Source organism: Arachis hypogaea, chromosome 14, assembly GCF_003086295.3.
Source record: "Arachis hypogaea cultivar Tifrunner chromosome 14, arahy.Tifrunner.gnm2.J5K5, whole genome shotgun sequence".
NCBI lineage: Eukaryota > Viridiplantae > Streptophyta > Magnoliopsida > Fabales > Fabaceae > Arachis > Arachis hypogaea.
The window spans coordinates 98,550,717-98,622,805 of record NC_092049.1 but is presented as its reverse complement, the minus strand read 5'-3'; the positions used below and the strand labels follow the sequence as shown (position 1 = coordinate 98,622,805).

The 72,089-nt window shown below is 34.0% G+C and overlaps 1 protein-coding gene and 1 long non-coding RNA gene across 11 annotated transcripts; both read right to left on the bottom strand.

Moving 5' to 3' along the window:
- Positions 1 to 45,519: 45,519 nt before the first annotated feature.
- LOC112743554 (uncharacterized) lies at positions 45,520 to 50,783 on the bottom strand. 8 transcript variants are annotated; one of them, XR_003172041.3, is made up of 9 exons: positions 49,771 to 50,783; positions 48,315 to 48,388; positions 48,066 to 48,089; positions 47,532 to 47,606; positions 47,173 to 47,220; positions 47,021 to 47,073; positions 46,571 to 46,695; positions 46,348 to 46,459; positions 45,520 to 45,943 (listed from the first exon to the last, which is right to left on the bottom strand). It is a non-coding gene; the product is annotated as an uncharacterized lncRNA (long non-coding RNA). The 8 variants fall into 8 exon arrangements; XR_011871010.1 differs by having other exon boundaries at positions 47,501 to 47,606; positions 49,771 to 50,781; XR_011871013.1 differs by having other exon boundaries at positions 45,520 to 45,969; positions 49,771 to 50,781.
- A 476-nt stretch (positions 50,784 to 51,259) lies between these two features.
- Positions 51,260 to 65,497, bottom strand: LOC112743553 (protein LATERAL BRANCHING OXIDOREDUCTASE 1). 3 transcript variants are annotated; one of them, XM_025792812.2, is made up of 5 exons: positions 65,068 to 65,497; positions 64,749 to 64,954; positions 63,704 to 63,951; positions 58,740 to 59,064; positions 51,260 to 51,691 (listed from the first exon to the last, which is right to left on the bottom strand). In XM_025792812.2, exons 2-5 carry the CDS (start codon positions 64,935 to 64,937, stop codon positions 51,446 to 51,448), a joined length of 1,008 nt encoding a protein of 335 aa, XP_025648597.1. In that variant the 5' UTR covers positions 64,938 to 64,954; positions 65,068 to 65,497; the 3' UTR covers positions 51,260 to 51,445. The 3 variants fall into 3 exon arrangements, with proteins under 3 accessions (XP_025648597.1, XP_025648596.1, XP_072070442.1); XM_025792811.3 differs by having other exon boundaries at positions 64,749 to 65,147; XM_072214341.1 differs by lacking the exon at positions 51,260 to 51,691 and adding an exon at positions 51,982 to 55,271 and having other exon boundaries at positions 64,749 to 65,147.
- Positions 65,498 to 72,089: the final 6,592 nt, after the last annotated feature.

Genomic DNA, 72,089 nt, shown 5'->3' with positions numbered 1-72,089 from the left:
TAAAAGAGAAACATAAATTAAAGGAACGTTGAACCTGTGATGAAGAAGAAATAATCCTAAATCCTAAAACTAAATCCTAAGAGAGAGGAGAGAACCTCTCTCTCTAAAAACTACATCTAAATCCTAATAATTGTGAATTATGAGAGCATCTCCTGAATGGATGCGTTTTCCCACTTTATAGCCTCTAATCTGTGTTTTCTGGGCCGCAAACTGGGTCAGAAACAGCCCAGAATTCGCTGGTTGCGAAATCTACCACGCTGGTTTTTCGTCACTACGATGCGGCCGCATGGATCACGCGATCTCGTTGCCAAGCATCAGGGCAACTATGGCATATTATATATCAAATCGAAGCCCTGGACGTTAGCTTTCCAACGCAACTGGAACCGCGTCATTTGAACCTCTATAGCTCAAGTTATAGCCGTTTGAGTCCGTAGAGGTCAGGCTAGACAGCTTAGCAATTTCTCCAACTTCTTGTATTCCTTCCATTTTTGCATGCTTCCTTTCCATCCTCTAAGCCATTCCTGCCCTGTAATCTCTGAAAACACTTAACACACATATCAAGACATCTAATGGTAATAAGAGAATATTAATATTAGCAAATTTAAAGCTCCAAGAAGCATGTTTTCAATCAAAGCACATAATTAGGAAGGCAAATGTAAAACCATGCAAATAGTATGAATAAGTGGGTAAAGAGTTGATAAAAACCACTCAATTAAGCACAAGATAAACCATGAAATAGTGGTTTATCAATGGCCAAAATTACTTGATTCACGCGTACGCGTGGAGTACGCGTGCGCGTGGGTGGTGCTCTATTTTTCAAAATTTTTCTATGTTTTTGCACCAAACCAAGCATTCCAAACCTCCAAACAACTACCAAAACATCATAAAACCTTATTTAACCTACTAGACTACCAAACAAACTTAACAAATCAATCAAAACATGAGATTAAACCTATTTTACCAATGTGTACAAAAGAGAAAATGAAAAGATGTTACCATGTTGGGGTGTCTCCCACCTAGCACTTTTGTTTATTGTCCTTAAGTTGGACTTATGGGGAGCTCTTCATCAAGGTGGCTTGTGCTTGAATCCATCCTTGAACATCTACCAATGCTTGGACTTCCATTGTGCTTCATCATTCAAATTTAGTAACTCCAAGCTTTGATGGAGTTCTTCACAAACCATAGGCTCCCAAAGTTGATCTTCCTTGTGCGATCCGGGATCCCACACTTTGTTTTCACACCCGTCCTTGAGTTGATCATGGTGGTTTCCTCCGGGTGGCAAGAGAGGTGAACTCTCATGGAAGCACCAAACTATCCTCCTAGACCCATCCAATTGAGCACTAGTCCAACCTTTACTCCTTGAAGCTTCAACCATAATGAGCCTTGATTTGCAACGCCAACCACAAAACATCTTTCTTTTACGCTTCATCCCACAAAGAATCCTAAGTTGACCATCCGTTTCAAGCAAGCCATATTCAAGTGGGATAATAAAGATAATAGAAATGAGTTTCATCCACTCAAATGAAGGTGTAGATGGCAACCTAGGCAAAGGTGATTCCAAGGGTCTTGCTAAAGCATATTCAATTCCCATCCTCCTTTTTCTAAGGATCTCCACCTCCTCACAAGATCACTTAATATCAATCCTTTGTTCAACACTTTTATCTAACTCTTTTTCCTTACTCAAATCATAAATGGGAGGGTGAGAGACATTTACCTCCACATTGCTTTCCATTTCATCGAGAGAAGGTTCTTCATGCTAGAAGGATTCTTCACCACTAAGATTTGATGCTTGATCTTCATCACCAAGGGGACTCAATTCTTGCTCTATTCCATCCAATTCTTCATAAGAGATATGCCTTGGAGGTTGTGCACATTCCTCCTTAGCATCAATTTCAGTAATTTTGGAGTGGTTTTCTTCAATCTTAGACTCCCAAGGTGGTTCCGCATCTCCTAAGTCTTCAACCACTTCTTCCTCTTCTTTAATAATCTCTACTTCCTCCTCTTGTTGCATTTCTTACTTTAACTCCTCTTCTTTTCCTTGGAGTTTCAAGTTCACTCCCTCACTAAGCTTCTTCGTTGCTTCTCCACATTCCACAATGGAAGTGCCTTGATCGCAAAGGCTTAGGCGGGATGAGACTATGTTGCCAATGGCTTCTACCATGATAGCCAGTTTTGCTCTTAACTCCTCAAAATTCTTTTCATCCTCCTCGTGTTGCCTTAAGATATGAGATTCAAGATCCCTTAATGCTAGCATAGAGGCTTCATTGGGGGGTGATGGTAGAAGAGAGGGTTCATTGTTTGAGGGGAAGGTATTATAGTTGGAAGGTGGTTGTGGCAAAAAGTAGAATTCATCTTGTGGTTGAAAATTTACATGCGTTGGAGGTGGTTCTACTTGGTAATAGTATGGAGGGGGTGGCTCTTGAAAATATTGATGTTGGAGTGGTGGTGGCTCTATGTGTGGTTCATATGGCTCATATGATTGTTGGTATGGTGGGTATGGATTAGGGTCATATGAAGATGGTTGGTGAAAGGTGGCATGTGAGTACGGTTGATGGTTATGTTGGGGATATGGCTCATAGGCATATGGTGGTGGTTCTTGAAAGTCACAAGAGGATTCACCATAGCCATTGGATTGATATGCATCATAGAATGGCTCCTATTCATAGTGCATTGGTGGAGGTTGTTGCCATGAGGATTGATCATATGCATATGGCTCCTCCCACCTTTGATTGTCCCATTCTTGATACATATCCTCATTGAAGTTTCCATTTCCTACAACATAGTTGTAATCACACTCATAGCCAAAGTGAGAATTCATAGTGAAAAGTGAAAATAAGAAATAAAAGCTAACAAGAAATAATGAAACAAAGTCCTAAAACTAGCAAAAACTAACAAGCAATCCGAAAATCAAGCTATTCACAATATTCACATATATACAATAACCAATAACATAACACCATTGCAACTCCCCGGCAACGGCGCCATTAATTTGATGGCAAGAATTGTTGTCGGTAAGGAATTTCTCAAAATATTTACGTTGCAAGTATAGCTCCAAACCGACAAACAACCCTCGCATCAAATTAAATTTTGGTTGTCACAAAGAACAAATCCCAAATAAGAAATAACCGGAGTATTTTGGACTCCGGGTCGTCTCACGAGGAATTGCAATGAAGTGGTCAATTTTTGGCTATGAAGGGGTAAAGGGGGTTTTATTGATAAGAGGGCAAGAAATTAAATGACAAGAAAAGTAAAGAGAGTAATTAAAGAAAGCAATTAATAAAGAGAGACATTCATGGCAAGGATTGAGAATATAGGCTTTCTATCCTAGTCATATAATGATTAATTCATCTCATTTAGTCAACTCCAACAAATAGGGAGAATGTCAAACAAGACTAATTAATCATGTCATAAATATAAACAAGAATTTATCTTATTACGTCATCCCCGAAGATAGAGGAAGGTATCATGTTATCCTCATACTCAGAGAAAGTCTAACAAGACTAGCTAATCTCAATCCAAAAGTCCTAATCAACTTACTAATTACATTAGCAAAAGATTAGCATCAATGGAAGCAATATTAGCTAACAACTCTAGATCACCAACATGAGTTGGGTTTTTATAACTCAAGATTGCCTAATTACTCTTTCCAAGCCAAGAATGCTCAAAATCTACTCTAACATCCAACCAAGTATTTTGTCAAACACTTGGAAGGCATAAAAAGAAAGCATAATAAATGAGCAAGAAATAGAAAAATCTACCAACTACCAATTGCAAGAAAAGTAAATTCACAACTCAATTCAACAATTAAAAGAACATCAAACATTAAATTTCATTAAAAGAGATCTAAATCCAACATAGGCATCCATGAACATAAAAGAGAGCAAAAAGGGAAATTAACATTATAAATCAAGCGAATGAAAGAGTAGAAGCAAGAATTCATAAAAGAAACAAGATGAAAACATGTAATTGAACCTAAATCTAAGAGAGATTAACCTAACCTAATTCTAGAGAGAAGAGGGAGCTTCTCTATCTAGAAACTAACCTACATGATCCTATACTACCAAACAATTGCTCTCCCCTTGCTTGGACTTCAATTATGCATGAAATACACTCAGAAACAAGTTGGATTTGGGCCTGGGCAGCTCAGAAATTGCCCCAGCGTTTTGCCTTCAAGTGGGCCACGTGAGAGTATCGGCGCGTGCGCGCCATGTGCGTGTGTGCGTCACTGGCAATTCTCAACCCGCGCGGACGCGGCATGTACGCGTGCACGTCCATAGGCGAAATCACTTTTGCGCGTGCGCGCCTGGTGCGCGTGCGCGTCCTTTGGTGCATTTCCAATCTTTGTTTCTCCATGCATTCTCCCTTTTTGTATGCTTTTCTCCTCATTTCTTCCATCCAATACTTGCCTTATGGACCTGAAATCACTCATCAAGCACATCAAGGCATCGAATGGAATTAAAGTGAATTAAAATCACCAATTTAGGGCCTAAAAGGCATGTTTTTACACTTAAGCAAAATTCAAGGGAGAATTACAAAATCATGCTATTTTATTGAATAAATACGAGAAAAAGTGACAAAATTCCCCAAAATAAGCACAAGATAAATCACGAAATCGGGGTTTATCAATGATATTATAAGGTTATCTGGTCAGTTCTAGTTAAAAATAGAAAATCTGTTTAACTGGGTTCACAGTTTACTGGTGCAGCTTAGCACTAGCACTCTTTGATGACTTTAGCAATGCTAATGCGTCTTCATACATGTTCTATTCTCATATTAAATGTGTTACTAGTGTCCTTTATGCTAGTAGCTCAGAAAAGAAATTTTAGAGATGTTTTTACAAGTGTTCCGATACATCTAGTTTTAGTAGTTATACACCTGAGATATTTTAATATTATTTTAACCCACCTCCAAGCCAACCAATCACAACTCACCCTACACCCCCAAGACACTCCAAGGCTGTCTCATTCTTCATTTTGGACGAAAATAACAAGAGAAAAAAGAGAGAAACTTTTATGAAAACTTAATCTTCAAAGCTTGATTTCTTCTAAACTAAAACTCAAATCAAAACTCCGATTTCACCAAAATGACCCTCTCTTCTTTCTCTACATAACCATATAACATATCAAGGCTGGAAATAAGGTGATATGGCTGTCTCCCTCCATCTTCAATTCGGTTTTCAAGGAAACATGCTTAAACATGTGTTTTCTTGATGTTCTTCCTTAGGAATCATGTTTAACTTGACTTGAGGGCCAAGAAACGTTAATTTCCAGAAAGTATAAGCTGAGATATCTCTTCCTAACGTGCTGAAGGAGATTTGGTCAGTTAAGAGTTTGTGGATTTAAAGTTGTTCTTGATGTGATTTAGGAGGAAAAAGTGCTTAAGGACCACCTAAAAGTCTAACTGAATTAGAAGCAGCAAAACCAGGTAGGGTGTGACGAATTTAATCTTGATTGATTGTGTTTGAGATGTGTGATTATGATATGGTTTGGTTATGCTTGAAATTGATTGCTTATATGAGTTATTCTTGGTGAAAGTTTGCTGAAATTTTGATGAAATTTGATGATATTTAAGCTATGAATGTTGTTCTTGAGGGCTGCTGGAAAAACAAACCCTAGAACTTAAATTGGGGTTCAATTTGTGTTAAAATCATGTGGAAAAGATGGGGTTTTAGTAGCTGCTAATTTATTATGAATTATGGTAAAAATCGGTTGCTGAAAAGATTGAAAAACGGGTAAAAACAGAGAAAGAATATGAAAAATTTATGAAGAACATGAAGAATACTTTGAGTGTGATGAAGAACATTGAAGAACACCTTTTAGATCTTAAAAAGGGCAAGGTTGTAATTATTTTGGTGTTTGAGGGGTTATTTGGTAATTTTCAGAAGTTAGGGTGGTTAAAGTAGAAATATTAAAAGTTACGGGTGGTAAAAAGTGAATTTTAAAGGTTAAAAGTTAAAGTAGGGTAATTTTCGAAAATTTAATGATAAAATAATAAATAATAATAAAATATTAAATAATAATATTTAATTAAAAATAATATTTTAATAAAAATAATAAAATAATGCGGAAAAGGCAATTTTCTGTAAAAGCCTTAGAAAGACAAATTTAAGCGCAGAATCTCATAATTACCTTCATAAAACACTTAGAGAGTGGTAAGAACATATTAGTGAGGCAAAGATAAAGGAAAGATAAAAAGTTGAAGAAAAGATAAGAACCAAAGAAAATTCTGTAAAGTTTTAATGACAGAAAAATAGACAGAGATTAGGGAACGAACTAGGGCAACATAGTTAGTCCTTGAGTTGCGGTTAGGGTTAAGTATAATATGAAAAGTTAAACTGTTTCAGTACAGACTTAATGAACCTATACTCAGGACAGGCTAACTATTCATACCGAAATTTACATAAGCTTTAAATATATACGTTAAACAGAGAAATCAGAGCAGAGTAGAGAAACACAGAGAACAGAGTAATCAGAGTAGAGGAAAGAGATAAAGAGAAGAAGAGTAACATAGATATAAAGGAAAGAGTAATCAGAGAAAAGTAAAGAGATACAGAGAACAGAATAACCAGAGCAGAGTAAAGAGATACAGAAAAAAAAGAATAATCAGAGCAGAGTAAAAAGACAAAGAGAAAAGAGTAATATGATAAAGAGAATAGAGAATAAGCAGAGGGCCTATTGGAAGGTCATTTGTTGCATTAAGGCAACTCCAAAGATATTTGTATGTTCATCTGCTGCATTGAGGCAGTCAGATAGATGGTGGTACAACCACTGAGAGTGCTTTCCTGGGATACCTTGCCATAATACTTTGCTGTAAGACAGAGGTTGCTTACAGAGGTATCGAGATTAGTGTGCTCCTGTAAGAATGAGGTTGCTTACAGTAAGTGTGCTGTTGCTCCTGTAAGACAGAGGTTGCTTACAGTGAATGTGTTGTACTCATGTAAGACAGAGGTTGCTTACAGTGAGTGTGTTGCGCTCCTGTAAGACAGAGGTTGCTTACAGCGAGTGTGTTGGGCGTATATCGGCTAATAAGTGCCGCCCTGCAAGACAAAGGTTGCTTGCAGTGAGTATTGCCAACAGGAAAGCCTTATCCAGACAAAGGTTGCTGGGTAACGTCGGGAGCGGGTATGTAACCGACAAATGAGCTCATTACCTGCATTAAGGCTAGACATGCATCATACTTGGTTGTGTATTTCCTCTGTTATGATTGTTGTTTGAATGTATGCTTTCTTTGTTTGTATTCTATTCACTGTGTCTGTGTTTGGTTTTCTTGTATTCTTTTGTTTGTGTTTTGCTTTCTGTTTTCTCTATTTTCTCTATTTATCTATTTTTTTTCTATTTACTACTTCTCTGTATTATGCTATTCGTCTGCAAAATAACATATAATTAATGAATGTAACTAATAACCCTGGCCCTACTAAGAACTCCCCAGTTCTTACCCCTTCTCTCTCCCTTCCTCCTTCAGATGGAAGCGTGAGTACCCTTCTGTAATTCACTAACGACCGTTCGCAAAGAGGATTCCGTTCTAGGTAGTCTTCTAAGTCTAGGGTGAATCTCGTTCTCTATTTATATGTATATACTGTGAGACCAGCCAACGTCTGCACCCCGTTTGTACGTGAACCTTAACCTAAGTCATGTGTACGAGACTCTTGCTATGTGGCTACTTGATGAGGTACCAGAAAGACGTCATATGGCAATGACTGATCGTGCAGAGGAGTAGTAGATGGTGCTCCACCCTTTGATGATGTTTCACCTGACTTGAGTTTTGAAGACCTAGAACGTACTTTCCCTCGCTTTAGTAGTTTAGAGGGACTAAGTGAGTATAGAGTCTAGGCTAGCCTGGGTGCCAGCTTAGGGACTTCTTGAACAGGTCAGGACCTGGGATGTTGTATGTATATATATGTATATAGTTATTATCTAGCTATATCTAGGGGTGTTTTAACTAAAGATCTTTACTCTAATAAAGGCTGGATAACCGAATGTTATTAACTGTTGAGATGTATATAAGTGTGGTTGTTTATAACTGATTTATCTGTTATTATTTGTGAATTGATTATGAATCATTCAGTTTACTAACCCAAATGATTTTAAAAAAAAAGTACCTCACAAAATAACTACGTTTTTAACAACGAATCAGGCTCATATAATAAATAATAGATAATAATTAGGAAGACAAGTTGGTAGCGCTCAGCTTCTAGTATGATCATGACGTACCAAAAATTGGGTCGTTACAATTTGGTATCAAAGTAGTTCGTTCCCAGTAGAGCCTAGGGAGTGGATTGACTATGCTTCATTGCATACTCTGTTGTGCGTCTCATGCTTATAGGATATCTCAATGATATGTGTTGCATGATTGTTTCTGTGTTTTCATTTTGGGAATGTTCACACTTAACTTGAGGTATTGAGACTGATCACCTTAATAATGATTGTTTGGTGTGAACAGGACTACAATGAGACCACGGAGACGGAGTGCGCGAGAAGGAACCCCTAGTGATAACCGAGAGACAGAATAGGAAACCTTTATGGCTACAATGAACATTGTAGCTAAGGCAGTGCGTGAGGCTGCGATGGCTGCTGCTAGGGCTGTTGAGCGTCTCGGAGTGAGAAATGAAAATGAAAATGAAAACGGAGAGGATAATGGAAATAACGAGGCTAATCCAGCACATCTTGATAAACCCATGACCCTTGCTACTTTTCTGAAAGTGAATCCGCCTAAGTTCAAAGGTACACTTGTTGTGACTGATGCTGACAACTGGTTCCGAGGTATCGAGTGATCACTATGAGCACAACATGTTCCAGAAGGCCAACATGTGGAGTTTGCTACTTATATGCTCGAAGGAGAGGCTGAGTACTGGTGGCAGGGGATACAGCAACTGTTGCAACAAAATAAAGGTGACATTCCTTGGGATTCCTTTAGAGACGAATTCTATAAGAAGTATTTTCCGAGAGCAGCACATGATGCCAAGGAGATGGAGCTTATGCAGCTGAAGCAAGGGGATATGACTATTGCTGAGTATGCCCATAAGTTCGATGAGTTGTGCTGTTTCTCCAAGATTTGTCAAGGGAACCCAGCAGATTTTGAGGAATGAAAGTGTTTGAAGTTTGAAGGAGGACTCCGAGAAGAACTGATGAATTCTGTTGTTCCACTAGAGATAAGAAATTTTCTAAACTAGTGAATAAAAATAAACTAGTGGAAGAATGTTCAAAGAAGGTGGCAATAGCTCGAGCGAATCGTAGGGAGGCCTCAAGAAGAGACTTTATTCATAATCTAACCCCTGAAGGTCGTAACTTTAAGGCCAATGGTCAGTTCCAGCGCCAAAATGGAAATCAACGGAATGGTAACCTTCTCGCTCGTAACAATGGCAACCACAACAACTATAATTTGGGAGAGGAAGAAGGAAGTCAACCTCAGCAAACTCAAGATATTTCAGTATGCTCAAGGTGTGGGAAGGATCATGGTAATAGAGCTTGTAGATATGGGACACACACTTGTTTTTCTTGCGGAGAGTATGGACATATATCGAGGAATTGCCCAAAAAGGTTTGTTCGAGATCCAACTAGGCCACAACGACATGGAAGGGTTTTTACCGTAACTGCTGGCAACACTAATGCATCTAGTTCTTCTACTCGAGGTGAGTACCACACTATGATTTTGTTTGTGCTAGATAATACTATAACTTCTTATGCGCATGTTAAATTTTGAGGACAAAATTTTATTTTAGGAGGGTAGAATGTAACAATCCCGATTTTCGAGTACGTGAGATCTTTTCTGAAAATACGGATTTCTCTGAAAGATCAGTAAGGGGAGAGCCTTTGTTATATTATCAAGCATTTCAATCCTCATTGTCATTATGCCATGTTTAATCTAGGACCTCTTTTGAGGCAAGCTCGATAAAACAGTCACGAAGAACCTAGTTTTTGAACCGTATCGGTTAGGAGTTTTGATTCGATTTTTTTGTAAATAGTCTCTGTTTGAAAAATCGGACTCGATTTATGAGAGAAGAGAGATAATAGGATGATATTATCATTATATTAGTATTAGAAGCTTCTTGAATGATATTATAAGGTTACCTGATCAGTTTTAGTTAAAGTTAGAAAATCGGTTTAACCGGGTTCACAGTTTACTGGTGCAGCTTAGCACCAGCACTCTTTGATGACTTTAGCAATGCTAATGCCTCATCATACATGTTCTATTCTCATATTAAATTTTTTACTAGTGTCCTTTATAAAAGTAGCTCAGAAAAGAAATTTTAGAGATGTTTTTACAAGTGTTCCGATACATCTAGTTTTAGTAGTTATACACCTGAGATATTTTAAAATTATTTTAACCCACCTCCAAGCCAACCAATCACAACTCACCCTACACCCCGAAGACAAGTTGGTAGCGCTCAGTTTCTAGTATGATCATGACGTACCAGAAATTGGGTCGTTACACTCTCTCTAGAAAACTACATCTAAAACCTAAATTGTGTGAATGAGAAGTGTGTGAATCAATGAATGAATGGATTTCCTCACTCTGTAGCCTCTAATCTGTATTTTCTGGACCGAAAACTGGGTTAAAAATAACCCAGAAATTGCCCTCATCAATTTCTTTTACGTCCAGCACGTGTCTCTGTCACGCGTACGCGTCGTCCACGCGTACGCGTGGATTGGACTTTCGCCAGGTCACGCATACGCGTGATCCACACGTGTGCGTTACCTAACAGCATGGCAACTATGGCAAATTAAATATTGTTGCGAAGCCCCAGATATTAGCTTTCCAACGCAACTGAAATTGCCTCATTTGGACCTCTGTAGCTCAAGTTATGACCATTTGAGTGCAAAGAGGTCAGGGCTGATAGCTTTGCAGTTCCTTCAACTTCTTGTATTTCTTCCACTTTTGCATGCTTCCTTTCCATCCTCTAAGCCATTCCTGCTCTGTAATCTCTGAAAACACTTAACACACATGTCAAACATCGAATGGTAATAAGAGAGGATTAAAATTAACTAAATTAAGACCAAAGAAGCATGTTTTCAATCATAGCACAAAATAAGGAAGGAAAATGTAAAACATGCGAATTCTATGAATAAGTTTGAGAATAGTGGATAAAGCCAAACTAATGAGCACGCTTTAAAAGCGTGGCGATAGGTCCTTTTTTGCCATGCTTTTAAAGCATGGCCATAGGATAATACATATGGCCACGCTTTTAAGCGTGGCAATAGAAAAAAACGTGGCAAAAAATAAAGCGTGCCAATAGATTGATAAAAGCGTGGCGATAGAGCAACCGGCACCTGGCAGATGTGACCCTTTCAAAAGCGTGCCGATAGCTCAAAAAGCATGACGAAAAGCTATCGGTACGCTTTTTTGTACTTTTCGGCACGCTTTTAAAGCGTGGTAAAAGGCTTATTTTCTTGTAGTGTAAGCACAAGATGTACAACGAAACAGTGGTGCATCAGTCTCCATTTGGAGAGGACCGCATTGTCGAATTATCCATCGGCTCTAGTTCTGGGGCTAATAAAAATGAATATGATGATGTTGCAGACTTTGATGATGTTATTGATTTTCAATAGGGTAATCATTTTTAGCTTGTATTTTTTTAGCTTATATTGTTCTTTACATATTGAATTATGGCTACTGTTTTAAGTTCTATATTTATATCTTTTAAGTTCTATATTTATATCTGGGTCCTACAATGATTACTTGATAAAATGAAATACAAACTTGCGTCCTTTTTTTCTTAAAATGTTGACTATTATCACCTTTTTCAGGTTTGTTCCATCTGCAACTGCTAGGGTGGTTCTTGTATAGAGGAAGGATTGTTAATTGTTTGGTCAAGTTTCATCCTTGGTGTGCTCATCAGAAGGTATTTTTTGTTGGTGTTTGCATCATAGAATTTTCTGGCTTTGATATGGTGGCTTCAATTGAAAAATGCTTCTATCCTGATAATTGAAGTATTTGTAATATTTAGTCATATTGGCCTAGTACAAAACGAGTACCATCTGCCTGAAAGATCTGTCCTTTCTAACAGTGGCAGAGCTTCATATTATTTTAGCTTATATTGTTTTAATATTGTCTTTAATATATATGTAGGTCATGGCTCCTTGGGTCAAGGGTAAAGGTGTCAAGGGTCATAGAGGTTCTCGCACCACCGCTGCAACCGCTATTTCAACCATCTTTACCTCTTCTGCGACTTTGGTTGTACCAAATTTTCAGTCAGGACCACTTAGCCAGTAACCGTATTTGATGGTACCTAATCTAGGCTACACGGGTCTTCCTCCACCAAGTTGGCCTACTCCAGGATGTATGGGTCCCCATCCTCCACCCTCTCCTCCAATTTTGATTATTCCTCTGCCTCACAATTCAATCTATTAGTTAATTCAGAGACACCTAGAAGCTCTAGTGCATCTCCTCTATCAGAGACTGCATCGGTTCCTAATAGTGTCACAAAAGAAAGATTGGTTCCTGATGGAAAAACAAGGTAAAATTTGGATCTCTCCATAACTAAAATTTGGATCTCTACATAATTAAATACAAGTTGATTAAACAAGGTAATTATTAATTTTGTTTGTATATGTTTTTACTAGTTATATGCTTCCTGATTATGATTAAAGTGCTAATAGACTAAAGATATGTGTTTACTACTATATTTTAATTTCAGATTAAAGTGCTAATGACTTAAAGCTATTTTTTTAGTTTTCTAACTTGTCAATTCTTTATGAAATTATCAGTTGGTTATCTTTCCCTCCTGGTTCTCAGAAGATTACAGAGATCATCAAGAAAGGATATGATAAACCATACAAAAAGTTTGGAGATGTCCCTCTTCCAACAAAGAAGCTTTGGTTTAAGGAGTGGAAGGTAAAAAAGTGTTGGATTGAATAAAATTATTATTGATTGAAATATAGTAGGTGATTAGTTGATAGGTGATAGTTGATAGTTGATTGTTATTTGGATTTATAGAACAAGTGAGAAACTATTTTAAATTTGGCTTAACACAGGCCCTAGTTTTCAATAGTAGCACCAATTTCTATTTGTAGCAATTTATAATGTTGTTCCTATTTTTGTTCTGTGTATAATATGAAGCTTGATATGATAATTAAACTTGTCCTTGGTTTAACTAAATTAGGTCTCCACCTTGTGTAGTTAGACTTTGTTAGAATTGGAAAAGAAGCTATGGAACAAATCAAACCAAATGTGATTTTGTTTCACATAATCATGATTGTATTGTAATGTTAATTCACAAGATCTTTCATGGGATTCTAAGATTTTGTTGGGTCATGAACCTTGACTGGTCTTGGCTGCACTGTGCTCTTTGTTTTCTTTGTTCTTTCTTTATTACTTTGCTATAAGACAGAGCTCGATAAATGATTTACTGTTGAAACTAAAACAGAAACTTAGAGACAAAACTTGTCTTTAATCATATCCAAAATTTGCATATTTATTTTATTGGATTGAATTTAAAATTATTTATGATGGTGGGTATGCTGGTACTGGACCTAGCTTAAGTGAATGCAAGTTGGCACTGATTATGTTTTGTGTAATGAAGGCTAGTTAGTCATGCTGCTAAAGTGTTTGTTAGTATAAATAGTAAGTGGTAGTTGAAGTGTAAACTTAGATTCTCTCTTATCCCATTTCTATTGTAATTATACATCATCTGCTGCTTTCCTTTTGCCCTGATTTATTTATCAAATTTCTCTCATGTCTCATTATTTTTACTCTCTTTATGCTGTTATCAAAATCTATCCTAACTTTAAGGCATTTTCCTTTTTACTAGTGTAAACTTAGATTCTCTCTTATCCCATTTTATTGGATATAAACCTATTCATTGCAATGCTTTGGTGTCGTGTCTAGATTGCTTGTGCAGTAGGAGACCTGTTATGTTATACTTTGTGGCCTCTATATGTTGATTGAAAACTTGATTGAATATTGTTCATGTGATTTGAATCGTATAAGTAGCAACTTGATGAGTATGTGCAGAGCCACTTTCTTATTGATGATGATGATGAGTTTTTTTGGAGGGCTTTCAAGTATAGAACAAGTAAGCGATTTAGCTAAATGATGTCAGATATCCGTGAGGGTGTGGATACAACCTACGAATGGCTAATTCATGCTTACAAAAAGGTGTTGGAAAGGTACTGGGAACCAGATGAGAAATGGAAAAATATAAGGAAAAAAGCAAGGGAGAATTGAGCGTCATTATTAGGTGGTTTTGTCCATTGCGGTGGTTCTATTCCATTGAGCTCAACTATAGAGAGAATGGTAACATAATTTAAGTGGCTTTAGATCTTATTTAATAGACATATATTTATGTAAAATTTTTTTATTTTGTGTTTTATGTGGAACAGAAGAAGCAGTTGGACCGTACACCAACCCACGAGGAGGTCTTCAAAGAAACCCACACACTTAAAAGTGACAAGTCTAAATGGGTGGACAAGCGCTCTCAAGACACTCATGTGAGATATAGCATAAATGTTAAATTAATGTACATACTGCCACTTGAATATTTATATACACACATGCATGTATGTATATATGCAACTAGGAGTGCTAAATTAGTTTAGGGTATGATTAAGTGAAACATGAGTTGTTAAATTAATAGTTCAGTTAGTGGATTGATTTGAGAGTGGAGAGTAAGAGGAAAAGGATCCAACGGTTTCAACGGACACCATGATGATGAGGACTATGATGATGATGAGGATGAAGATGACACTGAAGACTATAGCTGATAGTTTTAGTATGGTTGAACAATATGCAGGGAATTATAGTTGATGATCAATACACTTTGTTTATATTTTGAATTATATTAACTTGCTTGTTTATAGTACTTTTCTTTTAGTTTGATAATACGATGAGTTTGTTTATTTTTTGAAATATTATAAATATTTGAATACAAATTAGATACAAATTCGTATTAAATTTATATTTATTTTGTATGAAAACAAGTTTATTTTGTAATTGGAAAAATCTAAAAAAATTCTATTTTACCTTACTGATGGATTTACAGACGGATTTTCTGTTTGTATTCAGAGTGTGAGATGATTTTCTAAGGTTCAAATTACAGACGAAAAATCTGTCAAAAAATCTGTTGTCAATTACCGACGGAAAATCCGTCGAAAAATCTGTCTGTAATTACCGATGGAAAATCCGTTGGAAAATCCGTCTTTAATTACGGACGGAAAATCCGTCAAAAAATCCGTCTATAATTACCAACGGAAAATCCGTCGGAAAGTTTGACGTTTCAGGAAAATGGATGGGAGAATTTATCGAGGAAAAATCCGTCAGTAACTGGTAAAAATACATCGGCAATTTTTCGACGGAAAAAAATTCGTCAGTAAATAATTTCCGACGAGGCTTTCATAGAGGGACAAAATCCGTCAGTAATTTCGTCGATAACCAAAAATCTGTCTGTAATAAAGACTAAATCTGTCTGTATTAATCTATTTTCTAGTTGTGTCACTTTTGTTGTCATTACTTGATCAAATCGAAATGCCCTTGATTTCTCCTTATTATGAACTATGAAGCTTATGATTGACGTCAAAAAATTTTCCATAACTGCATAATTTACTATATCTATTGGAGATTTTATAAGAATGAAAAATATCTAACACTTTTGATGGTATATGGGCAAAACATCTAAAGAGTACCAAAAATTTATTTACTTTCAATAGATCTCCAAAGTTGAATTATTTTTTAAAAATGAGGTCTTTTTGTTTAATCTGCTTCTCTTTTTCTTTTTTTTTTTTCCTCATAGTTGATCGGGTAATTAATTTTGGCAGGGAGTGTAAGTGGAGGAGGGAGTGTTCCAGCACCAAAAGCATCTTTTGAGGCTTGGCAAGGATTGTTATGATGTTCTTAGAGGAGAATAAGAATGTTGCTACTTTGACAACTAAAGCTATGGTTAGAAAGTAGTCAGTTTGAAAAGTGGCTGAAAAATCCTTGAGGAAAGAGGATTTATAATGTTAGGTATTTTCTTACTTCTTTTATTATTGTTTTTAAGTTTTTAGTAAATTTCAAAACTAACTTATTCCAACAGTATTTATCTGTTTATGTATATGATGGAAAAGCATTGATTTAGTGTGTGTATGTGTATATATATGAACTTTTAACAATAAGTACACAAAGTGTTAAAGAGATAGGTTCTTTCATATGCACTAATGCAGTATGCTTTTGTTTGTGTGAAGATGAATTATTATATAAGTTCATAATAACATTGTTGCTTCAAAAAAATATCCTTTCTAAACTAGATATTTCATTTGGCTTATTTTTACTAAAAACAGAGGAGAAACAGGTTTTGGGAAATGCATCTTTTAGGATCCTAATTGCTTTTGCTTGACCATGTAGGCTTGAAAATAATACTTGAATACCATCGAATGTAACAGTTAATTCAACATGGTATTTTAACTATACCATATATCATTTTCTTCTATCTTTGTTTTTAGAATCTGAATGAATTGAATATTTTATCTTATTTTTATGGCTTTCCTATATGTATTTAGATTATTGTTGTATATTTTTTAAGACTTTTCTCATTTTGATCAGTATCGAAATGTTACAACTTTGCTTAGTTGTGATTGCAGTGTTCAAAGGAGGCAACAAAAGGTATGAAAGTTTCATGTTATCACACAAAATTGCTGGGTAAAAGTATTATTTTTAAGAAAATGCTTTCATAGTAATGTGTTGTAATTCTCGGTGGGAATGTTTGAGTGGGATATAATATATAGCTTTAGTGCATATTATCTAGGATGCAGTTACTTTTGTTTTGACATTAGCTTATAACTGCTGTCTGCTTCATAAAATATATCAAACTATTAATTATTGTCTTTTGATAAATTGGTGGCCTCTGTTTTTGAAGGAAGTAATTTTTGTTTTTATTCTACTGACATAATGTATAAACTGCTTTTGAAAATAAATCTGCTCTGACTAAGAACAAGGTTGAACTTTCAATATTGAAAAAAAAAATAAGAAAGCGCACTTGAAGATGTGCAATACCTAAAAGGTATCACTTTTCTGACTTATTATTTCCTATGCACTGGGTATAGCTAGGGGAAGCATTTAGTTGCTTTGCATCTTCGGTCAGTTGGAGGATTCATAGGGATAAAAAGGAGGTGTGGCTGTCACTGTTTTATACCGTAATTTGGTGTATATAGTAGGAGTGAAAAATCGAATCTATAGTCAAAAGGAAAGGAGTCTAGAAGAGTGGTACATAGTGGTGATTCAAATGAGCAACAAGTGAATGGAGGATAGAGATTGTTTTTGTCTACTGTAGTTTTGGTGTTTGTTGTTGCCTTGGTCTGATCTTCATGTTTTTGTTTTTCGTTTTGGCAAAAGAAAAAAATTATTTGGCTACTACAATATGAGAAAGTTTTAATAAGTATAGATGATTTATATGTGAACTGCTTTGGTAATAATAATGTCTTGAGATAGAGGCTAATCCTTTGTGTTTTTATGTGTTTGATTTCGGAAAAAACAAACCGAAAGTAATTTTTTCTCATTGGGATTGTATATAGTTCCTTTGAAAGAAGATGTAAGCTTAGCAATTTTATCTATTAATAATAATTTAGTGCAACATAAGATAAGATTATACAAAATTTGAGTTATTCTTAATGTTCATAATTTTCAAAGGAGTGGATTAAAGGTATGAAAATTGAATACTAAACCATTTTTGTTATTATGAAAATTGTGTGGATTAAAGGTATATTCCTTGCATTGTATTATTTTATTTTTTCTTATTATTATTAGTAATTAGAAACCAATTAGTTTCTAGCTCTGTTTAGTTTTAATTTGTTGTTGGGTCATAGGCTATGTAATTTGATTTTTGAGTCATCTTAATTTACATTAATGAAAATTCATGACATTTATTGGATTTTTTTTTCTTTTTTTAATATCAATTTTTTAGTACCTCATCAGGGCTTAATATTCTTTCTATTAGGTACTAACGTGTGTGTATATATATATTTCAAAATCACAATCTATGCTTCAAAACTTTGAAGTTGGCCATGATTTACATACATACAAATACGAATAATATTTTTCTTATAGTGATTTGGATGATTTGATAGCATGCACCAAATTAAAAGGACTCTGTTTTAGTTTTTTATTCATTGATAAGCTCACTACTAGAAAACTAGTTATTACAGATGGATATTTCCAACGGATTTTATCCCACGGAAATACAGACGGAATTTCAGAGAGATTTTTTGTCGAAAAACAAAAAAATGAATTAGCATAAATTACAGATGGAAAAGAGAATCCGTCAATAATTCTGTCGGAAAAATTAATTTTTTTTCCGTGGAAAATAGTTACAGACGGAAAATCCGTCTGTAATTAAATGAACAAAAGCACTGCGTTTTATTAAATTATTATAGACAAATTTTCTGTCTGTAATTTAAATTATTCTGTCGAAAGAGGTTAAAATAAGGGTATGAAAATCACGTTCTCCTCGACGGCGTCTTCATTTTACAAAACACCCCATCCTTCATCGACGCCGCTTCTCACCGATTCGCTCCTAATCCTTCATCATCGGAGCCTTTTGCCCCTTCACCGCCATTCCCGAAGCTCCATCACACCCCTTCCCCAATCTCTCTCTTTCAGTTTCGATGCCGATGAATTTCGCTACCTTCTCCACGCTATTTTCTGTCACTGCTCGCTAAAGCTCGTCAACGTCGTCGCCGCCGCTTCTACTTCTTCTTCTCGTCGCCGTTGGTTCAGGTAGGTTCCATCGTTCCTTCATATTACATTGATTTTCTTGCAATTGTATCTGTTCTGTTCTCAAAACAAATTTAGGATTTTATTACAGTGACAGATATGGCAAGCTTTCTGTGAACGAACTCCCTTCATTCTTCTCTTCTTTGTTTCTTCCCTATGACTGTGTAACTCTTTCTAGTCTTTGCCATTTTTTTTCTATTGAATTGAAATTTTGGATTGAACTAACCTGTGTATTAATCCTTGGTTTATATATTCCAGTGATTTGGTTGTAGCTTCTCCTGTGGAGGATTACTTTTTATACATTGATGATCTGAAAAATCCTGATAAGGTTAGAATTTTGTTCAAATTACTTTTCTACTTTATCTCCAAAGAAAGAAACTCTTTTGACTCGATTCCTTTCCTCGTCATTGTTAATGGTAGGAAGAAGCTGAGAAAATTACATAACCAAATTTAGATGCTCTTGGTGAAGACTATTCTATTTGTTGCCAAGGTAATGAATGAATCACAGTTAGTGTTAGCCTACTGGTTATTGAAATTATGCAGTTTTATTTGTAATTATACCTGAATCCTTTTAAATTTTACTATAGGAACTGCTTTTTTTTCCTTTGCAAAGCTGCATGAACCATTCTTGTAGTCCTAATGCCAAAGCCTTCAAGAGAGACGAGGTACGTTTCGAACTGAGTCAATCGGTACCTGGTTTAATTTGATTCTGCAAAGATATGACTATCTTTGTAGTCCTAAACTTTTTGTATGCAGGATAGGGATGGCCAAGCAACCATAATCGCAGTAAGGCCGATTCGAAAAGGAGAAGAGGTTGGTTTGTAACTTTTTACCATTATCTACAATTTACCAAGAATTCTTCCAAACTAAATGATTTTAGTGAGGAATTTGGTTTTACAGCGCATAAGGAATCTTGTGATTTTTTCACCAATGTGCCACCTTTTTCAAAACTTATCGCCAAAATATCACTCTTTTGAAACTAATCACTCAAGTGTCACCCTGAATATTACTATAAACAATCATAATTAAAAATGAAATAGCAAATCAGTTGTGACTCTGGTAAAAAGATGGCATCTAAGTAATTAGTTACAAAAAGATGACATTTTGATAATAAGGTCCGGAAAAGGTGATACTTTGGTAAAAAGGCCAAATCTCACCATACTATATAATATTTCCAAATATATAGATAACTATTAACATTTAGGATTTTGAATTTGATAGCAACAGGTTTCAGCATGTATGTTGACTGGAGAATGGCTTTGGTAGCTTGGGTTGTGATGCCTTGCCACTTCATAGGCGGTCTCATTCAAGCAAAGTCTGTCAAAGGCTTTTCAGGTGACTATGCTGCTTCCCATTTTGAGCTTGTTGCTCTTGCATCTGAGTCTTCCGCCAATATAAGGACTATAACGTCATTTTGCCATGAAGAACATGTAATCATGGATAATTTGACTTTCTTTCCTGCTTACATCATCATTACTATTCATCTAGGAATTGTTTTGAAAATGGCTCGCTTAATTAAGGATGGTTCTTTAAGAGAGCAGAAGTCTAATGCAGAACCTGTCAGCAAGGCTCCTTCTAAGATCTTTAATTGTTTTGAAAAGGATTTTTATGGTATATTCATATGCAGCTGTTGCTATAATCTTGTTATTTTAGCTATAGGTTTTCTTTCCCGTTTTTCTTATTTATTTCGATTTCTTCATAGGCTGTCCATTTTGGTTTTAAATTGGCTATTTTCTTTTTCTATATTTTTCATGGAGATGGGATCAGTTTGAAACAAATGAGGCCTTCTTTGGTGTAAAAAGCACATTCAATGAGGAACTATATACAACAAAGCTTGAAAAAGGGCCTCGGACAAGAGAACTGGAAAAATAAGTCTTAAGAATAGCAAGAGAAATTGAGGGTGAGGAAACCCAAGATCTGCATCTTGTGGAGGTTAGTGTTGTTTCAACTATTAGGTTCTTTGTCCTATTTGAGTTTTTATATACTAGTTAATATATGTATCCCAAAAAGACCTGTTAGTCTATTTAAATCCTCAAACCAGACGGATTTTGTCAACAGGAAAGAGGACTTCACTTTCATGAAAACTTTGATATTGATGAAGAAACTAGATTCTCTTCAGTCGCTAGGGGTAAAGGTGTTGATGATAGCAGATATGATGAAAATGAGGACATACTGTCTGATTCACTCAATTCTGAAACCATCTCTATTATTCTTTTCATTTGTTTCATCTCTATTCTTCTTTTCATTTTGATTGAAACAAAATTGAATATTAAACTAATAGTGCTCATTATATGCCCTTGTAGCGTTGAGTGTTATATTCAACCTTGCATCTCACCACTCTCCTACCATTAGTAACAAGGATACCCTCAGCTTCGGTGCAAACTCTACATGCCAGGCTTACACAAAGACTCCGAATTTCTCCTCATGGAACTGCATGCAGTGTTTGCAAGCAGAATGTGCATTTTTTAGCAGCAGTAGTGGTGAAGTAAGTTCTACTAGCTTCTTGTTCTGTTTCATATAATAATATCAAAATTCTTTCTTCACCATTTAATGATGCACAAGTACTATACACAATCGTATATGATTGGTACCATGGTGGTATATTTTCAAGAACCGTGTAACCTATTGTATGGTCATATCATGTATGCCTCATGCTTTCCATTGTTTTCCTCCATTCTAAAATATCTGTCACTTTGAGAATTTGGTATCTTGATTTCGGTATTCTCATTTTCATTGAATTTTACATTGTTAGGTTTAGTTTTAGGACAGGATGATATATATCTTTTCTTTGTTGGGTTAGTTTGCTAATGCATTATTAATCTGTTTGAGTAGATACATGATTTATGTATCTTTTCTTACATTGTTTGCATTTTGTTGGCTTAGATGCTGATAAGGTTTTTGATACGCTAATTTTGAGCTTGTTGAAGTTTTCCCTTTTAATATATGATGGAGCTTTGATTGTCAAGGGTTATATTTGATGTATGTTGTAGGTTGACGTCTATACATTATCAAGAAAGTGGAAGGAGTTGGTTGATAAGGCCCGAGCCAAGCAGCTCCAACCTCATGAGTACAGCACAGGTACAATACTCAAATATTTATAATTATTTGGGATTTTCTTCAATCCAAATTGGAGAAGATTGAAAACAGCTTGCAATTGAAAATACTATTTAGGGATTTTTAACCGATTAACCACATTTTGAATTTTAAATATACAACCCTAGAACATAGATATTGAACCAAAGCTTATCCAAATAAGTTAGTATGCTAGATCAATCAAGGCTGTTGAACTTCAGCAAAGATTGACTTCTCTGTCCAATTAATCTCAAAATCTTAGGTCTAACTTTGCTCTGAGTGCAAAATACACATTTATAGACTCTGGGTGCTAATTCTTCATTAAAATACAAACTAGGTTGATGTAATTAAAATTGAATAATACAAACTAGGGTATATAGATATCTTATTCATCACTTTTAATTTCTTGCTACAATAATAATACATTATCAGATCTCTTAATAGCCTGCATAGCTGCATACATAAATCTCTATACATTTTTTTTAATTTATATAATGGGAGGTTATTTAATTAGATCAGATCTCTTACTGAAGAATGGTCTTTTAGTGTGAGTAGTAACTTCAAAGGAAATTAATCGTTTAATCTATTCTATTTTGGCTTCTTTTTTTTTCTTTCCTTACCTGTTTGGTTATTTTGCATTCCGACGAGTAATTTGCAGAATTCGATGGACAAAGTGGTTGATAATGGCATAGCAAACCTAAAGCATCATCACTCTCAGTATAAGGAGCATATTATGAATTTACTGAATGATGGGGAATCAAGTGTTAAATCCATAACCAATGTGATTGATGAAAGAGTCAGGAGTTTTAATTAGAGTATTGTACCATATTTGATCTTCCAAAGAGATGGACAACTAGAAGATCATGAATGTCGAGATGTGCATATAAGCCCTCAGGAATGGATAATGCTGGCACAGGCACGACACGTCAGGAATGCACTAAAGGACTATGATGAGGATGAAGATGACACTGAAGACTATAGCTGATAATTTTAGTATGGTTGAACAATATACTAGGAATTATAGTTGATGGTCAATACATTTTGTTTATGTTTTGAATTATATTGACTTGCTTGTTTATAGTACTTCATAATACAATGAATTTGTTTATTTTTTGAAATATTATAAATATTCAAATACAAATTAGATAAAAATTTGTATTAAATTTATATTTATTTTGTATGAAAACAAGTTTATTTTGTAATTAGAAAAATAAAAAAAATTCTATTTTACCTTACTGACGGATTTACAGACGGATTTTCTGTCTGTAATCAGAACGTGGGATGATTTTCCAAAGTCCAAATTATAGACGGAAAATTCGTCGGAAAATCCGTCTGTAATTATAGACGGAAAATCCGTCTGAAAATCCGTCTATAATTACAGACAGAAAATCCGTCGGAAAGTTCGTCGCCTTTGGGAAATAGATAGAAAATTTACAGAGGAAAAATCCGTCGGTAACTGGTAAAAATCCGTCTGTAATTTTTCGACTGAAAAAAAATCCGTCGGTAAATAATTTCCGACGGGGCTTTTACAGAGGGACAAAATCCATCAGTAATTTCGTCGGTAACCAAAAATCTGTCTGTAATAAAGACTAAATCCGTCTGTAAATCTGTCTGTATTAATCCATTTTCTGGTTGTAGCTTTTCATACGTATTTATGTGTATTTCTATTTGTCTATTGTTTACTATGCACTATTGGATACATCTCTTAGTCACTGAGAGTTTGAAAACTATTTAAGCCTATGGTGTAAATTAATTGTTTGCCATATATTTGTGTACGTGTAAAATAATAAAGTAAAATAATATTATAAAGTATATTTTGAGTCTTTTGATATATGTAATAAGAAGTTGGTGCTCCCCTTTTGGATAAATTCTTCTGTTCTTATTTAAAATTTATTCTCAACATTTTTTTATTGGATAGTCTATCGTATTTGTCTTCTATTAACTATATTACTACTTTTTTATTAATTTTATGTCTTATGTCATTTCTTAAACATTAAATATCTGATATTTTAATTGACCTACAACTAAATTTTAAGTTTTTTTAATTCTTTGTAGGAAAAACAACAGATAAAAGTGAAGGAGAGAATTGACAAATGTGTAAAAAAATATATATAGGTGCTGAAATATATTTTTTATGTTTTCTTATAAGAGTCTAATTGGAACTATGTTAGTTTAATTGTCTAAAATTTATTTAGTTTTGTTCTATTTTTCAACATCAATGAACTTTGTGTTTTTTTATACTAGAATAATATATTTTGTGATAAACTTTTTTATCTTCTATTGAATATGCAAAGCAAAAGAAAAAATTTTTTGAAACAAAGACTGGAATTGATGAGGTAGAAGCTTTAATAAATTAGCCAATTATATATGCTTAAGTAGAATAAAAATATTGATTATATTGTATCAACTATTGTGTTAAGTAACTGTACATCTCAACTGTTATTTAGTTTTATTGAAATAATTATAGTAATGAAGTTATATGATAAATGTATCTAATTTTCTGAGAATAAATTATTAATTTATGTAATTAGTAGCTGAAATTTGTTTATGCGGTATTTGAATAATTTTTATTGGAATTTATTTATTAAAATTTAAGATTTTAGTATAATAAAAGAAGTTAATTACTTAATTTATCTATATACTAAGTAAATTAATCTTTTTAATAAATATATATTAATTTTTTTTATAAACAAATTATACCTAACTATAATAAAATAAATTAAGTACACTGACTCACGAGTTTTGTCACATCAGTTACAAGGTAAGGAAACAAGCCTCATTTAGAGATCATATGAAAGGAAAAATAGTACACATGAAAATAAAGGAGTCCAAATTTGGAATTGCATATATTTGAATAACAGGACAATGTAATTAATATGTGTATATCAACTGAAAGCATGGTTGTTCTTTGCAGTCGCATATTAGATAAGAGAAGGAAGGATTGCTGAAACACTAATGTATATGGTGATTTTGCACTTAAAATATCCGAAAATAGTATTGTGATTGGGAGTTGGTGATGTAATGATAACCATTATTTAATATTTTTTTATGTATAACAATAACATAGTATTACAATTTTTTTTAAATACGGATACATAATGATTTTTTTACGTATAAGTGAAATCCACTAATATGGAATAAAAAAATTATTTCGGCTATCGAAAATAGAAAATGAAACAATATTTTACTTTATATAATAAATTTTATGCAGGAGAAATTTTTCAAAATAAAAGTAATAACTATTAATATCAATGAATATATATTCACTACAAGATAACATAGTTGATATATATGCATTAGATCATAAATATATATTAATTTTTTTTATAAATAAACTATATCTAAACACAATAAAATAGATTATGTACACAATCCAGACGTAGTTAGGACCTTAGACTAGTTATAATAGAATTGTTGGATAGACTGAAAGGAGAGGCTAACTAAGTGTCACAAAACTAGATGTGTACAGCACTATTCATGCCATGTATATATATTATGAACAGTGTTACATGAGATTTTAAGTGTATCATGACCAAAGATGTCTGAATGGCCATAAGATCTATGCTATAACCCTATGGTATCTCATACCCAGGATATTTTGTGTGTAAGGAAGATATGGAGGGCTTTCAAATATTTTTAAATTTCTTAACAAATTTCGAATTTTCAATGAGAGCCTTTAATTCAATATCATTCTCTTTCTCTTATTCTCATTGTTTCTGAAGATAGCAAAAAAGAATCACCATTTTTCATATCCATTTTTTCCTCGCTCCTTCTGAGAATGGTACCACGGAGGGGAGGGCTGGAGAAGAGGACAACGGGTCAGCTATGGATGGTGAAGCTTGCGACACGGTGAAACGTGAACGGCAGAGCTCCAATCATGGTGAATCATGGAGCAACAGGAGATTGAGGTGTTGTGAATGGTGGTTGGTGGATGCTGTGTTAAGTGCAGATCCAGTCAAGGGGAATGAAAGTGAGGTTAGTGTATCTGCTAACTTGGTAAGAAAACACTTTACTAAAAAAATGTTTAACACAACAAGGATTAGAAGCTTTGCTCGCGATGCAAGTAGAGGAACCACAGGAACTCCACTGGCGATGTTCCGGTAAGCCTTCTGGAACCGAAACGCTGGAAATCGTTGTTCGATCCGTTCACGGTTATACAACAGGGATGGCTGTCGTGGGTTGTGGCCGTCAATAGCAAAGCAATCATCGATTGGACTCCTCGTCGCACCAACACCTCTGCGAAGCTCGCTAAGGTTTCAGGTTCCATCTTACAGATCCATTTCCTTACCTTAGAATTTATGAGAATCCAAGCTTCATTTTAAACACTACATATGGAAATTGGAAGTAATGCCTGAATTTGTTTCGTGTGTTTATTTTCAATATTATTTGATTTTCCGTTCATTTGTGTCAATGAAGATATGTCATAATTGAACTTCAACTTTATATCTTAATCTCTTGTATTTTGAAGTCTTTACCAATAGAGGATATAGAGAATCCTGAAAGCTTGAAAAATGACTTGGATGTTCTCAACCAAGCTATTACGGTTGCTAAGCAGCTGGTTTTTTATGGGCATGGCAGGAGTAAGATTTATGTTTTAATGAATTCGAGAAGGACGGTTGCACGTTTGAAATGTTGCGGAGAAGATATAAGGCGAGCCCTGAGGCTGATTCCTCTTGCAAGCAAAGATATAAGCGAGATGTTAGATGTGGAGTATAAAGATGAAGATGAACAAGTGGAAAAAGTTGAGGGTGCGATACAAGAGAGGAATCCGGATGGAATGTAGAATGAGTTGTTGTGTTGTATTGCAGATGCCATGGGTTTTCCGAAAGAGAGTGATGCCTTGAAGAGAGAATTCCAAGAGTTGAAGCGTAAAATGGAAAGTGCATGGTCCAGGAAAGATGTGGCAGAAGCTCTTCGCATGGAGCAGCTTATTGTAGTGCTTGAAAGGGCTGATTTTATAACCTCAGTGCAAGAGAAAGAAATTAGGTACTTTGAAAAGCGAAATTCTTTGGGCAGGACCCCTTTAGAGCCTCTACATTCATTTTACTGCCCAATCTCTGGAGATATTGTGATGGACCCTGTTGAAACTTTCTCTCGCAACACATTCGAGAGAAGTGCCATACAAAGGTGGTTCTCCCAAGGGAACACTCTCTGTCCATTGACCATGATACCCCTTGACACTCAAATCTTAAGGCCCAATAAGACTCTTCGCCACTCTATTCAAGAGAGGAAGGACATGAATACAATCATCACAATTTCTACCATCAAGTCCTTGTTTGAAACAAATGAACAAGAGCAAGTTCTTGAATCCTGTAATCAATACACTTTGTTTATGTTTTGAATTATATTGACTTGTTTGTTTATAATACTTTTCTTTTAGTTTGAAATATGATGAATTTATATCAATACGATGAATTTGTTTATTTTTTAAATATTATAAATATCGAATACAAATTAGATAAAAATTTATATTTATTAAATTTATATTTATTTTTTATGAAAACAAGTTTATTTTGCAATGAAAAAATCTAAAAAAAATTCTATTTTACCTTACTGACGGATTTACAGACGGATTTTTTGTCTATATTTAAAGTTTGGAATGGTTTTTCAAGACTCCAATTACCGAAGGAAAATCTGTTGCTAATTACCGATGGAAAATCCGTCAAAAAATCTGTCTCTAATTACCGACATAAAATCCATCGGAAAATTTAACGTTCCAGGAAAATGGAGGGAAGAATTTACCAAGGGAAAATCTGTCGGTAACTGATAAAAATCTGTCGGTAAATAATTTCCGACAAGGCTTTTACAGATGGACGAAATCCGTTAGTAATTTCATCGGTAACCAAAAATCCGTCTGTAATAAAGACCAAATCTATCTGTATTAAGTAATTTTCTAGTTGTGAGCCCCGTTACAACCCTCTAAAATTCTCTTGATAATTGCGTGCATGCATTGAATATTTGTTGATTATTATAAGAAGAACAAGTTTTAAAAAGAAAGGTTAGAAGAGAATTGAGTGATTAAACCTATGCACTAGAGCGATAATAGAGTAAACACATCTGGTGAGGATTTAATTACTCAACCCTAGTTTTCAACTATCATAGAACTTTGCAAGTTTGTAATTCTCTTTTAAGAACTCAATTGAATAATAGGATTGAATTGCTTGATGTTGCATCTTTGCCTGCTTTGCCTTATTACATCTTGAAAATTATTTGATTCTATATAACCAACCGTATGTGAATAATAGAAAGAATTAGATGGTTGTACATAATAAATGTAAATAGTTTGCATATATATCTTGGTAGACTTCCTTCATTCTCTTGATTAGTATTATAGCATGAGGACATGCAAGTGTTTAAGTGTGAGAACATTTTGTCGTTATAAATTGTATTAAAAAGTATGGAGTTTATTAACTAAATCACATAACTTTGGTTTAATTTCTGGAGTTTTTCAATTATTGCTTCCAATGAACTGATGAATAAAAATATATTTTTTATGCTCTTAATAATTAATTTCTTAATTCCTTTTTCATGCCATTAGATACCGTGATCAATTTTGTTTAAGTATTTCAAGGTTAAGGTACTTCAATGCCTTCAGAGGATCGAAAAGAATAGGGCGAAGAAGCGAATTTGAAAAGTAATTTGGAGTGAAGTCTATAGATGCTCACGTAGGTGAGCATATCTCGTGTAGGCGAAGTATTCGCGTGAGCGAGCCTTATTTGTATGGGCGAACTCCTCGCTTGAGTAACAATTGCTCGCGTACACGAGATTCTTGCGTGCACGAGAATTTTTTGCTTGAGTGAAAAACCTCCACGTGCTTGAATTAATGAAACACGTGCTTTCTCTTTTTAGGCTTTCAAAAAGTTCCCAATTGCCATGTTTTAAAGCATTTTGAGTGCCAAGATGATGGAGGGAGGGAACACATCCATACACTTAGATTTTTACACATTGTTTTTTTAGGTTTTAGTAGAATTCTAGAAAGAGAAGCTCTAACTTCTCTCTAGAATCCCTTAGGTTTTACTTAATTTTTTTTTAATTTTAGGTTTTAGTCTTGTTTAGTTGTAGTTTTAATACTTGTTTACTTGTCCTTACACTATAATTCTCTTAGAATTTAGTTGTTGTAGCATACTTTGTTTACTATTTTATAAACTTGTGAATTCTTGGTTTATATTAATAAATTTGATGTTTTATATTAATTGAGCTATTTTGGTTGAATTCTCTTAGTAGATTGTCTTAATTTTAGTTAATTCTTTAAATTTATTATGTTTTACTTTTTTGCACACAAAGTTTGATAAAATGCTTAGGCTAGTTATGGAGTAGAGTTTTTAACTCTTGACTTAGGTTAGTAACTTGGATGACCTTGAATTACTAATGTCCATGTTGATTGATAATTTAGAAATTTTAATTAATCTTGTTTTCATTGACACTAATCTTTTGATAATTCAATTAGTAAGTTTATTAGGACTTATAGATTAGGATTAAGTAAGCCTGGTTGACTTTCTTCGCCATTTTGAGGTTGACAAATTGAGTTTGCTCTTTATAATTATCATATTGTAGTTAGTGACCAGAATAGTGATCCTTGACTTTCAACCCTTGCCAAGATCTTTATGCACTTAAATTTCTGTTCTTTTACTAGTTAATTGTCTCAATTGCTCTTAGTTTAATTTTTTGTTTGTTTCTTTAATTTCATTCCATTTACATTTCTATTTATTATTATCAATTTCGTTTTCCATAACTAATAATATGTACATTCGATTGTAATTTTATGAAAAATGACCTGAAATTTAAAATTTTCAGTTATTTAATTTAAATTGTAGCAACCTTTATAAAATTTGATTAAGAATTATTTCCCAATTTAAAACTATGCTTGTAACAAAATTCAAATTTTATAATTTATGAAATTTCTAAACCAATATTTAACCATCAAAAATATAATTATCCCATCTCATGCCAATATTCTTCAGCCACTACTGCTTCATGTTATATCTTATCTGCGACTACGAGTGCATTGACAATAGCAACACGCGTCCAGCTGCAGTTATTGCCAACTCATTTCATGACCTATTTAAGGAAAAAAGCATTCAGCATTGTCACAACAGCCGCGTTATGGAACCTCGCCATAATATTAGTTAAAAAGTTAATATAATATGGAAAAATTTTCAGGTATTTCTGTCCTTTTATTAATACATTGGCATGATAAGTATAGATTGGTTGCCAATTAAAAGAGTGTCATATTTAGTATTATGTAATGACGAAAAAGACCATAAAAGAACCCCAAAAATCAGCTAGGGGTAGTTAAAAAAAAGCTTGTTTGGTGAGATAGCTGAATTAGAGAAAATTAGTGGCGGCTCTTAGCTAATGAACTTTATGTATATAGGCCTTTTTTTTTTTAAACAACTTACTTCTTTTGATTAATGGTTGGAAATTTGCAGCTCAAATTATAAGATGGATTTCAGAGGAAAAAAAATTATGAAATAAAAGAGTAATAACTAATAAGATTTGTAACCCTTCTATATGTGCCTCTTAGTCCTCTTCACCATATATATATAGGATAAATTATTGAAGTGTTTGGAATTTAATTAAAAAAATAAGAAGTGAAAATAAAAAATAATATCTTATTATTCAATATTTATTTTGTATTTTTATTTCTTAATAATTTTTAAGCTTTTAAGATTTTATAAAAAAAAGCAAAAATGCTAATTGCAATGATCAATTAAATAATATGTCCACCATTTATCATTTTTAATTGATAATTGCAGTTAGCAAAATTATCATTTACCTACCATTCATTTAAAATTAAATTATTTTTTTTTTGTATTATATTTTGAATGAATTTGCATTATAATAATATCACTCCTATTTTAATAATATCACTTACTTAAGAAAAATATTAATCGGATAGATGATTATCATAATCTTGCATATTTAATTGAGAAGGTCAATATATTTTATAATCATATTTTATTTTGTTGTAATTTAAATATATTATGAATAACTGGAGTTTTATAAATATATTTTTTGTAAAATTAATTTTGATTAAAATAAATTGGTGTTAATATGACTTATGTTTGATGACTTTTATATTAAAATAGATTGTGGTAAACAAAATATTATTTGAATTATATTATTAAAAATTATTTTTAGATAAAAAATACTAAAAAGAATTAATTTAAATAATTAATTTATGGGATAAGTATTGTTTTGGTCCCCAACGTTGAGGGTCCGAATCGAAACCGTCCCCATCGTAATTTTCGATTTAGAATCATCCTTAAGTTTTTTTTCGTATTAAAATCGTCCTTTTAATTTTTTTGGACAAAAATACCCTCACCACTACCAACACAATTACCTCCTCCTCCACCACCACCACCAACACCAACACCAACACCAACACCACAACCACCACCACCACCACCACTAACACCACCACCACAACAACCTCAACCACAACCAAACCACCACCACCAAACAGAAACAGAAACAACACCAAACAGAAACAGAAACAACACCAAACAAAAACAAGAAAGCATAGGCAAGGCAGAGGCGGCGAGGCGGCGAAGCAGAGGCGGCGAGCAGAGACGACGAGGCAGAGGCGGCGAGACAGAGGCGGCGAGGCGGCGGCGGCGAGACGGCGGCAGTGGCTCGCGTTTCCTCTCTCCCTCGCGATCTCCAACGGCGACGGGACCACCACGGCGACGGCGGCTCCAAACTTCGCCGCCACCATCCCCTCCCCCCTTTCCCCTTCCCCCCACCCCCACCCCCACCCCCACCCCGCGTCCTTTCCCCTTCCCCCCACCTCCACCCCGCGTCCTTTCCCCCTCCCCCCTTCCCCTTCGCCTTCCCCCTCTGATCTCCCCTTCCCCCCCCCCCCACGCCCACCCCGCATCCTTTCCCCTTTCCCCTACCCCGAACCCGGGTCCTCTTCATTTTCTTTCTCTTCTTCTCCGACTTCTTCCACTTTCCCTCCTCTCTCTCTTCGACGCCGGCGCCGTCCCCCCTCCCCGCCTTCCCCTTCCCCCCCCTTCCCCCTTTCCCTCCCCTCCCCCTTCGAATACCCTTCCCCCCCCCCAAACGAGTTTTCTTTTTTTTTAATTATTTTATAATTTTTTATAGGGGTAGTTTAGGAATAAATTAAAAAAATTTATTAGAAATGACGATTTCAAATTTAAATACGATTTTAAGGATGATTTTAAATCAAAATATACACTAGGGACGGTTTCGATTCCGACTCTCAACGTGAGGGACCAAAACAATACTTATCCCTTAATTTATCTTATCTTATCTTATTGTTTTAATTTAAATATTTAATAAATCTTATTAATCAATTTTATAATAAAAACTAATATTTACTTATTAAATTAAAAATAACATATACTAATTTACAAAATATATACTTTATATCAAAAACAAAAGTCATATATGAATAATATATCAAAATATGTTTTATTAAATTATATTATTTATTATTTTTTATTACTTTTGGTATTTTTTTATTTAATATTATTTTAGATTATAAATTTTTATTATTTATAATTTTATTATTATTTATAATTAATTTTCGATGAATTCTTTGGTGTAAAAAGGGATCTAAGTTCTAAACATGTAGAAAATAGGTGGCAAATTAATATAGTTGCATGTCCATTTTAGGGGACAAAATATGAGAAGTGATCAGGTTTAGGGTTAGGATGGATAGTGATGCCGCCACTATTCACACATGTGGTATAAAAATATAATGGGATTAAAGATGTTTTTTTTTTTTTTGGTCAAGTGCATTAAAGATGTTGATTAGCTTGTATTACGGGATTTGTTATCGTAACTAATAATGGGCTTTCTGAAATGAATATTTTTGTTCTAGACTGTTTGTAAGAGCAAAAAAAAAATGGGTTTAGATAGCTTCCATGAAAACACAAAAAGGGATGTTTTTAGATAAATGAAAAATTTTATGAGTTAATGTCAAATTCGTTCCTAAAAAATTATCCATTATTTAAATTAGTCTTTGGTGCACGAAATTGTGATCTCCAGGCTCGAACAAATCCTGGTAATGGTTCCAGAGCTTGGTGCTCTGATCTTAATTCATAATTGTCACAACTTCGATACAACTAACCAGCAAGTGCACTGGGTCGTCCAAGTAATACCTTACGTGAGTAAGGGTCGAATCCCACGGAGATTGTTGGTATGAAGCAAGCTATGGTCACCTTGCAAATCTCAGTCAGGCGGATATAAAGTGATAATGGTGTTTTCGAATATTATATAATAAAATAGGGATAGAAATACTTATGTAATTCATTGGTAGGAATTTCAGATAAGCGAATGGAGATGCTTTCGTTCCTCTGAACCTCTGCTTTTCTGCTATCTTCATCCAATCAGTCTTACTCCTTTCCATGGCTGGCTTTATGCAAGGGCATCACCGTTGTCAGTGGCTACATCCCCTCCTCTCAGTGAATAATATGCTCACGCACCCTGTCACGGCACGGCTATTCATCTGTCGGTTCCCGATCATGCTGGAATAGGATTCACCCTCCTTTTGCGTCTGTCACTAACGCCCAGCACTCGCGAGTTTGAAGCTCGTCACAGTCATTCAATCATTGAATCCTACTCAGAATACCACAGACAAGGTTTAGACCTTCCGGATTCTCTTGAATGCCGCCATCATTCTAGCTTACGCCACGAAGATTTCGGTTAAGAGATCTAAGAGATATTCATTCTAGCTTATTTCATGTAGAACGGAAGTGTTTGTCAGGCACGTGTTCATAGGGGAGATGGTGATGAGCGTCACACATAATCATCACCTTCATCACGTTCTTGAGTGCGAATGGATATCTTAGAAGCGAAATAAGATGAATTGAATAGAAAACAGTAGTACTTGCATTAATCTTTGAGGAACAGCAGAGCTCCACACCTTAATCTATGAAGTGTAGAAACTCTACCGTTAAAAATACATAAGTGATAGGTCTAGGCATGGCCGAGATGGCCAGCCCCTCTGATCTAAGAACCAGGCGTCCAAAGATGGTCTAAAAGACGTCTAATACAATAGTAAGAGGTCCTATTTATAATAAACTAGTCACTAGGGTTTACATGAGTAAGTAATTGATGCATAAATCCACTTCCGGGGCCCACTTGGTGTGTGTTTGGGCTGAGCTTAAGTGTAGCACGTGCAGAGGCCATTTGTGGAGTTGAACGCCAGTTTCTATGCCAGTTTGGGCGTTCAACTCTGGTTTTGGATCCTTTTCTGGCGCTGGACGCCAGATTTGGGCAGAAGGCTGGCGTTGAACGCCAGTTTACGTCGTCAATTCTTGGCCAAGGTATGGACTATTATATATTTCTGGAAAGCCCTGGATGTCTACTTTCCAACGCAATTGGAAGCGCGCCATTTAGAGTTCTGTAGCTCCAGAAAATCCACTTTGAGTGCAGGGAGGTCAGAATCCAACAGCATCAGCAGTCCTTTTTCAACCTCTGAATCTGATCTCTGCTCAAGTCCCTCAATTTCAGCCAGAAAATACCTGAAATCATAGAAAAACACACAAACTCATAGTAAAGTCCAGAAATGTGAATTTAACATAAAATCTATTAAAAACATCCCTAAAAGTAACTAGATTCTACTAAAAATATACTAAAAACAATGCCAAAAAGCGTATAAATTATCCGCTCATCACAACACCAAACTTAAATTGTTGCTTGTCCCCAAGCAACTGAAAATCAAAATAGGATAAAAAGAATAGAATATACTATAAATTCCAAACTATCAATGAAACATAGCTGCAATCATATGAGCGGGACTTATAGCTTTTTGCCTCTTGAATAGTTTTGGCATCTCACTTTATCCATTGAAGTTTAGAATGATTGGCATCTATAGGAACTTCAGATTTTGAATAGTGTTATTGACTCTCCTAGTTCAGTATGATGATTTTTGAACACAGCTTCTTTATGAGTCTTGGCCGTGGCCCTAAGCACTTTGTTTTCCAGTATTATCACCGGATACATAAATGCCACAGACACATAATTGGGTGAACCTTTTCAGATTGTGACTCAGCTTTGCTAAAGTCCCCAATTAGAGGTGTCCAGGGTTCTTAAGCACACTCTTTTTTTTTTGCTTTGGACCTTGACTTTAACCGCTCAGTCTCAAGTTTTCACTTGACACCTACACGCCACAAGCACATGGTTAGGGACAGCTTGGTTTAGCCGCTTAGACCAGGATTTTATTCCTTTAGGTCCTCCTATCCACTGATGCTCAAAGCCTTGGGATCCTTTTTATTTGCCCTTGCCTTTTGGTTTTAAGGGTTATTGGCTTTTTGCTCTTGCCTCTTGGTTTTAAGAGCTTTTGGCTTTTTCTGCTTGCTTTTTCTTTTTCTTTCTATTTTTTTTTCGCCTAAATTTTTTTTTTCTTCTTTTTTTTTTCTGCAAGCTTTGTTTTTTTTGCTGCTTTTTCTTGCTTCAAGAATCATTTTTATGATTTTTCAGATTATCAAATAACATGTCTCCTAGTCATCATTCTTTCAAGAGCCAACATATTTAACATTCTTAAACAACAACTTCAAAAGACATATGCACTGTTCAAGCATACATTCAGAAAACAAGAAGCATTGTCACCACATCAATATAACTAAGCTAAGTTCAAGGATAAATTTGAAACCCATGTACTTCTTGTTCTTTTGAATTAAAACATTTTTCATTTAAGAGAGGTGATGGATTCATAGGACATTCATAGCTTTAAGACATAGTTATTACTATTAATGATCATGTAATGAAGACACAAACATAGATAAGCACATAACATAGAAAACAAAAAACAGAAGAAATAAGAACAAGGAATGAATCCACCTTAGTGATGTCCTTGAGCTCTTCTATGTCTCTTCTTTGTCTTTGCTGCTCCTCCTTCATTGCTTTTAGATCTTCTCTGATTTCATGAAGGATGATGGAGTGCTCTTGATGTTCCACCCTTAGTTGCTTCCAATAATTGTGTGGAAGAAAATGTATCCCCTGAGGTATCTCAGGGATCTCTTGATTTGCAGTCAAATGTTCTACCACTGAGCTATAGACCCTTTCCTCTTTCTAGAGGTTTCTCTGGCCTTAGGTGCCATCAATGGTTATGGAAAAAACAAAAAAGCTATGCTTTTACCACACCAAACTTAGAATGTTGCTCGCCCTCGAGCAAAAGAAGAAAGAATAGAAGAATAAGAAGAAGATATGGAGGAGATGGATGGGAATGTGTATTCGGCCATATGGGTGGGATTGGGTGGGAGAGAGATGTTGAATTTTGAAGGTAGTGGGTGTATGGATGTGAGTGGTAAATGGAAAGTAGAAGGGATGATCATGAATGGGAAGAGAGATGATGAGGTAGGTGGGGATACTGTGGGGTCCACAGATCCTGAGGTGTCAAGGCATTTACATCCCTGCACCAATTTAGGCATGTAAAATGCCCTTGCACACAACTCTGGGCGTTCAGCGCCAGGTTGGTGCCCATTTTGGGCGTTCAACGCCCCTTTGCTGCCATTTCTGGCGTTGAACGCCAGAACCATGCTTGTTCTGGGCATTCAGCGCCAGGATGCTCCCATTCTGGGTGTTCAGCGCCAGAACTATGCTCTGTTCTGGCGTTTGAACGCCAGACAGATGCTCCTCCAGGGTGTGATTTTTCTTCTGCTGTTTTTGATTCCGTTTTCAATTTTTATATTTATTTTGTGACTCCACATGATCATGAACCTAAGAAAACATGAAAAACAATAAAAATAAGAATTAGATAAACATTGGGTTGCCTCCCAACAAGCGCTTCTTTAATGTCAATAGCTTGACAGTGAGCTCTCATGGAGCCTCACAGATGTACAGAGCTTTGTTGAGACTCTCCAACACCAAACTTAGAGTTTGGATATGGGAGTTCAACACCAAACTTAGAGTTTGGTTGTGGCCTCCCAACACCAAACTTAGAGTTTGACTGTGGGGGCTCTAGTTGACTCTGCTTTGAGAGAAGCTTTTTCTGCTTCCTCTCCATGGTTGCAGAGGGAGATCCTTGAGTTTTAAACACAAGGGAGTTCTCATTCCATTGAAGGACTATTTCACCTCTGTCAACATCAATCACAGCTCTTGCTGTGGCCAGGAAAGGTCTTCCTAGGATGATGGATTCATCCTCTTCCTTTCCAGTATCCAGGACTATGAAATCAGCAGGGATGTAAAGGCCCTCAACCTTTACTAATACATCCTCTACTTGTCCGTAAGCCTGTTTTCTTGAGCTATCTGCCATCTCTAGTGAGATTTTAGCAGCTTGCACCCCATAGATTCCCAGTTTCTCTATTACAGAGAGGGGCATGAGGTTTATTCCTGAACCAAGGTCACACAGAGCCTTAAAGATCATGGTGCCTATGGTACAGGGTATTATGAACTTTCCAGGATCCTGTCTCTTCTGAGGCAATGTCAGTTGATCCAGATCACTTAGTTCATTGATGAACAAGGGAGGTTCAACTTCCCAAGCATCAATACCAAATAATTTGGCATTCAGCTTCATGATTGCACCAAGAAACTTGGCAGTTTGCTCTTCAGTAACACCCTCATTCTCTTCAGAAGAGGAATACTCATTAGAGCTCATGAAGGGCATAAGGAGGTTCAATGGAATCTCTATGGTCTCTAGATGAGCCTCAGAGTCCTTTGGTTCCTCAGAGGGAAGCTCCTTATTGATCACTAGACGTCCCAGGAGGTCTTCCTCCTTGGAATTCACGTCCTCTCCTTCCCTTACAGGTTCGGCCATGGCGCTTATGTCAATGGCCTTGCACTCTCCTTTTGGATTCTCTTCTGTATTGCTTGGGAGAGTACTAGGAGGGATTTCAGTGATCCTTTTACTCAGCTGGCCCACTTGTGCTTCCATATTTCTAATGGAAGACCTTGTTTCATTCATGAAACTCACAGTGGCCTTGGATAGATCAGAGACTAGATTTGCTAAATTAGAAGCATTTTGTTCAGTGTTCTCTGTCTGTTGCTGAGTGGATGATGGAAAAGGTTTATTATTGTTAAACCTGTTTCTTCCACCATTATTAAAGCCTTGTTGGGGCTTTTGATCCTTCCATGAGAAATTTGGATGATTTCTCCATGTTGAGTTATAGGTGTTTCCATAAGGTTCACCTAAGTAATTTACCTCTGCTATTGCAGGGTTCTCAGGATCATAAGCTTCTTCTTCAGAAGATGCCTCTTGAGTACTGTTGGATGCAGCTTGCATTCCATGCAGACTCTGAGAGATCATATTGACTTGCTGAGTCAATATTTTATTCTGAGCCAATATGGCATTCAGAGTATCAACTTCAAGAACTCCCTTCTTCATAGGCGTCCCATTGCTCACAGGATTCCTTTCAGAAGTGTACATGAACTGGTTATTAGCAACCATGTCAATGAGTTCTTGAGCTTCTGCAGGCGTTTTCTTTAGGTGAATGGATCCACCTGCAGAAGTGTCCAGTGACATCTTTGATAGCTCAGATAAACCATCATAGAATATATCCAGGATGGTCCATTCTGAAAGCATGTCAGAAGGACACTTTTTGGTCAACTGTTTGTATCTTTCCCAAGCTTCATAGAGAGATTCACCTTCTTTCTGTCTGAAGGTTTGAACATCAGCTTTAAGCTTGCTCAGCTTTTGAGGAGGAAAGTACTTGGCTAAGAAAGCCGTGACCAGCTTATCCCAAGAGTTCAGGCTGTCTTTGGGTTGAGAATCCAACCATAATCTAGCTCTGTCTCTTACAGCAAAAGGGAAAAGCATGAGCCTGTAGACTTCAGGATCTACTCCATTAGTCTTAACAGTATCACATATCTGCAAGAATTCAGTTAAGAACTGAAAAGGATCTTCAGATGGAAGTCCATGAAACTTGCAGTTCTGCTGCATTAGAGAAACTAATTGAGGTTTCAGCTCAAAGTTGTTTGCTCCAATGGCAAGAATGGAGATGCTTCTTCCATGTAAATTGGAATTAGGTGCAGTAAAGTCACCAAGCATCTTCCTTACATTATCATTATTTTCGGCTGCCATCTCCTCTGCCTGTTCGAAAATTTCTGAAAGGTTATCTCTGGATTGTTGTATTTTAGCTTCTCTTAATTTTCTCTTCAGAGTCCTTTCAGGTTCTGGATCTGCTTTCACAAGAATGTTCTTGTCCTTGCTCCTGCTCATATGACAAAGAAGAAGGCACAGAAAAATAATAATAATAATAATAGAGATCCTTTATACCACAGTATAGGGATCCCTTTGTGAGTGGAAGAAAAGAGGGGGAGACAAAGAATGTAATATAATGGAAGAAACACAACTGTACGGATGGAAGAGATGTGAGATGAGATGTTAGGATATGAATGAATAAATAGAATAGGATGGGGGAGGGATAATTTTCGAAAATTATTTTGAAAAAGAGTTAGTGATTTTTGAAAAATGGTTTTTGAAAAATGTTAGAAATTTTCGAAAAATTTTTAAAATTTAAAAATAAAAATAATTAATAAATTAAAAAAGAAATTTTGAAAAAGGGGGAAGATATTTTCGAAAATGAGAGAGAGAGAGTTAGTTAGGTGGTTTTGAAAAAGTTAAGAAACAAACAAAAAGTTAGTTAGTTAGTTGAAACAAATTTTGAAAAGATAGGAAGTTAGGAAGTTAGAGAAGATATTTTGAAATCAAATTCTTGAAAAAGATAAGATAAGAAGATATTTTGGAAATTAATTTTGAAAAAGATTTGATTTTTAAAATCACAATTAATGACTTGATTCATAAGAAATCACAAGATATGATTCTAGAACTTAAAGTTTGAATCTTTCTTAACAAGTAAGTAACAAACTTGAAATTTTTGAATCAAAACATTAATTGTTTATGTTATTTTCAAAAATTTATGATATAAAATAAGAAAAAGATTTTTGAAAAATATTTTTGAAATTTTCGAAAATAACTAAGATATTTGAAAAAGATTTGATTTTTGAAAAAGATAAGATTTTCAAATTGAAAATTTGATTTGACTCATAAGAAACAACTTGATTTTAAAAATTTTTGAAAAAGTCAACTCAAATTTTCGAATTTGATGAGAGAAAAAGGGAAAGATATTTTTTTTATTTTTGAAATTTTTATGAAAAACATGAAAATTATGCAGTGCATGAAATTTTTAGATCAAAACATGTGATGCATGCAAGAATGCTATGAATGTCAAGATGAACACCAAGAACACTTTGAATGTCATGGTGAACATCAAGAACATATTTTTGAAAAATTTTTAATGCAAAGAAAACATGCAAGACACCAAACTTAGAATTCTTTAATGCTTAGACACTAAGAATTCAAGAATGCATATGATAAACATGAAAAGACACAAAACAAAAAATCATCAAGATCAAACAAGAAGACTTACCAAGAACAACTTGAAGATCATGAAGAACACCATGAATGCATGAAATTTTCGAAAAATGCAAGATGCACATGCAATTGACACCAAACTTATGATATGACTCAAGACTCAAACAAGAAACACAAAAGTATTTTTGATTTTTTTGATTTTCTAATTTTTTTTATTTTTTTTTTTTCGAAAAATTTAATTGAAAAAGAAAAATAAGGATTCCAAAATTTTTAATATGAATTCCAGGAATCTTGCCATGTTAGTCTAAAGCTTCAGTCCAGGAATTAGACATGGCTCACTAGCCAGCCAAGCTTTCAATGAAAGCTCCGGTCCAAAACACTAGACATGGCCAATGGCCAGCCAAGCTTCAGCATTTAACACGAGAGTATATTGCTCTTTATAACATATTACAAGCCTCAATCCAAATAAATTTAGACATGGCTTTACAGCCAGCCAGGCTTTACATGCTTCATGAAACACTAGAATTCATTCTTAAAAATCTTGAATAAAAATTTTATTTTTGAAAACATTTTTATTTTTTTTTCGAAAACAGATGAGAAAATTTAAGAAATATTTTTGGAAAATTTTTGAAAATAAAATAAAAAGAAAATTACCTAATCTGAGCAACAAGATGAGCCGTCAGTTGTCCAAACTCAAACAATCCACGGCAACGGCGCCAAAAACTTGGTGCACGAAATTGTGATCTCCAGGCTCGAACAAATCCTGGTAATGGCTCCAGAGCTTGGTGCTCTGATCTTAATTCATAATTGTCACAACTTCGATACAACTAACCAGCAAGTGCACTGGGTCGTCCAAGTAATACCTTACGTGAGTAAGGGTCGAATCCCACGGAGATTGTTGGTATGAAGCAAGCTATGGTCACCTTGCAAATCTCAGTCAGGCGGATATAAAGTGATAATGGTGTTTTCGAATATTATATAATAAAATAGGGATAGAAATACTTATGTAATTCATTGGTAGGAATTTCAGATAAGTGAATGGAGATGCTTTCGTTCCTCTGAACCTCTGCTTTCCTGCTATCTTCATCCAATCAGTCTTACTCCTTTCCATGGCTGGCTTTATGCAAGGGCATCACCGTTGTCAGTGGCTACATCCCCTCCTCTCAGTGAATAATATGCTCACGCACCCTGTCACGGCACGGCTATTCATCTGTCGGTTCCCGATCATGCTGGAATAGGATTCACCCTCCTTTTGCGTCTGTCACTAACGCCCAGCACTCGCGAGTTTGAAGCTCGTCACAGTCATTCAATCATTGAATCCTACTCAGAATACCACAGACAAGGTTTAGACCTTCCGGATTCTCTTGAATGCCGCCATCATTCTAGCTTACGCCACGAAGATTCCGGTTAAGAGATCTAAGAGATATTCATTCTAGCTTATTTCATGTAGAACGGAAGTGTTTGTCAGGCACGTGTTCATAGGGGAGATGGTGATGAGCGTCACACATAATCATCACCTTCATCACGTTCTTGAGTGCGAATGGATATCTTAGAAGCGAAATAAGATGAATTGAATAGAAAACAGTAGTACTTGCATTAATCTTTGAGGAACAGCAGAGCTCCACACCTTAATCTATGGAGTGTAGAAACTCTACCGTTAAAAATACATAAGTGATAGGTCCAGGCATGGCCGAGATGGCCAGCCCCTCTGATCTAAGAACCAGGCGTCCAAAGATGGTCTAAAAGACGTCTAATACAATAGTAAGAGGTCCTATTTATAATAAACTAGTCACTAGGGTTTACATGAGTAAGTAATTGATGCATAAATCCACTTCCGGGGCCCACTTGGTGTGTGTTTGGGCTGAGCTTAAGTGTAGCACGTGCAGAGGCCATTTGTGGAGTTGAACGCCAGTTTCTATGCCAGTTTGGGCGTTCAACTCTGGTTTTGGATCCTTTTCTGGCGCTGGACGCCAGATTTGGGCAGAAGGCTGGCGTTGAACGCCAGTTTACGTCATCAATTCTTGGCCAAAGTATGGAATATTATATATTTCTGGAAAGCCCTGGATGTCTACTTTCCAACGCAATTGGAAGCGCGCCATTTAGAGTTCTGTAGCTCCAGAAAATTCACTTTGAGTACAGGGAGGTCAGAATCCAACAGCATCAGCAGTCCTTTTTCAACCTCTGAATCTGATCTCTGCTCAAGTCCCTCAATTTCAGCCAGAAAATACCTGAAATCACAGAAAAACACACAAACTCATAGTAATGTCCAGAAATGTGAATTTAACATAAAATCTATTAAAAACATCCCTAAAAGTAACTAGATTCTACTAAAAATATACTAAAAACAATGCCAAAAAGCGTATAAATTATCCGCTCATCAGTCTTTAAAAGATTTTTTTAGTCATATTAGTTCTTAAAAGATAAAATATAAGTCAAATTTATCCTTTCATTAGTTAGATGATGACGTGTTACAACATGATTGGTTGACGTGTCAGGTCAATGACACCTAACATATCACATGTCACTTGACGTGTAAAAAAGTTATTTATAATCAAAATAATCCCTGAAAGTTTAGAAGTAAATCATTTTCATCTCTAAAATTTAAAAATTAATCAAATTAGTCTTTATATATTTTTTTTTTAGTTTTTCTTTATAATATTAAATTTAAAGTATTTTTGATAGTACTAATTTTAATATTATTTTTTAGACCATAATAAATAAAATTTTCTTTACATATAATAATAAAAATAATTAAATTATTATAAAATTATTTTGTTATTTGTATTTTAAATTTTATATTTTTAAATTGTAATTTTTTTTATAGTAAATTTTTTTATTTAAACGAATTTATCAAATTATTATTGATTATATATTTAAAATTTTAATATTTTAAATCTTACTACATAATATAATATTTACTTTAAATTTAAATCTTTTAAATTTTTTAAAATTATAATTTTTATTATTGTATAATATATATGGTAGAAATCAATAATTGAAAAATCGATTTGTGGGATCACTTGTTGAATTTTAATATTTTAATATTTTTTTTTTAAAATAACTACTATATTTATTTGGTGAGATATAAAAGATTAAAATATTTAAAATAGTTACTATATTTATTTAATGAACTTCAAAATATAGTTTTAATATTTTAGATTTCACTAATAAATATAGTATTTATTTTAAATATTTTTATCTTTTATATCTCACTAAATAATATAGTAGTTATTTTAAAATATTAAAAAATTAGAGTTTTAATATTTTGAATTTCAATAAATAAATATAGTAGTTATTTAAATGTTTTAATCTTTTATATCTCACTAAATAAATATAGTAGTTATTTTTAAATATATAATCAATAATGATTTGATAAATTCGTTTAAATAAAAAAAATTTACTATAAAAAAATTACAATTTGAAAATATAAAATTTAAAATACAAATGACAAAATAACTTTATGATAATTTAATTATTTTTATTATTTTATGTAAAGAAAATTTTATTTATTAAAGTCTAAAAAATAATATTAAAATTAGTACTATCAAAAATACTTTAAATTTAATATTATGAAAAAAAAATAAAAAAAATATATAAGAACTAATTTGATTAATTTTTAAAATTTTAGGAATAAAAATGACTTACTTTTAGATTTTCAGAGACTATTTTGATTATAAATAACTTTTTCACATGTCAAGTGACACGTGACATGCTAGATGTCACTGACCTGACATGCCAACCAATCATGTTGTGACACGTGGCATTAACCTACCACGTCATCATCTAACTAACGGAATGACTAATTTGGCTTATGTTTTACCTTTTAAGAACTAATATAACTAAAAAAAATTTTTTAGGGATAAATTTGACTATTAACCCATAAAAAATTTCATTTATCTAAAAACATCCTTTCTTGTGTTTTTATGGAAGCTATCTGAACCCATTTTTTTTCTTGCTCTTACAAACAGTCTAGAACAAAAAAAATTCATTCCAAAAAGCCCATTATTAGCTACGATAACAGATCTCCCCTAATACAAGCTAATCAACATCTTTAATCCCGTTACATTTTTATACCACATCTGTGAACAGTGGCGGCATCATTGTCCATCCTGCACCCAACCTCTGATCACTTCTCATATTTTGTCCCCTGAAATGAATACGTGCCGCTATATTAACTTGCCACTTATTTTTTACATGTGTAGAAGCTAGATCCTTTTCTACACCAGAAAATTCACCTTAATATTTTATTTATTTTATTTTTTAGTGAAATTAATAATTAATATTTTTTATTTTTAGTCAGGATATGAGACAAACAAATTTATTTAAGGTAAAGTCTAGAAGGCCAGCAATTTTGTTAAATTTTAGCCAGCATGTAACCAAAAAAAAAAATGAGTCATTGGATGAAATCTTACACCAATCTCACACCATTAAAACCATTTTGATGGCTATTTGATGACTACAAATCACAAAAATTGCTGGCCCCTTAGCATTCCTCTTTATTTAATATATCATAATACATTTGGAGACCAATTATTCTAACAACACAACCTAATAACCTAATCCAAAAACGAAAAAAAGAAACAATCCAGTCCCCCACATCAATAAGATCATCCAAGAATTTATTGGCTTTGAACAAATTGAGCCACCAAGCCACTGAGCTACGAGCCCTTTACAAAGGACAAAATCCCAGGGAACTGAAGTCAGCGTTTTTTCGTTAACAGGAGATCAGGAGTTTTTCTTTATCTTTGCTATGCAATTTATTAGCACCACCACGTAAGTTGCCTTGAGAATCTCAACCACATATTTAACTCAATATCTATACGGATCAGAATCATCACTACAAAAAATTATGGTAAAAACGGCGGTTTTTTTTGGTATTTACGGCGGTTTGAACCGCCATTATTACTAAGAATGGCGGTTTCGTTAAGTGACGTAATTCTGGGCGCCATTCTGGTTATTACGGCAGTTTTCTGAAAACCGCCACAATTCCCTGGGTTAAAACGGCGGTTTTTTGAATAGGTTAAAATGGCGGTTCAAACCGCCATTATTTCCAGCGTTAAAACGGCGGTTTTTGGATAGGTTAAAACGGCGGTTTGAACCGCCATTATTACCTTGACAGAGTGGCATTTTGATTGGTTAAAACGGCGGTTCAAACTGCCGTTATTTCCAGGGTTAAAATGGCGGTTTTTGGATAGGTTAAAACGGCGGTTTGAACCGCCCTTATTACCCTGACAAAGTGGCGTTTTAGTTGGTTAAAACGACATTTTTGAACTGCCATTTTACCCTGACAATAGCGTTTTGGTTGGTTAAAATGACATTTTTGAACCACCATTTTACACTGACAACGACATTTTTTATCGTTTAAAAAAAAATAATTTTTACCGTCATTTTTATCGCGTTAAATAAATAATTTTGTGATTAAAATTTCACAATAGCAAAAAATCATAATCCATAAATGAAATATTATATAACTCATAAACAAAATATTAATATAATATATAATTTTTTATTATTAAAATCAAAAGTAATTACTCCTATACAAAACCTTGTCTTACTAAACTTACCAAAATACAAGCATTGCAATAAACACTAATCAGTCAAATCTACCATCCAGTTTCCTAAACTATGTTAATATCTAATAATGTATTTAAACCATCTAATAAGTGCTGTTTTTACTACTTAGAATATGAATATACAAGACAAGTAGCTTAGCTAAGTGATAATGAATAAGATTTGGAGGCCAAAAATTTTCTCCTTTTGTAATTAACTTTAAAACAAGCCTGTCTTAGTTTCTTGGTCTCTTGTGTGAGTTTCATCTCGGTAACTTGCTCCAACATCTTTGTTTCTTGCTCCAACACTCCATTTTCATTATCCAAACTCATCTCTTACAAAAAATTTTAGCAACCTCTCCTGTCAGAAAATTTCTATCAAGCCGGCTGTTATAAATTGAAATTATAACAAAGAAAAGATGTCATTAGAAACAATATATATCTAGTCAAATAATATAAAGAGAAAAAATAAAATTAGATTGGTAGACTTGTCGCATTTTCTTTTTTACCTACAATACATTTGTTCATTATCTTCTATCAAGAAGAAAATATTTTTCACTATCAGCCCTGCAATTACCCCCCTTTAGTTTGTATTTCTTTCAAGAATTAAAAATTGAAAAGTTAAAATGAGAGAAAACCAAAGCATACAAGATGCATCGAAAGGTATGCACACAAAGTAATTTATCAAATTCATCCATTTAAGAAAGGACATGCATTATTTTGAAACACTAGTATAAATCTCATTACAGCAAAGTGAAGTCATACTTGACATAGCAATCATGGCTTTTTCATTGGGTCTAAAAGAAGCACGTGTTGGAGGAGAGAGCAAATTGGTGAAGATTTTGGCCCTTTCATGCATACATTGTCCAACAGCACACTGAAAGGTTTATGACCAAGGGAATTAGCTAAAGAGAAGTTTCTGGGAAACAAATATATTAATGCATACCAAAAATAAGGTATATATATATATTAAAACATTGCAACTCACCAACAAGGCCCATATACATGCTATGCTTCCTGCCTCTTTGTTTCATTTCTCTGTTTCTCTGGTTGCATTTCTGGCTCAAGGAGAAGCAAATATGGCTCAAGGTTTGGAAGTATAAACAAGGGAACCTATTCAAAGCGAAGAAGAATTATACAATCATAGTATTACCTTTAATTAAGTAAATTGATCACAATAGGCTACTTCCTAACCATCACATTAAAAACTTAAATAGTATTTCAAAAAAATTATAAGAAAATTATAATAATTACCTCTTTTAAATAATAATTTTGTAGCAGTCACAGTAGATTTGTGAGGGCGATTCCCAGGTTATTATTTTTCTTTAGTTTATTTTTTTTAATTTACAAGCACCACCCAAAATAGTAAACTAACTTAAGCTAAAAATTTTCACATTAAACTAAACTCACTTATAATAAAAATTTACAGTTAACTAACCCTCTAGAATATGCTTCTAGAAGATCAAGCACAAGGAATGGCTGTGCACTAACCTGAAACATTCAAGTGAGATATGTTTAAGTTTATAAATAAAAACTAAGGAAATAAAGAATAATAATAGTTTTTTAAATAATAAAAACCTATGTACATACGTAATATTTAAGATTATAATTCAAAGGGTCATTGAGAAAGTATTAGAACTGCAAGGCATAAGACAAAGTGATTATGAACCAATTATAGGAGCACAAATGAAATATTAATGATTAATAAACAATGCCAAAATCAGTAACATAGGCACAAAATGAGAATATAAAAAAATACACAAATCATGTCAATTATATCTGCTAAAGAGATGGGCACAAAACAACTTAATGAAATATTATAGTGTTCTCATTCGGTGGCCATAGATCAACGAGCTAAGAAAACTTTACAACCAATTTTCAGGGAAAAATGTCAAATTAGTAGAATGCAAACATTAACTTGTATGGAAGTGCAATTCTAGAACATTAACTTCACTGTGGCACTCAGAGTCCTCAGTTTCTTGTCTTTTTCACTTCAAACGTTAGTTTGGGTTGCCCGAAATTCTCTGCACCATTGCCAAAGCAAACAGATGAATATAACCATTTAAGTCTTTTCATCTTTTAAGTATATATATACCCCCTCTTCATTTGGATTTTCTAACAAATTCAAATCTTAATAAAAAAATGACAGTTAATTTCATTTATGTTCAGATTGTATTGAAAAGGTGTTTCATATAAAGAAAATAATAATTGAATACTTCTGATAAATCATGAACCTACCAGATAGATGACAAAATTAGAGTTTGGTGTGATAATTTGAAGTTGATTATGGTAAGTAACATAGGACATAAGAAACAGAAAAAAAGGGGGCCAAGATTTTCTGATAGGCAGAAGCAATAGTGAAGTCAAGAGTTTGGTGTGATAATTTGAAGTTGATTATGGTATTAGAATACTATTTATATAGAGCAGCATGCATCTGCAGACAAGACAAGTAGTGCTTCAAAAATATCCTCAACAAACCGTACCTAAGATTTCCAAGATCTTCTCCTCTGAAATAATCATTAAAAAAGAAGATAAAAGAAAGGAACCCAATTAATTAAGACATCATCGGCAAAATCAAATCTATTAAAAAACATTAGAGACAGAATGACAGATTTTTGAACCAATTTCTCATCCAAACTTCACTTAATTAATAGACCTAATTAAGGCCACAACAAACTTCAAAAGCAAATTCCAAAGCTAAGAATAATAAAATAAGATAGAAATAAAGAAACCTGCTTTAGTGAAGTTGTAACCTCGATGAAGAGAGGGGTATGTATGACCAAGTCACCCTGTTATGCGACCAACTCTGCCGCATCAGAAGATTTTATATTATATTATATTACATAAAAGAGTCAGAGTTTGGATTTGAAAGGCACTGATGCTGAGAAAACAAACACTAATCGGAGTCTTGTGCTTTGGAGCAACACCAATTTAGATACACGTTATTAATTGAATCAAGATTATAAAAAACCAAATATTACTGTGAGTTTAGGAAAACATAATCCAAGATAAGTGGGCATGATGAAGAACGGTGAAGGCTGCTGTGGATGGCAGCAACATTCTTTTTCTTTTCTTTTTCTACAATCTATTATCTATCAACTTACATGCCAATTTTAAGGAACATCCAACTCAAGCTGAAAGTTGAAACTGCTCAAAATCAATTTAGTTTTGGAAAACTATAATAGTCTTATTTCAAGTCATCTATTGACAACATTGGTCACTCTTAAAAAAGTAGTTAAGTTGGGTTCTTATTTTTGTTGACACACTCTTACTCTTCCACACTTGTAGAAGGTATGGTCCAACACCTACACCTACAAACTTCATTGAACCAGATCAAATCTAATCTAATTTGATCAAATATCTTTGGATTAATAGTAATCAATCCAAGTTACAACGCTGAGCTGACTACAAAGAACCATGAGCTTCTCATGGCCAAAAGTAGAGAATAATTAAAGTAGTGAACAAGCTTTAATTTCACTGAAAAAAAAAACACAATCACTGTACATACACATGAGCTGCATCAAAATATATATAATAGCTTCTAAAACCACTTATGAAATTACTCAAAAAGAGGTTCTCAAGATATATTATGAAGAATTGAAACTAAATACCGCTTATACTACTTATAAATAATGTACAGTCCCAGTTTAACAAGAATAAAATAAATTCATGGACTTTGAACTTTGAACAAGCTAGGAAAGATGTTGCTATGAATAGTAAATAATATTCTCACTAGTAAATAATATTCTTAATAGAAAAGCCAAATTCAGTAGAGTTATTTTCAAAACAGAAACGCCTTGCCTTTAATCATAGCTCCCTCATCTCTTCTAAAACCTCAAACTTGTGAAATTCCCAATTAAACATATCATTCAACCATCAAAAATGCAAATCATGATTAATTTTTTACACATTATAATGAAAGCTTAATATACAAAAATGTTGTCATAATCAGAAGAGTAAGAGCAGGAAGCAGTGGAAGTGTAAAGACTTAAGAGGGATCTTGAAGAATTGTAAAGTCATCCTCCTGCACCTTCAAATTATAGTGCAGCTTGAAGATTTCAACTATAAGAATATTAAAGTTTTTTCTCCTATTATTGTTTGAAAATTTATAGACTCGAATTATGCAAAATAGTGTTAGTTGGGGAATAATATCAAACAGATGAAATGCAGAGAAAGAAGAGAGCTTACAAGGATGTTGAGTTTCCCTTGGAATTCAAAACACACAGAGTCCATCAGCTTCTCCCTCTGATGAGGAACAAAGACATTGCAAACAGATTCAGTAACCTCAAAACCAGAATCATTTCATTAGATGAGAGACTTAGTGAGCTCAGCTTCGTTCCTTGCACACGCGTGCACTCTTGCTCCAAACCCAATCAGTTCCTCCACAATGCCGTGACTTGTTTTGAAGAGAAAGTAAAGTGTTGTGTTGTACTAATTTCGGACAAATGATGTAGATTATGAGATCATTCAGTTTAATAGAATAGATTAGGTCTCAAACTAAATAAAATCAGAAGCAAAAAAATAACAACAGAACAGAAAATACAGCAATAACAAGCTAACAACAACAACATCACAAAAGATCAATGAAAATTAAAATACACAAAAAGAACCAGCATTCTTTGTTTCTTCCTACTAGAGTATGAACTAGATCTAAAAGGATGAAGAGGAAGGAAAAAATCAAAGAAGAAGATTAAGTAGATTATCTATTAGAAGTGACAGAGATGGTGAAACCAAATTGTAGAAGCTTGCTCAAGGCAGCAACAACGGCGTTGCTTGCGGAGGTGAGGAGGTGAGCCAGATTGAAAATCAGATCATAGAAGGCAGCGACAACGGTGTTGCTTGCGATGGTGCAGAGATGAATGATGGCAATGAGATGAGCGGCGACAAATCTTCATATCGAAGCCAAATCATTGAAGCTTGCTGAAGAGGACAACGGTGTTTCTTGCAATGGCGAGGAGATGAACGATGGTGATGAGACGAACGCTGAAAAATCTTCAGATCAAAGCCAAATCGTAGAAGCTCACTGAAGGCAGCAACAACGGCGTTGCTTGCAGCAGCGAGGAGATGAGTTGCAACAAAGTGATGAGTGATAGTGAGGAGTTGAATGACAAATAAGGAAGATGAACAATGGCAAGAAATTAGGGTTCGTCATTGACACTCATCCTCATTTTCTCATATGCAACAATACTAATTACACTCTCATATGCAACATTGCTCGAGTTAAAAAAGGGAAAAAAAATTCTATGGCGGTTTGAAACGCCACAATCAACAAAGCTGCCACAAAAACCATTAGCATTATGGCATGAGTTGGCGCTGCTGTAATTAACAAATATAACGGCAGTTTTTTTGACCCTCCATAAAATTAGTGCCATTTTTACCAATATTTTTTGTAGTGCATGTTATATCGGTATATAAAAAAAGTACATTGATGCATTAGAAAATCTTCCTATAATATGTTATTAGTAATTTAGTATTGAGCAATACTACATGTTCAAAGTTTGCATCCATATTTATAATAATTTTATACATAAAAATATATATTATCAAAATTTATACACATAAATTAATATATTTTGTATTTATATTTTTAAAATTTATATATATAAATTAATAAAAATTATTTATTAAAAACAATTAGTATTTATACTAATTAAATAATAATAAAAAATATTAAAAATTACTGATCCAAAAATTTTTCATTAGCTATTTCAACTTAGAAGGGCTTGTTCAAACACACACTCACATATCCTTGGTCAAAAACAAAATCAATTATTCAAACAACATGGAAAAACAGCTTTAAAAAAAAAACACAACGTAGAACTGTCTATTTCTTGTACATATTACTATTTCACTTTACTCTTATTCATTTAATTCTTGCGACATCAGTGTGTGCTTTGCCTTCCATTTTTCTTTGTAAGGATTGTCTAAGATATTCTCCAAATATGACTTTCTTGTACAACTTGGGATTTTCAGCATCTACCATATGATCAAGAGGCTCAACCTCCACATCATCCCATGGGGAGATAAATGTTGCATATGAAATCCTTTCTCTATTCTTATTTGTCACTACTCTGTGTTCAATGCTCTTGTATTTCCCATTACTCCATATCTGTTACAGAAAAATAAAAGTAATTTATATATTATTAACATTGCATGCAGCACCAATTTGATTTGGAGAACTATAGCGAGAAGGTGACTAGTGACTACGTAGACTTGTTTGGTAGTTGAGACAGGTATTAAAGGCCAATAAGTTTTTTTTTCCAAAACAAAACATTATAAATATTTTTTTGGTTGGCTCAAAAAGTAAAACTAATGGAGGCAGAACACTAACACAATTTTTTTTGTCCAATATCCAAGATTTAAAATGACTATAAACAATTTCTTTTTTCCATCTTCGTCTTTGTTGCCGTGTGCACGATTTCTATATTTATATCCAAAAGAAACTTTTAAATTTTAAATAAAAGAAAGTTATTCAACTTGTTTTCCTTTCAAATTTACAATTTCAAAATTTCTTGCAAACGTAAATGGCCGCAGCTCAACTGCAGCCACAATTGCATTTTAAAACCGTGATTGTGATGCTACCATGCATTTTTTTTTTATGCTTCCAAACTTTTTAATTATTCTAAGAATTATGTCCTCCATATATATTGGTTTAATAAATTAGAAATGTTGAATCTCTTATCTAATTATTGAAGTGCCATCCTTGTTGTCATATTCAGCTTGATAAAAAGTACAATGTACAAGGGGTATATATAGGTACTAGAAGGATTAAATTAATAAAAGCATAAAATCCTACCATTAATATACAGATATACTATATAAATATAAACGATACTAACTGATCTAAATTGATTCTAATGATTCTCTAACATCCCCCCCTCAAACTCAAGTGGGAGCTAAGAATACCATATTGAGTTTGGATAGCAAAGTCCGGAAACGAGTCGGGTGATGAGCTTTCGTGAAGATATCAGCAATCTGATCCAGTGTCCCAACAGCAATGAGACGAACAACAGCAATAAGGATACATTGCCGAACAAAGTGACAATCAATCCCAATGTGTTTGGTGCGTTCATGAAATACATCATTATGGGCAATCTGAATAGCATTACGGTTGTCACAAAAAACATCAGTAGGGGACGACTGAGGAGCACCCAAATCTTCGAGAAGCCAACGAATCGAGATAACCTCAGCCATGGTGTCAGCGAGGGCACGGTACTCAGCTTATGTGCTTGATCGAGCAGTGAACATTTGCTTCTTAACACGCCAAGAAATGAGAGCGTCGCCAAGAAACAAACAGTAACCAATAGTAGAACGACGATCAGTGGGATCACCGGCCCAATCAGCATCAGAGTATGCTTGAAGAGACAAAGAGGAATGGGCAGAAAAATAAAGGCCATGAAATAGAGTGCCTTTGATGTAGCGAAGAATGCGAAGAACTGCCGCATAGTGAGTAGTACGAGGAGCTGACAAGAACTGGCTAAGTACATGAACTGGATAAGCGATGTCTGGTCGGGTGACAGTTAAGTAGACGAGACCTCTAACTAACTGTTGATAGAGAGTCGGATTATCCAAAACAGTGCCATCCATAGGGGTAAATCAAACATTAGGCTCAAGGGGGTAGATTCAGTGCGACTATCTGTAATCCCAGCGCGAGCAAGAAGATCTGAAGCATACTTAGCCTGAGAGAGATAGATGTCATCATCTGTGGAGATGACCTCGAGACCAAGAAAATAGCTGAGAGAACCAAGATCTTTCATCTCAAAAGTATGGTGAAGCGAGGCTTTGAGATCAGAGATACCATCAACATCATCTCCAGTAATGATCATGTCATCAACATACAAAAGCAGAAGAACAATTCCACGTGAACTTTTACGAATAAAAAGCACATTCTCATGAGGACTACACGTGAAACCGATATTGCAGATGGTGGTGCTGAACTTGTCAAACCATTCACGAGGAGCTTGCTTAAGACCATAAAGTGCCTTGCGAAGAAGACAGACTTTGTTAGAAGGACAAGGATAACCTGGAGGTGGTTTCATATAGACCTTCTTTCTTAAATATTCATTAAGAGATGCATTCTTCACGTCCATCTGACTGAGTGGCCATTTTTTGACCGCAGCAATGGCAAGAAGTGCTCTAACAGATGTGAGACGAGCAACAGGAGCAAAAGTCTCTTAATAGTCAATACCATACTCTTGCGTACGACCTTGAGCAACCAAGCGTGCCTTATAGCGGTCAATAGAGCCATCAAAGCGAGTCTTGATCTTGTATACCCATCTACTACCCACAACTTCTTGATTAGAAGGAGGATCAACCAAATCCCAAGTGTGTGCTTTTTCAAGTGCCTGTATTTCTTCCTGTATTGCTTGTTGTCAATTTGGATTTATGGAGGCTTCTCTGAATGACTTAGGTTCATGTTGGTGAAGAATAGTAGAAAATCAATGATAATCAAGAAGATGAGGAGGTGGATTTCTTACCCGAGAAGAACGAGTGGGAGGAGGAGGCATGACGGTAGGAGCGGGATCGCCGTCCAGTCTGGAATCATCGGGAGATGGAGAAGGCGGAAGAGCAGGAGGCTATAGAGGATGACCCGAGATAGAACCTTCAGAATCATCACTAGAAAAAAGGTCAACATTGGGGTTAGTGAAGAAAGGTGATTGAGTGGGAGGAATGGACTCAAAGGAGGAAAATCGAGAAAACATGTGATGCTCACAGAAGACAACATGACGAGATATACGAATACATTTAGAGAGAGGTTTCCAACAATGATAACCCTTGTGTTCAATGCCATAACCAAGAAAACAACACATGCGAGCACGAGGTTCAAGTTTACTCTACTCATGAGGCTGAAGAAGAACAAAACAGACACAACCGAAAACTCGAAGAGAACTGTAATCTGGAGAGGTATGATAAAGATGCTCAAAGGAAGTAACATTACCAAGAACAGAATAAGGAAGTCTATTGATAACATAAATAGCAGTAAGAACAGCTTCACCCCAAGTACGCTCAGAGCACGAAGAAGAAAGAAGCATTACACGAACACAGTCAAGAATGTGACGGTGTTTACGTTCAGCTCGGCCATTTTGTTGAGAAGTATCAGGGCAGAAAAACTCAGACAAAGTACCCTGTTCTGCAAGAAAGGCTAAAAGTTTGGAATCACAATATTCCATAGCATTATCACGTCAAAAAACTTTAATGACTTTGGAAAACTGAGTTTTAATCATAGTGACAAAGTTAATATAGATCTGAGGTAAATCATGGCGATTAGTCATCAAATAAACTCAAGTAAAGCGTGAATAATCATCAATAAAAATGACAAAGTATCTATCTCCTCCCATGGAAGCGGTGGGAGCGGGGCCCCAAACATCAGAGTGGATAAGATCAAAAGGAGAACAAGCAAGAGAGGAATTAATATGAAATGATAAAGCAGGTTGTTTGGCAGTTTGACAAGAAATGCAATCAAAAGACTCAGTAGGAACCTGACCCAATACATCTTGAGATACAAGAGGATGCAATTTTCCTAAGGAGCTGTGGGCAAGACGTTGATGCCATAAGTGAAGGGTAAATGGAGAAGAAGCAGCACAGAGATTTGGCACAAGAGGAATATGAAGATTTTCGAGTTCAAACAACCTTCCGCCTTACATCCAGTCCCGATGATTTGTCCCGTCCGGCGATCCTGTACACGACAACTAGCAATGGAAAAATTAACATCAAAATCCAGACCAACAAGTTGTCCAACAGAAATAAGATTAAAGTTCAGGTTGGGAATATAATAAGCATCAGAAAGATTAAGAGTTGACTGAGAGATAGAACCCTTGTGTGTTGCGCGCAAGAGGAAACCATTAGCAGTATTAACAAAAGGTGCATTTATAGTGGTAGACAGAGACGAGAAAAGATCACGCAGCGGAGACATGTGATTAAAGCAACCCGAGTCAAAATACCAATTAGAATTATATGGAGGAGTCGAAAAAGCATCAGGAGTATTACTGGAAGGCGAGAGAAGATGCTTAAGAAGAGATGCAATAGAAGGCAGGTCGAGAGAAGCAGATGTGGTAGATTCAGTACCAGAGATAGCAGAAGCAGAAGCATGCTTGGAGAAGTTGGGATGAGAATGATGCTCAAGGGGACTAGGACGTGGTGGGCGAGTAGGACAGGTAGTAATAAAATATCACGACAGCTTGCAGTGATGGCAGAATACTTGTGGACAATTGTAGATGATGTGACCTTTTTGTTGATATTTGTGACATGTAACAAAAGGACAGTCTGAGAAGAAGTGCACAGAACGATTACAGTTTTGACAGAATTTACCCTGTCTGCCTCTGGTAGCAAAAACATCAAATTTTTCCATAATAGTAGACAAAAAAGATCAAAGAGAGGAGAGAAAATGGTGGTTTCGGAGCAGAAAATGACAAAACAGACAGCAAAATCGAAAAGAGCTCACCAAAAATTCTTAGAGACGGCCCCACTGTCTGACACATCACCTGCCATGTCAGATTCCACATCAACAGGGAAAGTGACACGTGGCGACGTCTGAGTGGAGAAGAGAAGCCTCGTCAACGCTGAGTCAGCAGGTGTGGTGCGCGGGTCGCGAAGCGGTTCGGTTCGGGTCAGGCGTGGGTTGCTGGAGGCGCTGATTCCACAACACGTGGCACGCGCTGGACGGGTGGATCGTTGCTGAAGATCGAACGGTGCTGGGTGGGCAAGCAAAGGCGCGACACGTGGGAGCCGCTGAACCGTTGATCAGATGCGCAATCCAACGGTTTGAAATGAATCTGGAGAGGAGAAGAAGCTGGTGACGGCAGTGACTTCCAGCGGCACGTGGCGGCGCATGTGGAGGCTTCCGGCGATGTTTCGGGACTCGTTGAACTTGTGACGACGAGACGAAGACGATGGTGTGGGTAGTGACGAACCAAAGCGTCAAAAAGAAACGAAAAATCAAGGACAAAGAAGACTGCTGGAAGAAAAAACAAAAGGACTATGGACCAATTGTTGCTGAATAAAAATATAACCTAAGCTCTTGATACCATGTTATAAACAAGAGAGTAATCTAAAATATTGTATTATTCAGCTTGATGAAAAGTACAATGTACAAGGGGTATATATAGGTGCTAGAAGGATCAAAGTAATAAAAGTATAGAATCCTACAATTAATATACAAATATGCTATATAAATATAAATGATACTAACTGATCTAAATTGATTCTAATAATTCTCTAATGATTCTAATGTTCTCCTATATTCAAATAATTCACATTTATGATGTAAATCCATATATACACTTTATTAAAAATAAATATGAAGATTAAATAAAAATATTTATTAAAATAACTTTATTTATTAAAAAAATATTGTTAAAATTTTAGTACTTGTCTTTAGAAATTTCAATCTCTTGTATCTCCACTTCGTAGAGATACTAAATAGACTGAAATTTTATATTTTGAGATTGAAATTTTAATTTCATTCAACTATAAGAAAAATATTAAATACCGTCAGATTTAGCGTTGGACGATAGTGGCGAGTTTTCCGTCGAATTTGATTATAAATTCGTAACCCTAAAATATTATCATCGGACTCTTGAGATTACAAAACAGTGCTGGATAGTTGGGCTAGAGGCTCATTGAAAAAGCAAACAATAAAACAAGCTTGCACATTGATAGAGAAGTTGGCAGCATGCATCAAAATGAGAATTGATATGAAGATGAGGGATTCATGCATTAACATAAATGGCACTGAGGTGTGTCGTGAAGCCCCTCAAGCTTCCCAAACCCCCAACCTAGGAGAAGCAAGGTGAAGCTAGTGACGATAAATGGCCGCTTGTTGGTACGCAATCCAACCATGGTTAGTCACTCTTAGTTTTCTTCCTTTGATTTTTTTAGTCCATGCATCATTCATCTCCCCTTTCTCCTTCCCGTCGACGGTAATATTTGGAAAGAAAAAAAAAATTATGGCACGCTCACTATCGTCGAATTTATCGACATGTAAATATGACAGTAATCTTGTTTAGTGAAACGTTGCGTTTTGGACATACAGAAAACGTTACCATCGATTTTTTTCGATGGTAATCGTGCCCTAAAAGAAAGCGTGAACCGTCGTGTCCATCATCACCCTTTCTCTCTCATTACCACCTCCACCTCCGTTCTCTACCCCCTTTCATTGCCGCCATCGCCGCTCCATCGTTCTCGGCAAGCCAGAACCTCTGCCACCAGCCGCGCTCAACGCTCCACGTGAATTTAGGAAAGCAGAACTTCCACCACAAGCCACGCCTCCACCACCGCGATGTCCGCTGCTCTCTCCACCGAGGCGCACTCTAGCGAGCCACCTCCACCGCCGCAACCTCCACCTCCACCTCCATCGTTGCTCCACTCTTCTTGCTCTGAAGTTGGTTTTGGGCTTTTGTTAATTTTTTTATTAATATTCTCTATTTTAAATTCATTATGATTTAATTAGATTTTAATTTTTCGTTATTAATTTAATTTAGTTAAAATATTTTTTGCTGTTAGGTTAATTTAGAATAATATTAGAAAATTTTTTATTAGGATTTCTCTTAGTTCATAGTTAATTAAGCATGCTATTATGATTCTTGAGTTTATAATTTGAATTTGTTTAGGATTTATTGACTGATATTTTAATGAATACTGTAATATAATGCTGAATTTTGTGGGATTCATAATAGATCAATTAACTCAATATTTCAAACCATCATTTTGTAGTTTTAAATATTAGTTTTACCATTCAATCAAATTTTTAACATCACTTTTTAATCAACACCATATAATTTAATCATATATGGGTTGCATTTTTTCCCCCAAATTTCACAGGTATTATAATAATTTGTTCTAATTTTTCTTACATATACTTTTAGTATAAAAGTTGATTTAGTTGAGTTTTTCATACTCACAGTTATAATTTATTTTTTTCTATAAACATATATATAAAATTCAGACATGTTTCCACTTATTTTCTCTATTTGATTAGTCTGTTTTGATCTCTTTTATCTTTTTCACTTCTATTGCAATTTGAGTGCTTATAAAATTTGAATGCTTATTTTCAATTTATTTCTAATCACCAAACACAATATTGAGTGTCTATTCCTCAATATCAATTTCAGTGGGTGGAAAGAAACGCTTACTAACAAAAGATATGTCAAGGTATGTACCTCTAAGATATCTCCAACATTGACAACTAGAGCATCTGATTTTGGAACGACAGGTACCCATCCTCCCTTGTGTCGAATTTCTAAGCCGCAAACATCATCATTTTGCAGAAGCAATGTTATGGTGCCTGAATCAGAGTGTGGACTCACACCCAATACATTTTCTGGTGTGATACAAGGAGGGTAATAGTTCATACGTAAGCCTTGAATTATTTCTTTGTGTAGTTCATGAAGAACATGATTCTCCATCCCCATAATCGCAGACAAAGTACTCAGCAGTTCTCGACTCACTCTATTAACTTCCCTTGAATATGCCTCTATTATCTCACTGCAATGGTTCATGAAGAAGTTATATATGATGATGAAGATATAGAAATGTGTTGATAAAGTAATTGCTAAACATCTAAGACAACTTAATCTTTATAGATCATCAATTTTTGTAATTTAAATTTAATCAAGATATATGATGTCTTGTCATCTTTAATGATTTTTATATATATGCTTTTTTATTATTTAAATTAAAGTTTTTCTATGTTTTAATAAAATTTTTATAACTAATCATAAATTTAAAGTTGTTTTAGAATTATTGTGGATTCAAGTTATATTTTTAAAAAAATTTACAACTAAAGAGTAATTTGTAAATACTGTCAATTCTAACCTCTTTATATTCAAGTGATTATAATTTAAGTTAAAAAAATCCAAATGAGCCAGTTCTAGTGGCATTAGAAAGTTGATATCGAGAGCTTTAGAATAATATGCATATGTCTACAGTAAACATTCTAAACCACACAAAACCATCATCTTTCTTGTCGCAAAAATCAGCGTCCAAAGTTGGCGTGCAACACCAACAAAGAACATTTAACACCCCAGAGTCCAAGAAAGTAGCATACAACGCCAGCAAAGGGCGTGTAATGCCCTCAAGGAAGAACTAAGTTGGCGTGCAATACCAAGAGTGGCGTGTAATACCTTCGAAACCCATAAGAAGATGCGTGCAAGGCTGGACTTCCAAGTTAAACGCCATGACCAACTCCAACTCTCAGGGACTTGTTTTGAATCAAAATTCTCTAAGAATTTTTGTGATTAGTGGTTGTCAACTCTTCTAGAAAAATTAGGTGTTAGTTTAATTTAAATTTGGATTTAAATAAAGTGTTATCTTTCTTTCTTTCAGAAAGCTAAAAATTAGTTTTAGGATAGATTTGAATTATTATTTTAGTTATCTTATCTTTCTAAAGATAAGAGATTAGATTTAATTTTTGAATTTGAATTCTAGATAGAACTTAGGATATAATAAGAGGTTCACAAGAAAGAGATATCTGGGGGAGGATCTTTGGATTCCAATAATCTAAGATCTCATACCTTCATCTTCTTCTTTTGCTTTAGTTTTCTTATTATCATGAGTAACTAAATCTCCATTGTTAAATGTTAGGAACTCTGTTTTATTTTCATGGATTATTAATGTAAGTGTTTTTTTTTTTTTTTTTTGATTCATGTTTTTCTACTTTTTCAAGATTGAGTTTCGTTCTTCAATCATTAATGGTTAGAAGTATTGAAAATATTCTATTACTTTAAACTATTCTTTTGAATAAGTGACATTTAATGCAGCTAGGAATAGTTTTTTAAATATTGTATGGCTTAAAATCAAAACCGTTTTTAACTTCTCTTCTTAATTAGTTGACCAAGAAATTGACGTTTAATTAGGATTAGAGAAATTAGATTGTTAAGGAATTCGAATTTAATTATAAAAGATTTGCTATAAAAATATTTTTGGATGAGTCAAAGTAAGAAATACAAGTATTATTTTTTCTAAGAATTTAACATCTTCGAAAACCTTTAATATTCTCAATTCTTGATTTCTTTCTAAACCCTCTAAACCCTTTTCTCGCCCAATAATCTTAGCTGTTAAATTTTTATCCTATCTATTCTTTTTTTCGTCAAGATCCATAATCTTCTTGCCAAGTTTTAATTGATCTAATTAGAGATTAAATCAGACATTGCTTGCCTTAATCCGTTAATTCTCATGGAAACGATATTCACTCACTGTAATATTACTTGAACGATCTAATGTACTTGTCAGTATTCAAATTTATCATTCAATTTCTACTCATCAATACACTAAAAACCATATATTATATTCTTTCAATCTTTAGTTTTTTAAATATTTTTTATTCTAAACTATTCAAATTATAATTATCTTATGATTTAAGTATATATATATTATAGTTTTATATACTACTTTATTTTCACACACTCACGTCTTACTCCAAACAAAATTTTCACAAAGTAAACTACTATTTTGACCTTTTATTCAATTTCCAACAAAATGAATTTGAAAAAGAAAAAATAATCTCCAAATATTAACTTTATTTGACAAATTATACTAAATACGAAAATATATTCTTTAAAAAATTACACTTTCATCTCCTATTTTACGCCAAACAAAATTTCAGCAAAAATTAAATTACTATTTTAACTTTAGATTTAATTTTCAGGAAAATGACTTCAACAAAAAGAAAAAAATAACATCATGAACTTTTTTTTGGTTTTTAAATGACATCATGAACTAACTCCAAAGAATAATGTGTTTGGTAAAATGCACTAAACATACTGAAAGACATACCTAAAAAAAATTTCTAGGAATCAAATTGTAGCACTTTTTTTTGCAAGTACACTTACAAAAATAACATCTTTTTATTTAAATTTGATGACCTTTAATCAAGTGAAATTTTTTAACATTTTTTCTACTGAATGGTTGGAAATTCAGAGAAAACGAAAATTGAGAAGGGATTTAGAGATAGAATTTGGTTTAGTTTTTCTTTCTTGTTGTATCTATCTTTTAAATCATTATCTAAATATTTTCAAGAAAAGCTAAATCAAATGTATAAGTAATATGTTATTTATAAAAATAATAGTACATTTTGTCAGAAAAAAAATAATTTTAAGAAGATCACGATGCCATATAATTTAATTTTTTTTTGGAAATCATACTTTAAAAATAAAAATTTTTAAAGTAAAAACGGTTGTCTACTCAATTTTAAATACCTCATACATGTGCCTGAACTTAAAATATGAAGCTTTTATTAGAATATGATATTTTTGTAAGGGATAAGTACTTTTTTCGTCCCCAAGATCTAGGGTCAAAATCAATTTCGTCCCTAATCTTTTTTTTGTTATTAAAATCATCTTCAACGTTATAAAATCGTCCTTTTCTACATCGATTTTATTTTTTTGACCAAATTACCCTTCATTATTAATAAAAATAATTAAAAATAATATTAAAAATTAAAACAAACACCCCCCTCACCCCTCCCGTAACTCCCTCACCCCTCACCCCACTCCTGACTCCCGTAACTCCCTCACCCTCCCGTAACCCCTTCACCCCACTCCGTCACCCCTCTCCCGTCACCCCAACCCCAATTTCAACTTCAATTTTTCTTCTCGCTGCCGCCGCCGCCCTACTTATTCGTTTCTAGGGTTCGCCACCGCTGTCGCCGCCGCCGTTGCGTGGTCATCGGGAGGGGGACCCGCCGGCGCTGCTTCTTCTTCTGTGACTGCCTTTGCTTCTTCTTCTGTGATTGCCTCTGCTTCTTCTGCTTCTGCTTGAACTTCTGCTTCCGATTGAGTTTATGTTTCTTCTTCTGTGATTTTTTTATTTTTAATTTCTGTTGTTTTGCTGTTTTTGGATCTGAAAACTGAAATTGTAGTTGATGATTATTAAATTATTGTTTATTGAAATTGCTGTGATTATTGAAATTGTTATGCTTCTTCTGTCTCTAATTTTTTTGTTGATTTATTTTGTTTTGTGAATGTTGCTGTTAATTTGTTTTGTTTTGTTATGAGTAATGAATGGCTATGGTGGCAATGGTGATGGTGGTGCGGAAAGGGAGAGGGAGGAGGTGGAAGGAGATTGGAGAAGAGTGAGAAGAGGAAGGGGATTGGGAGAGAGTGAGAAGAGGAAGGGAAAGAGGGGGTGGGTGTCCTTCGGGAGTAGTAATTACCATGGTGAAGGTGAGAAGAAGAGGGTGATAGTAAAGAGTAGAAGGAAGGGGATTGGGGAAGGAGTGGGGGGAGAGACCGAAGAGATGCTCGGGAGTGGGTGGGGTGGGGTTTTGCTTTTTTTCTTTTTAATATTATTTTTATTAATAATGAAGGGTAATTTGGTAAAAAAAAAATAAAATTAAAGTGGAAAAAGACGATTTTATAACGTTTTGTAACGTTAAGGATGATTTTAATAACAAAAAAAGGTCGGGGACGATTTTGATTTTGATTTTGACCCCAAACCTTGGGAACGAAAAAAGTATTTATTCCTTTTTGTAATGAGTTTTGTTAATCGGTACATTCGTTAAGGATATTAAAAAAAAAGTCTTTTTCTTAAAATGACAATAATAAAATTTTATTTCTTTTGTATCCTTAACAACGAATATTGTTGGCAAAAACTCTTTTATATTTATATTTTTATCTTTTATTTTTCCTGTTATAATTTTATAACAGTTACAGTATATATGCAGGTGGCTAACAAATTTTTTTTTGTCAACATGTAGTTAACATATTTTCTGTTAATTTGTATTCGATGTCTGGATAATATAGATATAGATTATATTGCTTCATGTAGGCGTGCATTTGTACAAAAGCGAATGAAATATAAAATAAAAATAATATGTTACAAATATTAAGTAAAAGTTGTTCAATTCTCTAAAATAGTAAAATTTTTTATTTTTGTAAATCACATGAGATGAAAATAAAAAGTACCTGAATGAAAAAATTAGAAAATGAAATAGAAACCAGGATATTAACTAATTAACTGTCATGCTAGATGTATATCTAAATTAATCACGAAAATCAATCATCAGCAAAAAATATATACTAAATTAAACTATATATGTATTTATATATATATATATATAACGACTGATTTTAGTGTGAAAATAGTATTTTTAATAATTAATTCTTAGGATGCATGGAATACCTACTTGAATCCCTTAGGAGTTTTTGGCCAACACTGAAGTCTCCTACACCGAGTTGGGTATATGAGCAAAAACATTAAATCTGACCAATCAAGTATCTGATCCTCAGAAACCACATAAGCATGTCCATAACCATGTACATCGTTTGGGGGCATTGCATACTTTTCCTTCTCCTCTATTGGAAGATCGAAAAATTTAGTTGTTGCTTCCTTCATTCTTTGCAGCACTTCCTTTTCGATTCCATGGTTTACTAGCTGCGGAAGTAATTGAATAATATAACCCTCAAAGAAATTTAATGTGTGCTTCGCAATAAGTGTGCACAACAATTTATCCTTACTATTTTATATGTCATATTTAAATTTATTAAATAATATAGATAAATTAAAAATAACTGATCGTGAAAGATTTATGAGCATATAATATAAGTGTATTATAGAGATATGCAAAAAATAAAGATAGAGTTATAGAATAGGCATTTTTTATTTCGTATAGAAAAATTGTCCCTATATTTATAATTAAATAACCTTTTTATCTTTTTTATAAGTGACATAATACCGCTTCTACAAAAATTTAAGTTAGTAAGAGAAAATAAATAAATAATTAATTTTTAACATGTTCTTTTATTTAATGACATCTTTTTGGATTTGCATGAATTTTTTGTATAAATTTCTTTTTAGCCTTATATTAAAATTATTTTTTTTTGAGATCAATAAAAATTAAATTCTAGAATATATATATATATATATATATATAGAGAAATTTTGATATCATCTCTTATAATTATTTTTTTCAAAAACTTAAGTCAAAAGAAAAAAAACCTCTGTTATTTAAACCACTTTTTCCATGTAATATTTCTAACCATCTGTATCTCTATTTTAAAAACAGTACATCTAAACTTATAGCGATATATATTTGTATTACAAAATAAAAATATTAGGCAAATTCTCTTTGTTGGGATCTCATGATTTCTCAATCTTTATTAATATGAGATACGATTTTATGAGTTTGAAACATTATGATTGATGAAAACATAAGAGAGTTAGTTAATTACTTGAAAGAAGCCCCAGTCCTTGCATGCTTTGTCCAGTTTCAAAAGCTCCAGAGAGTTTCCAGAAGAGAGAAGTGCAAAATCAAGGACAGGGATTTGAGATGAAAGGTGAGTCAAATAGTTGACTTTCTCCATCTCTTCAGTGCTCCTTATGTATCTTTGTGGAACCTCCAAAGGGTTGTTCTTCACCATTTCTTGAACATTAGGCACTGCAATTGATGAACCAAATGTTAGGGGTTCCTCCATCTCATTATCTGGATTGAAACTCATTTTTGCTGTGCACAAATAGTGAAATAACTAGACTTTAATTTCAATCAAGCACCTGTAACTCTATTTCAAAAATGTATCATTTCATTAATTTACTCTTAGTCTCTTATTTAGGGTGTGAAACCTATATAGGACGAGTCTCTGACTCTCAGCTCAGTTTTCTTTTATATTCAAGAATTAGAGTTTGGACCTTTTGATTCGCAGAGACATTTAAGTTCTCGAAAATTTGAAAATATATTTAAGTCTCTGACATTTTCAAAACCTGGATATATCGATCTCTTATGTTCATTTAAGTCGGTCAAACTCAACGAAAAAATCAAATGTAACTCCCGTTGTACTGACCTGGTTGATAGAGATGCACACGATGAGAAAGCTTTTAAAATTGGACAAATTAGACTCAGAAATCGATATGCCTAGATAAAGATCAAAGACTTAAATGTATTTTTAAATGTTCAAAGACTTAAATGCCTGCAAACCAAAAAGTCAGGAATCAATTTATCCTTTCTTTTAAGAATTAAAAATAGATGCATATCGAAATTATGTATAAAATAATATTAGCATATTAAAAAGATTAAATCTTCAAATTGTCTTCCTTCATTTTTAAACGTGACAAATAATTGATATCTATCTTTTTAAACTTACAGATAGTTAAATTAGTTTTCAATTAGATAACATCGGTACAAACTAGTTGTTAATTAATATATTTTAATAAAATTATCTTTACATACATTTTTTTTAAAGAAAGAGCTTGATGTAAAAGAATTAAATTATTTGAAATGTTAAAGTTTAAGGAAATAATATATCTAATATTGAAAAAATTAAGCATCAATTGGTAATTTATTTCTATTGAGAAGTAATTTGTTCGACTAAAAAATAATAGACTGTTTTAGACATTCAGTATATTTTTTAAAAAAATAAAAAATAAAAAATACCTTTTAACAGTGAAAATTCATATTTGGTTAAATACTTTTAAAAATTAAAGAACAGCAAAAGATTCAGAAATGAGTGAGGTTCAAAAGTCAATTTCAGAATAGTAAAAAATTAGACATCATTTATTAATAAAAGGTAATTACGTCAACAAAATTAAAATATCAAAATTTGAATCAAAGAGGGAGACTAAAAAGATATCATTTGATCCATAACCTCTAGCTATCGAACCCATAGTATTTGTATTTCTAGGTTATGTCAAAATGCCGCCGGAGATTAAATAGATAAATAAAATGATGGAATCATGTGCTTTCAAATAAATAAAATTCTTCTATGTACCTAATAGGAATAAAGTATGCTACTATATAGATCTATCTATTTAGCTTTTCTCTCTGTTTTCTTCTTAGCCTTGTTGCAATTAATACTATATAGAATTTCGTTGAGATTCCCACACATTAAATACAAGTTGAGGTAGAATAAAACACTAGAATTGCAAATTCGTGGAAAGTCAACTTAACATGGATGAAGAGGAACTGAGGAAGGCGGCGAATTTGATGCAGAAAAATGTTATTATTTAGAGCAAATTATACCTACACCTTTTGAAATTTGGTAAAATGATTTTCAATATCTTAAAACTTTTTTTAAGAAACTGTAGTGCACCCGTTTTATATTTCAAATACACCTAACTCAAGACAATTTTTTTTTCTATCTCGTACATTTGATTTGTTATACATGCATCTTGTTTATAATTATTTATTATATGAATTTTAATTTAAAAGTGTGAATCTTTGGAAAAAACATAATAAAGTGTGAATTTTTGTGTGAAAAAAACATAATAAAGTTATATTTGTTACATATTATTGTTCTTGTTTTCATTCGATCATGTTGAGTTCATAAAGAAACTAACAAATTTGATATTAACAAACATATGATGGGCTTATGTAACTGGTCCAATTTCAGTAGGTCGGGTTGGATTTTCAGTTTGAATGAGCTAAACATGTTGAAAAAGGAACTAAATTTTTTTAAAAAATGTAAAAAAAAAAAGTTTTAACAATCACTTTGTTTAATCTGTTATTCTTTTGGATTAATAAGGCTCAATATATTTAATTCGATATTTAAAGAGATCTATTTTTTAAAGGTAAAAGCTAGTCTTTTAAAATAGCTAAATAGGTTGTTCCGATAAATTTAGCCTATTTTAATTGAATATAAATCTCGTTGTATAAAAAAGTTAAATTAGGATATATTCTAGTGTCATTTTCTATTCTAAGTTCTTTCTTATTTAGATTTATTAGCTAATATAATTGAAAGAGAAACAAAGAGCTTGAAGAGTAATGAACACTGAATTCTTTGATTCCAAGTGTGAAAAAAATACAATATTTACACCTATATCGATAACAAAATATAACAACTTTCTATATACAGGGCGCTAACTAACTTTATCCTAATAGAATTAAAAATCTAACGAACTAGGATTGATATTTACATCAATACTCTTAATAGTCATTCCCTCATATTTAGATGGAGTTCATCACCAACTCTAAGTTTGATTCTAAATTTTTTAAACAATTTAATTGAAAAGAATTTTGTTAGGATATCAGCTATTTGATTTTGGACTGTATATGTACAACATATAGTTGTTTTTGGTTTACCATGTCCCTAAGAAAATATAGTCTAATTCTAAATTTTTGCAACAACTATGAATGACAGGATTGGTAGCTAATTGACAAGCACTTAGATTGTTATAGTAGATTTTAGGTGGAATTTGTTAAGGAATCTGCAGTTCTTAAAGGAATTGTTTTATGAAAATGAGCTCGATTAACGTTAAAGCCAAGGCTCTATACGCAGCCTCTATGTTGCAATTGAGCTAAATTTGTTTGTGCCATTTATAAGAAATCAGATTAGGTCCTAAGTAGATAGAGTATCTAGTGATTAACTATCGATCATCTATGTCTCTACCCCAATTTGCTTCTGCAAATGCCAAAAGTCTAAAGTCAATACACTTGGTAGAAATTAAACATGATTCGTTGTACCTTTGAGATATCTAAGAACTTGTTTGATAGCTTTCCAATGAAGCAGTGTTGGACTATTGGAGCATGCATGAAGTGAGATAATTTATGTCAAATATTGTAAAGCATCAACAATTGAGTGATACAATTTTGGATTTTCACATGGTTCAGAGTCATTGAGATGCAGTTTCTGATTTGATAACATAGAAGTGTGCATTGTATTTGCCCCTATCATTGAAGCCTTTTCAAGATTTTAATAGGCATATTACTATTGAAACAATCCAAGAAATATGTAGCCTTCAATCCAAGAAAGAAATTAAATTTTCCCAAGTCTTTGAGAGAGAAAATAGAATTTAGTTGAGTGATTAGTTTTCAATCTGTATTGAACTGTTTCTTGTAATAAGAACTATATCATCAACATAGACAAGAAAGTAAGCAATTGAGTTTGATGTTTTTCTCACAAAAAGTGAGGTATCAGATTCGATATTCACAAAACCAAACTGATATAAAGTAGCTTTGAGGGTTAGAAACCAAGCTCTTGAAGCTTGTTTCAATCAATACAAGGCTCTATTGAGTAGCCATCAGGTTGTTGCATATAAACCCGTTCATGTAATTTGTCATTTAGAAAGGCATTATTAAAATTGAATTGTCTCATCACCCAACTTTGAATGAGGCCAATGGTGAGAATAATTCAAATACGGTCATAATCCACACCTTCATCAGTTTGGTGGAAACTTTTTTCAACAAATCTGGCCTTGTATCTCATAATATCACTTTTATTGTTTCTTTTCACAGCAAACACCAATTTGCATCCAATGATGGTTGCATTATGTGGTGGCATAATTAAATCCCAAGTCTTACATTTCATAAGAGTTTTAAATTCATAGTCTAATAAGGACTGTTTGCTCAAATAAGATTTGGAATCTTAGCACAATTGAGGGTTTGAGGGCGTTTTTTGGAGGATTTTGATCTTGTAATCATTTAGTGAGTATTAGTAGTAGTGGAGGGTGGCTGAGACAAACAACAAATTTCTATGTTTTTAATTTGAATTTATTTGGTAGACAAGACAAGATAGACTTTGATGGTTAATGTGGGATAGAAGTATTTATAGTAGCAGGTTCAGTGATACTAGTTTTAAAAAAGGTAAAGTATGTATAGATGTGGTTGGTTCTTCAATATGAGATGATGGAGTAATAGGAGATTAAGGTGTAGATTCTAGTGTTTCAAGAATTTAGAGAGGTATAATAGGCGTTAAGGAAATGAGATTGGAAGAGGTGTTGTTAGTATCAAGCTTATCTAATGAGAATAATGCTTGATAAGAGAATTTCCTTTCATAAAAAATCACATGTCTGGAGATAATAATTTTTTCTATCTTAGACATACAATTTATAACCATGATGAGATTGATTATAACAAAAAAAAATCATTTATCAGACCTATCTTGCGGTTTGTGCTTATTATATGGTCTTAAATATGGGAAGTATGTGCAACTATAAATCTTCAACACATAATAAATAAGTTTTCTTAAAAAGCATTTCGAAAGGTAATAGATAATCAAGAGTGGCTATTGACAATCTATTCAATTAGTAAACAACAGTGGCAAATGCATCCTCCCAAAAATTTGTAGGGAGAGATGCAGACGGATCATACTTAAGGATAAACCTATTTCAACTATATATATGTGCCTCTTTTCAACAACACCTTGTTATTGGTGTGCATAGAGGCATGAACGTCTGTGCTTAATGTCGTGTTGAGAAAGAAAACCAAAAAAGGAACTAGATGTAAACTCCATCTTATTATCTAAATGTAGGACCTACATCCTATTTGTGTCTCCATTCTATTTTAGTATGCATATACAAAACTAATATAATAATGATAAGGGTGAAGTACTTTTCTCATCCTAACGTCTTTGATCAAAAGCAAAATCGTCCACAACTATTTTTTCTTATTAATTTCATTTTCAATGTGAGAAATTGTTTTAAAATCACCCTTTTAACAAAAAATATTAATTTTTAGACAATTACCCTTAAACAAAAATTAAAAAACCTTTTTCTTTTTTTCTCTCTCTCTCGTGACCACCACCATCACTATTCACCCTCACTACTATTACTACTACTCCTACTTAATAGAGAGAGAGAGAGAAACAAACAAAACCATAGGATAAGGTAAGGTGCACAATACGATATGCTACACCTTCTTCTTCTTCTTATACTTCTTCTTATTCTTACTCTGCTATTTGTTTTTGCTTCCATTTTAGCCATGCCGGAAGCAAGAGATTGTCATCCTACTACCGTCGACGTCGCCGCTTTATTTGCATGCCGATGAGCTTTACACCACAACGTACTCTTAGATGACGAACTTGACTCCAGCGTCCTTGGATCTGCTCGAAGTGTAACACCCTACTACACAGAGCTTTACGCTTAAGCCGTAAAACAGAGATGATGTGGTATTACGACCTCTAAAATAAAAAATATATATAAAAATATTGAAAAGGATACAGTACACGAGGAGCCTTGAAAAAAACAGATGAAGCAAAAACGCATAATAAAAAGCACAACCCTCAGGAAACATGATTACTTGCGTATGAACAAAACTAAGGTTCACTAACATATATATATATATATAAGAGTAGAGGGTCAAGAGTACAAAATAACAAGCTTCTAACTCAGCTTGCGAAACTAGGGCTGTCCGGAGAATATTTACATATATATATATATATATATATACATAACCCAAAGTCCAAAATTCACATATATAAGACCCTAGTTCTCCATAAATCTCTAAAAGGTACAAAATAACACAAGTATATATAAGGAGAGTTTATACACATATATCAAAAGACCAAAAGTAAAACCCCAAAATGTATCCATTTCGCTGCAGAAGCTCCAGACGCCTAGTAAGATGCCGCTCGACCGGCATCTGAAAAACAACAACATAGTATGGAATGAGAACCGAGGGTCTCAGCATGGTAAGGGTGCCACGCACATAAGATATAAGGTCATGGGAATGCCAGAGGCAATCCTAAAATACCGACACTCAAATTATAAAACTTAAGGAACTAAAACAGAACCCAAAACTCAAGGTGGTTATCTAAGGATTCTAAACTAAACCAATTCCTTAAATCTAACTAAACTTAAATAGAATCCTAAATCTCTCTAACTTTATTCCGTTTTCTCCATCTCCGGTGAAATTAAAAGACAAACAAGTAGACAATAGCAAACACAAGTAGAATGCAAGTAATATAAATAGCAAGTATAACAATTACCATATTATAGTCACTTAGGCAGTCCCAATTAATGCACAAACAAGCAAAATCACACATGCATATGATGAATGTCTATCTTACTGGCCGTGAGCTTATGCATCGATTAATTGCTAGAACCTGACACACCTGGTAGCTAACCCGGATACTGTCTCTCGACTGCGCATCTCCAGGAGGTATAACATCGGGGGATTAGTGCCCTACCACCTTCTCCTGGAGGCATACACTAGGGGAAAATAAATCGGGGAATTAGTGCCCTACCACCTTTCCCTAGTGAGACCGTGTCATACCGGTCGGGGGATTAGTGCCCTACCACCTTGCAGACAGAGAGAGAAAGAATGTGAGGGAATATGTCGGGGGATTAGTGCCATTACCACCTTCCTCACATCCCACAAAACACAATCACAAGGAGTACGGGGGAATAAGATCGAGGGATTAGCGCCCTACCGCCTTCCCTGCATCCAACACATCAAATATCATCTCTATGTCCATTTATTTTCAAAGATTCATCATCATTATTCCTTTACATTCATACAGTATAACCATGGTCTCACACATACATCTCATATCTTTTCATCTTTATACTCAATTCATTATTTAAAAGCCGTACTTCACCCCAAGCTATCCCTTCTTCATAGCTTCTTCTCATTACTAGGTATGCTATTAAAATCTAGGGTTAACAGAATGAAAATAGAGGCTTAGAGGTTGAAATTTAAACTTTAAACATAAAAATTCATTTTTGCTAAAATGACGGCCACGTGTACGCATAAGCCACGCGTATACGTGGGAGTGCATTTCTGAAATGTCACGCGTACGCATAGGCCACGCATACGTGTGGGCATGCACTTTGGACTATTTTGCGTACGCGACCCGCTGCATGTG

Coding starts and splice junctions, on each gene's coding strand:
- LOC112743553 (XM_025792811.3), bottom strand. CDS start 65,015: ATGAGTTTCAATCCAGATAATGAGATGGAGGAACCCCTAACATTTGGT. Junction 59,065..63,703: donor AAAACTCCTAAGGGATTCAA/GTAGGTATTCCA, acceptor GAACCATTGCAG/TGAGATAATAGAGGCATATT. Junction 51,692..58,739: donor ATGTTGGAGATATCTTAGAG/GTACATACCTTG, acceptor TTTCTGTAACAG/ATATGGAGTAATGGGAAATA.